This window comes from Stylophora pistillata, chromosome 9 (genome assembly GCF_964205215.1).
Source record: "Stylophora pistillata chromosome 9, jaStyPist1.2, whole genome shotgun sequence".
Lineage (NCBI taxonomy): Eukaryota > Metazoa > Cnidaria > Anthozoa > Scleractinia > Pocilloporidae > Stylophora > Stylophora pistillata.
Window position 1 is genome coordinate 7,156,311 of NC_142527.1, and position 72,089 is coordinate 7,228,399.

Here is a 72,089-nt window from a genome sequence, read left to right on the forward strand (position 1 = left end):
ACTTCTTTGTTGCCGTCAATTGAATTTCGTTTTCTCCACTCACTGGACCTTTCCTCGCGTTGATTCGGACATCTAGGGTCTGAATGTGGATTAAAAATTGTTGGAACCGTCCCTTGTACTACTTTTTTGATCCCAGAAAGTTTCTTACGAAATGTTTCGTCTCAAAGTGTTCAGAGCATATGTGTAAGTTCTTGATTGACATAAACTCCTTATCATTCCAACGACAAAAGGCAATCCATTTCTTTTTAAGTCTCTCTTTGCCTGGAGACTCGAAAAAGTTGAGATCCGGCAGTTTTTTAGAGTAGCTTTAGCAAACAGCGATCGCACAAAACTTCATATCGACTTGGAGCTCTTAATTAGTTACCAGACTTTCTCGCACTAACAATTCGAAAATAGCCTATTGAATTTGACTGCACGAGTTTACAAGCTATGTTATAATTGTACTCGTGCTTGGTGTGAATGCCATGGATATAAAAGACGCCTGAGTGCACGTTTCTCGGGCGTCTAGTTTTTTTCTAAAACAAGAACAAGCATATGGAATAGAGAAATTTAGAATGAGAAAAGCTATGCAAGCTCTTACTGCCCGCTTACTTTTTAGCTTTAGATAAATAGAAGGAGACGCAAATTGTAGAGCATGGGTTTATTGTGGTGGGTATTTTTGGCAAGTTCTCGAAAGCTTTGCCGAGGGGATTGAGGTCGTCAGGGTCAGCCACTGTCTACGAAACCTAACTTTTTCCTTTATACATCTGCTTGTGTCTATTTTTCAGCTATGATATAATGTACATACGGTCTGTGGCCTTTTGGATAACCTGGTTCGGATGCATTTTGAACCGATGAGATAGTTGTAATTTATCGAGAGCACAGTAAAAGTACTTGTACTAGTGTTAGTGATATTACTGTAAGATTACTGAGTGATGCAAAAGTACTGTTACTAAGTAAGACTATTCTACCAGCTTATAAGATACTTGATCAACGAATAAAGAGAGGATAGTACTAAGCAATTGAGGAGTGTGTGTCTCCACTAAATGAATACACAACAATAATCGACCAGATAACACCACTGGATCATTCTAGATCTTTAATTCCATAATTTGCATGTATTTACTTAATTACTTTTTACATATGAATTTGATAAACAAGGTCACAAACACATATTTTATCTAACTGATGTGTTTATCTTTTTATTCATTTTAAGTATAGTTTTATTGAACACTTATCATGGGTTCCGCACTAATTAAGAGTCACCCTATCTAACCACCGCGTGAGGGGCGGCACAAGGTCGGAAGAATGGATCCCTTGAAATTTCGTCCAGAGATAACCTATAGTATGCTAAGAATCGTGATATAAGTTTTAGGTTCTAGAGTTTTTACGTTTTTGAGAAAATTACGAAAAACCGTCGACCACCCGTGAAGCCGACATTTCACAGAAATGAGGTCAGATTTCATGATCAGATAATCGAACTCGTGTGAACGTGCATACCAAATTATGGTTTTCCCTAGTTTATAATTTTATTAAGGAGGTATTGCTAAGCTTCCTTGATGATATTTTAGACTTACAATAGTAATTCCGAATTCCTGGAGAGAGCAAGCGAAGAGAACCGAAATGTCCAGACTCTGAAAATCAAAAATTCCATCCCGTTTTCAAACATCTTAAAACATATTCGATATTATGTAGAACTTATATATAACAACTTTATTTAAATAATAACATGTAACATATTATTATTAAAAAAGGGTTATAGATGGGAGGAACTTAATCCTCATTGTAAACTATACCCCAGATATAAAAATTTAATACTATGCAATATACATATACATACTGAAACATTTGACATACAGGCATATATCTATATAAATATAAAATCTAAATAAAGAAGACATATCTAAGATAACTATTTTGTTTAAGATTATAACTAAATAATGTATAATACATAGAATAATTTAATTTTTAGTCATAGACCTAGTTAAAAAATGTTGATTTAAGAGCTTTCTTAAAAGCGTTAATTGAGTCAAGTTCAACTACTGATGATGGTAAACTGTTCCATGTGTCGATATGTCTGTGCCAAAAAGAGTACTTAAAGATGTCTGTACGGCTAAATGGTTTATATAGTTTAAACTGATGACTTTTTCTTGATTGCCTGTTACTGAAGGATATGTAATTATTAGTGTTTACAGAAGAGTGTCCTTTAATGAACTTAAAAAGCTGAACCAAACTAAGAAACTCTCTGCGCTGAGCTAGTGTCGCTAGTTTCAAGGATTTCAGTCGGTCTTCATACGGAGTGTCTTTATCAATGATCCATCTTGTAACGTTCCTTTGCACGCATTCAAGTTTTTCAATGAGATATGCTTGGTGAGGATTCCACGCTTGACAAGCGTACTCGAGTATTGGACGGATCATGGATTTATAACCAGTAAATAGAGCCCTAGAGTGAGATCCAAATGTCCGCTTGAGTAAGCCCAATAATCTGTTTGATCTTGCAACAACAGACAGTACGTGGGGTTTCCAAGATAAATCACTGGAAAGAACTACCCCAAGATGTTTGTGTGTAGATACTTGGGTAAGTAGCTTGCTATTAATAGAATAGTTGCACGGAGAGGGAGTTCTAGCCCTGGTGAACTTCATGGACTCGCATTTGTCAGCATTTGTTCCTAAAAGCCACGAGCCACACCAATCAGTGACTTTATCTAGACTCTCCTGGGCAGTGATGGACGTTTGAGATGGAGTACAGTAATTATAGATTAACATATCATCAGCAAACATTTCTGCAGGACTTGATAAAGATTCAGGGATGTCATTGACGTATAGGATAAATAACAGGGGGGCAAGAATGCTCCCCTGTGGAACACCAGATGTGACAGGCGCCCAGTCAGATTGGCAGCCCTCGATTACAACACGTTGAGATCGACCTTGGAGAAAATTGGATAAGTCTTTCAAAATTAAATTCTAGCAAGTAAAAGAGCCGTTTTTGAACGTGACATAATGTTTTTTACTTGGCAAAAGTTATTTCTGAGGCGAGCGGCCCCATGCAAGTTGACCCAATTTGACCTTTCGAAGAGATTTTGTTTCACCAGCAAATGTAAACAATTCGACTAGCCTTGGCTCGCTCTCTGAGCAAACCATTGAAAAACCCTGAAGTTTCCCATTAAAACTGCCCAGTAAACCTGAGGTAATACTTAGAGGACAGCTTACCTTCCAAATGGGTGTTTGAAGGCAAATAACTTTGATGTTCTTCGCTAATTTTCCTGTGTCTTGCTGCCGTGATCAGCCACCGGCTTTTTCCTACGGCTACGGCATTTTCTAAGTATAACCTTAAGTTTCTCTGATTTGTGCAATATTTTTGCGGGATCTGGATCCATGTCTTGCATATAAATCCTCCTCTGGGTATCTATTGAGTTCTCTATTGAATGTTTCTTATGAAAATAGGCAAGAAGTGAAGGAACTAATTGAACTGAAAAATAGACCCATATCGATATCACGCAATCTTTACATCTAAGTGATCACGTGCCACAAATACATCCGTATGGATATTTTTGTCTTGTTTTTGCTCATTTCTTCATTTTCTTCCTTACTAGCATACAGTGTTTTCGTTTTGGTTTTATTTATTTATTCATTTATTATTATTTTTTTATCTTAAGCCTATTTTGAAGGAGAGTTCTTTGTAAGCAATACTTTGAATCAGTGTATGTGTTGTAGTTCAATTTTATCCTTGGTTCAAATTGTAGTTTTCTTTGTTCTCGGTCATGTTAATGTATGATAATAAGTTTGAAACAAAGGAAAATAAAATTTGAACCAAGGATAAAATTGAACTACAACATATATACACGCAACACATTTACTTTTCCCATTTTCTAGTGACTGTGAAACAATGTTGGAAATCGTGCGTAATATTGTGATCATTAGTCGCTTGTTACCCTTTGTTTGATCATAAACAATGTGACTTCAGGAAGTGTCAAATGACACACCCAAAACCAATGATTGACAGTGATAAAAGATGTAGCAGAACACGTGAGCGGGGAGGAGACTTTTTAACAGTGACAGCAAGGGGGAGTTTTTTGTTTATTTCGTTGTTAGCGTTCGGTTATTGATAATATTGGTTCAATCTTGGAGGTAATTCCCAACTTGCAAATCCTTAGATTCAGAACCACCTACCAACCTGTTAAATTCCTTGATTCATCTCACTCATACGCTTGAAAAATACCAACAAATCAAATTCTAATTGTTTGATTTAATCTTTCTTCATTTTGATGCATACCCTAACACTGTACGAATGGACTCTCCATATAATGTCGTTTTTGTCAAGGTGTTGTATCAAACTTTACTCGTTTTTGGGACTGTCTTGTTTAACTGATAGCGAACCAATCTCCAGTAACTGGATATTCTTCAGTGGGTCAAAAGTGGCGGAAAACTGAATAAAAACGCAGAAGTGTGTGCATTCAGGGTATAACATGTTCAAATTATCAAAGAGCCCTTTTTAATAAAAAAAAAAAAAAATTGGAATGGTTTGAACAGTTGACAACCGTACTACAAGTAGATAACGCCTGGCGTATCATATACTCTGCGTAGTTATAATCGTCCCACTGTATGCTTTGTGAAATTTTCAACCAATATTTTTCAACGGTATATTTAGTAGACCCCTCGCGTATAAAACCTGCCAGTTTCAATTCTGCGTCGCATCCTATATCATCAAACAGACCGGCGTGGCCTCTGTGCATCTTGTACATTTTTGCGCAATTTCTCGAGATTAGGTTGTAAAGTTCCCCTTCTTCCCAAGGCCAAGCTCGCTTTCTTGATGCATTTATTGCGCTATTATCACTTATCGATCTCCACTGTCAGGATGATTTATCTTTATTCAGCCTAATGGAGTACTCCATTGTTTTTCAAAGCCTGGACAGTTTGGTTTAAAAATCACCATTCCCCTTAACTTTCAATAGAAACAAGGTCATATCCAGCCTGCTTACAAAGCTTTCTGCTTTCGGACCAGGAGCGAGGAGTCGTCTCATTGTTGCGGTGGAATATGTCACCGGAACCTTTGTATTTACGTGTGCAATTATCTCTGTGGTCTGCATGTTAATAGCTCGCCAAGATCCATGTTTCTCAAAATTGAAACTTTTGTTAAGACATCAATTGATCTTATTTTAACATCCCCATTAAAGTCGTCCTTAACAAACTACTATGTTTGATCTTTCTGAAGGAATGTGGGATCGGAGCTCGGCATATAAATGATGAAAGCTAGATCTATTGTCATAAATATGACACCCTTTATAGGAGAGGGACAAAGCCTTTTCCAAACAGACCTTGGAAGGACCGGAAGCTTTGGTGCAAAAGCTCACAGGCTTCCCTTCCCATGCCCCTCGTGGAATGATCGAATATTCAGTCAGGTTTTTATGTTTGATTATTTGTTTTTTTACGTATGATGCACGATCCTCGCAGTAGATAGCGCTATTTAAGCAATAGCGAAAATCAGACCTGAGAAAAATCAGGCCTGTACGGGATTCGAACCACTGACCTCTGCGATACTAGTGCAACGCTGTTACCAATTGAGCTAACAAGCCAACAGGGAACAAGCCGTCAAGTTGAACGTAATAAACCCGTGAAATAGATAAATCAGTACAATGAAAATATATGAAGTTCATATATTTTGAACTGCGGTATTAGGTACGTATAATGCACGATACTCGCAGTAGGGAGCGCTATTTAAGCAATAGCGAAGATCAGACCTGAAAAAAATCAGGCCTGTACGGGATTCGAACCACTGACATCTGCGATACTAGTGCAGCGCTGTTACCAATTGAGCTAACAATCCAACTGGAAGCAGGCCGTTAAGTTGATTCGTAATAAACCCGTGAAAGTATAAATCAGTACAATGAAAATATATGAAGTTCATATATTTTGAACTGCGGTATTAGGTACGTATGATGCACGATCCTCGCAGTAGATAGCGCTATTTAAGCAATAGCGAAGATCAGACCTGAGAAAAATCAGGCCTGTACGGGATTCGAACCACTGACATCTGCGATACTAGTGCAGCGCTGTTACCAATTGAGCTAACAATCCAACTGGAAGCAGGCCGTTAAGTTGATTCGTAATAAACCCGTGAAAGTATAAATCAGTACAATGAAAATATATGAAGTTCATATATTTTGAACTGCGGTATTAGGTACGTATGATGCACGATTCTCGCAGTAGATAGCGCTATTTAAGCAATAGCGAAGATTAGACCTGAAAAAAATCAGGCCTGTACGGGATTCGAACCACTGACCTCTGCGATACTAGTGCAGCGCTGTTACCAATCGAGCCAAGAAGCCAACAGGGAGCAGGCCGTTAAGTTGATTCGTAATAAACCCGTGAGAGTGATAAATCAGTACAATGAAAATATATGAAGTTCATATATTTTGAACTGCGGTATTAGGTACGTATGATGCACGATCCTCGCAGTAGATAGCGCTATTTAAGCAATAGCGAAGATCAGACCTGAAAAAAATCGGGCCTGTACGGGATTCGAACCACTGACCTCTGCGATACTAGTGCAGCGCTGTTACCAATTGAGCTAACAATCCATCTGGGAGCAGGCCGTTAAGTTAATTCGTAATAAACCCGTGAAAGTATAAATCAGTAATTGGTAAGAGCGCTGCACTAGTATCGCAGAGGTCAGTGGTTCGAATCCCGTACAGGCCTGATTTTTTTCAGGTCTGATTTTCGCTATTGCTTAAATAGCACTATCTACTGAGAGGATCGTGCATCATACGTACCTAATACCGCAGTTCAAAATATATGAACTTCATATATTTTCATTGTACTGATTAGTTTGTTTGTTTTTCTGTTTTAATTTTTCTTTTAGTTGGGGGGGGGAAGGGGGGAAGGGTTGGTACGACATGCGAAATGGCTTGTGCAGTAGACTAGGTAATATCACATATTGAAGTTTTGACAAATGAAATCCTACCTTCTGATGGCATCGTTTGCCCATCTTCACTTTCAGCAGATGTAAATTGTGTTCTTTGTGAGGTGGCCGTTGTCTTTATTGCTGACGACTGGCTGGTTGATGAGGGTTCCGGCATCCACTCGAAAATATCCTCTGTTTTCGAAACTTTGGAACAATCTAGGGGAGTAATGGGAGTTTAACTCAGGTTTGCTATACAATTAAAGTCCACTAAGACCTTTTCGTGTGAAAGTGTAGTGTGATTGTCCGGGTGAGTGTAGTCCTGACAAGGACTGTTGTCGGTTGTAGTGAGTGACGTTTCGACAACCTGTGCAGAAGTCATCATCAGAGTCAAGTGAATAGTTGTTGTCAGTAGAATGGTCTTATTTCAGTTCGTGTAAAATGATTGGTCAGTTTTGTCGTGATGTTATTTGTCATTGGATTTAACATCCGAACGATCACACTACACTTTCACATGTTACCCCCGGGTTCAAGCCATTTACAGCATTAAGACCTTTACATCGCATTCTGCGATTTGTTCTCTGATAAACATAGATTGGCGTGATTATAACTTACTGACTTGCTTTTCACATATATATCCTGGATTGTCATCATATTTTTTCGCTTCACACTTTATGCTATTGTACTTTCCATCTCTCAGCATCTCTCCGCAATGTTCTGTTTTATGATGGTTGGGTTCTCCTCTATTCCAACGCCACTTTCTAGGAGACGACCCGTTAGTCCACGCTGTTTCCTCACTCAACCAGCGCCAATTATAAGATCTGTTAACGCTTTCCAAGCCAATAAACCAGCGTCTATTTGATTGTCCATCTTTCTTGGTCAAGTTCTTGACGAAGTTCCATTCTTCGTCGGTTTCCATGGTGATAAGGGAACTATTTTCTTGTTCCTTACACTTGTTGTTTGCTTTCTTCCAATTAAGGTCCTGGGTATGCGTGCCAAAGGAATAACTGGAGCATATTTTCACTCCTATGAGAAGCCGAACGATTAAGGAATGAAAAAAAAAAGATATCAACGACAGCAACAACAGCATTCTATTCATATTCAATTTTATATTCACGAGCCATTTACCGATAAAATGTAGCTAAAGAAAAATAAATTTGAACAAATCCTCTGAAAGCCACGAAAACTTCTAAACCCACCATGTTGCAAAAGCTTTTGTTTGAATAAAACTGTGAATAACCAGAATGGGATCAGTTTGTAAATCAAAAATTACCTGAGTTATGGGATCTATTTTCCCTTCCCTTTTACGCCAACGGTTAATGAGATAGCAATGACTTTGTACTTAGTTTCTGCATAATGGGGTTGAGTTGTAATAGCGGGGCAAACTCTCCTTGGAACGCACTACGTTTAGCGACAAGCACTAAGCACTCTCGACCAGTCCTTTTTCAATTCCCTTTAATCTCTACTCTCTAAATACAGCTCTATTTACATCAAATTGGCTTTACTTTTGGATAACCTGATTCGCTAACCCTGATCGTCGATCAATTCTTCCTCTATCTTTAGTCAATATTTACTCTAAAGCACACTTTTATATTCATAAAAGGAATGACTTCAGACTTTGAACTCAACTAGCTTCTACAACATACATTAAAAAAAAAAAAAAAAAAAAAAAAAAAAAAAAAAAGAAACAAACAAAAACAAAACGCCGGAGTAAGTCGTACTAAAATAAAGAAATACCTCTGTCAAGACAATAGCGAACATACAAGGAAGAATGGGGGGAACTATAAAATCATTAAAAACTATTCACTCATGAAATGACATTTTTCATGTCACTGACCTGTTTTAAAAGTAGAGAGAGAACAAAGCATTTTCCTGTAGGTTTCACAGAGCTGATTTTCAGATTATCTAATTTGGTAGTTATAAACTTTAATCAAAAATTTTCCTCAACCTATCCACCGAACCTGTTCACTGTCTCTTACAAAATTTCATGAAACCTTTCGAAACAAAGCATTAATACAGAAGAAGCGGATTCACGTAAGAAAATACATTTTAAAGAAGGTGGGCAACTCCGTTATTTATGGTTGTTTGGTATCATGAGGCATTTACATTTCATAATTATAAACATGGAAAAATGCCGAATTAACTTTTTTGAAGAACTCAATCATATGATTTACCATAGTGTCTCACGCTCTTAAATAATTTTAATATTATCGCCTAATATACCCCGTGCTGGTTTGATAAGTAGCGAGAATACAAAAACTTTCTCTGTAGGTTCCTCATAGCTGAATTGTAGACTCGTATTCTTATGAAACTTTTTTCAAAAACGATTTGTTAGCCCTGTTCGGTTTTCCTTACGAAATGTATACAAACCTAACCAACTTTCAAAGGAAAGCATTGAATTAGTTAGGGCGGAATTCCCACAAGAAAAACACACTTACAATGTGCATGTTTGATGGTCTTCAGTTTATGCTTGACAGCAGATTACGATCTATTCAAAGTAAGACTAGATACTTAAGGAAGAATGTGCCTATCATTGTTGACTTTAACCTTCATTTTTTTCTTTTTTTTTTAAGTTCGGTATCCGCTTAAATCAAAATGACTATGATTACGCCTAGCCTGAATAACCAAGAGTGAAACTAGATATGAAACGTCAGTGTAATCAGTGTAATAGCACAGGCGTTGCTCGCCTGCTTATTGGTTCTCTCAGCCTTTTACTGAGTTCGCTTCGGTTTATATTATAATTTATCCAAGAACGCGTGTAGAAGTCAGGTTGCATTTGTCGAGAAAACTGACAGAAAATTATTTCGTTGTTAGCGTTCGGTTATTGATAATATTGGTTCGATCTTGGAGGTAATTCCCAACAAAAAAGTAGAAATCCTATCTAGTTTTAGCTTCAAGATTTAAATACCTGTGCAGGCCCATTGCTAGTGATTTCCTAAACCTAGTTAAAAGGGAATAGTAATGTATATCTGAAAAAGTTGCTGGCCGCAAAGCGAGTTTTTGTAATTTGTCTTTATTTATTTATATTTACCAATTTGCCAATGGCAGGTGGACTTTTTAAGGAATTATGTTCAACAAGATACCTTTCGATGCAGAAATAGACGCACGCTCTTATGTGATTCTTCGAAAACTATCATTTTGGAAACGGAAAATGATTTGCTTTTGTGTTCACACAAGACATGTTTCTTTTCGTACGACCATTGAGCAAGTAAAACTGTTTTGAGGGTGGCCATCGAGAGGGATCTAAGTTTAAAACAGATAATTACCAAACGCAAATAGATATATGGGAAACGCTTTGTTTACCTCTCAAAAAGTTATAAATATAGAATTCTCTTAGAGTCCGAACTGTTATATTGCCCGATGAGCGAAGCTAGCACGTGCGAGGCTCCAAACTTTTTCTTAAATTCAGCAAACCTTATTACGCGGACAAACTCCACTGCATTAAAATCTTTACAACTTTACAAAAATATGTGCAGGGAAATGGAGTTTAGGTCTGTTAAAGTGTTTTGTATAACTTGAGCGCTCACTTTGTGAAAGAAAAAAAAAATGAAATTAAACATTATTCACAATTCGGCATCCCGAGTAATTAGGACGCATGTGTTTACTTCTGCCGAAATTGAGTCATTTGCTCTGCGTCATTGGTTAAAGAATTGGAAAATGGAGAGAAATTGCTCGTTTAAGCGGCTAGTTAGTGCCCAATACGGTCAAGACACTCGAAGCACTAAAGTCCAAGATTTAGTTCCCTTGCTAACTTGTAACAAGGATATATCACGTCACAAAAGCTCTCTTGGGCTGATGACCGGCAGCGGCGTAGACACTGAAGTGGAACTGATTCTAGCAAGGTTTTCAATTTTCAGTTTTCCTCCCAACATTTCTGAAATAGATATTTGTCCCCCTCGTCGTTCTTCGCTGGGCACTGGGTGGCGAAGGGGTTTGTCGCGTTGCCAAGACCCACAACTTATTACCCTTTCAGAAAGTATTCATGAGCTTTCTTTGGTATGTACTGGCTTTTTCGGGAGTCTCGCATATACCATTGATGTTATATGTACAGGATGAAAGCCTGAATTTCATTAAGTTACCACAAAACTCTTATTCTGCATCGCTCTTTTTTAATCAGACCTCCTGATTATACTTAGCGACGCTATTGTTCTGGTTTTTTCTAAAGTTTTTCAATCATTTATGCCATGTCTTGTTTTTCATATATCAGCATGGAAAAGCCTCATGAACCGTGCACAATATAACAGTTGACGTTGCTATTCTAGGCTGAGGAGACGATTCTTATTCGTCCTGAACACAGTACCCCAGCCACCTCAGGAGTAAGCCTCTATTTGCCACCTAGCGACGACTCGTCTTCCTCTGAGGAGATCTCCTTTGACAGCGCACCAGCTACAACAAAGCGCGAACCTAAGTCCAAGACCACTGACCCACTCAATGACTATTTGCGCACTCGAGAAATCAGTCCCATTCGTTCTCGGCTACAACGGCCTTGGGAAGAGGCGAATGAAAGAATACGACGCTATTATTTGCGGAAGGCAGGGCAAGGTCTATCTTGTCGTCGTCGTCGTTGGCTCCCCTTCTGTGTAGAAGATAGGTGTCCATTTCACATCATTGACTGATGGTGAGTTCTGTAATGGCTGTAAAGGCTAGTACGGGCTAGTAATTGTCTATCACCTTCTGAACAACACAGACCTGGTGGTAATTCTGTCCGTGGCTGTTCTTGTTTTTCTTTCTTCCTTTCCCTCTTCAGCCTTATGCCTTCTGAACGCCTTTCCTCAAACTTTTCCACTCCATCTCTTATTGCTTTCCTCCAAATATTTCTGTTCATTGCTAGATTTTCCCATTCTTTAGTGTCAATAGCGCACTGGTTACGGTGACTTCTCAGCCTGTCCTTGAATCTTTTCTTTTGTCCTCCTACATCCCGTTTACCTTCTGTCAGTTCACTGTAAAACATCTGTTTTGGCAGTCTGTTGTTTTCCATCCTCACTACATGGCCACTCCATCTCAACCGGTTCCTCACAATCACACTCTCCACACTACACATAGTTGCTTGTTGCAAAACACTGAGATTAGTTCTCCTATCTTGCCACTTAATGGTCATCATTTTCCGCAAACATCGTTGCTGGAACTCTTCTAAGGCTGCTATGTGTCTGCGGTAGATTGTCCATGTTTCAGATCCGTATAGTAAGGTGGTTACAACTATGGCTTTATACACCTTGATTTTTTGTGTCTAACCTGATATCTCGGTCTTGAAACACTCTAGATTGGAGTTTCCCAAAAGCTGCCGCCGCTTGCTGTATTCGATGATTGACTTCTGCGTCCACATTTGCATGAGAAGATAAAGTCCTGTCGAGATACGTAAAGTTATTCACGTTCTCCAGGACTGTTTCTCCAGTTTTTATAGATGGTGGAGTTTTAACTGTGTCTTTTGGAGACGGTTGGAAGAGAACTTGAGTTTTCTTGGCATTTATCTTTAAGCCGAGTTCTGTATATGCATAGTTAAAAGCATCCAGTATAGTTTTTAGATCTTCCTGAGGATGTGCTGCTATGGCATTGTCATCTGCACACTGGAATTCAACCACTGCAGATTTAGAGATCTTACTTTTTGCACGTGATCTTCGCAAGTTGAAAAGTTTTCCCTCAAAGCGAAATGCAATTTCAATCAACTGTTCTGGTAATATTGGGTATGCAAGGAGGAGCACGACTGATATAAAGATGGAAAACAGTGTTGGCGCCTTTAGACAACCCTGTTTCACTCCTGTCTTTACTTCAAACGGTGTGGAAGCACCATCGTTAACAAGCGGAGTTGATGTCATCTGATAATGCATTAGCTTTATCATATTAATTAATTTCCGAGCACATCCAGATCTTGCCAGCACATCCCAAAGCAGTTCTCTAGCAACAGTATCAAATGCCTTTGTGAGCTCGATGAATGCCAAGTATAGTGGTTTGTTCTGTTCCATGCATTTTTCTTGAAGTTGTCTCACAGAGAAGATCATGTCAGTTGTTCACCTATTTGGTCTGAAACCTGATTGACTTTTTGGAAGGATTTTCTCTGCGATACCCTGGAGTCTCATATTAAGTACGCTTGATAGGACCTTACCGGCAGTGCTGAAGAGTGATGTTCCTCTGTAGTTACCACATTCTGACCGATCACCCTTTCGCTTGTAAATTTGAACTATATTAGCATTTTTCGGTTCAGGTGGTATTTTTTCTTCTGCCCAGATTTTGATAATAAGCTGATGAAGTTGTTCTTGTAACTTTTCACCACCAAATTTATATACATCGGCTGGTATACCATCTGGGCAGGCAGCTTTATTGCTTTTCATTCTTAATATAGCCTTTACTTCATCTAGAGTTGGTGTGTCACATAGAGACTGTTTGATAGGCTGCTGTGTTATAAGGTTGAGCACATTTGCATTGTATGTGGTCTCTTAATTAAATAGGCCTTCAAAATGTTCTCTCCATCGCGCATTAACTTCTTTGTTGGTTTTCAGAACAGTTGTACCATCTTCACTTCTCAGTGACACTTGACCTTGCATACGAGGGCCATATACCTCTTTTGTAGCCTTGAAGAAAGCTCCAGAATTATTTCGATCTGCTAAGCTTTGTATTTCTTCAGCCTTATCCCTCCACCACTGATTTTTTTATTTCTCTTACTTTTCTTTGCAGAGTACCTTTAGTTTCCATATATCTGGTCTTCTTGATTGTAGAGTTCGGGTCTTGTTTCAGTTTTAGAAAAGCATTTCTCTTTTTGTCTATCAGCTGTTGCAGTTCCAAATTGTTTTCATCAAACCAGTCTTTATATTTCCTCTTTTGATAGCCAAGCACCTCATCGCAGGTTTTTTTGATGACAGACTTTAATTGTTCCCAGTGTTCTGTGACATCTGTAGGGAATTCTTCTGGCGCATACTCTTTCAGCCTCTTTACTAATTTCTGTATACGTTACTCATCTTATAGGCCAGTAACATTGTATTTTCTGTTGTGTGGCTTGTTATGGCATTTGCTCCGAGCCTTGAGCTTGAGTCACATTACTGATGAAATGAGCCGATGGTCGGTCCAGCACTCATCCGCTGCAGTAACAGCCTTTGTACTAGGCACATCTTGCTAGTCACTCTTTCTCACTATCACATAGTCAATTAGGTGCCAGTGCTTTGACCTTGGGTGCTACCATGACACTTTGACTGAATCTCTTTGCCTGAAGACAGTGTTGGCGATCAGAAGGTTATGCTCTGCACACTTTGCTAGTAGCATGTTACCATTGGAATTAGCCTTCCCTACTCCATTTTTTCCAATTACACCTTCCCAGATGTTGTGATATCTTCCTACCTTGGCATTAAAATCCCCTAGTATGACGAGTTTGTCTTGAGTTGATGTGGCAGAAATGAGCTCATCCAAGTCAGCATAAAAGGCCTCTTTAACTTCCTCTTCAGCATCAAGGGCTGGAGCATAAGCACTTATTGCTGTTACATTCTGATTTTTCCAAGCCAATTCTTAAGGTCATAAGCCTCTCATTGATTCCCACTGGTTGTTCAGTTAGTTTGGTTAGCAGGTAATTTCTTATGGCAAAACCTATTCCATGTATTCTCGGCTGATCTTGTGCCTTACCCTTCCAGAAAAAAAGTGTATTTGCATTGTTCTTCCCTAAGTTGGCCTTATTCTGCTCTCCTGGTCTCACTGAGGGCAACGATATCAAATCCAAACCTCTTTAGTTCTCAAGACACGAATGCTGTTCTTCTTTCTGGCCTGTTCGAGTTTGTGTCCATTAATGTGCGTATGTTCCAAGTTCCAAATTATAAGGTCTTAGATTTGTCTTTTCTTTTCCTACCGCTGTAAGTGGTGCTCCCCTGGGTGCGGCCTCCCAGGAAGATTAAATGAGGTAGGCTATGTTTAGGGCACCTTCTCCAGCCCCCTCCCCTGATGGGGTGAGCAGAGTGGATCCTAAAAAGGACTGCTCAGTCAGATCACCGCTGCCGGACCAGTTTCCCCACTTCAGTTCCTAAACTTGAACGAATTCATAGTTACGTGTTCCTCCTGCACGTGCCAGTTCATGACTAGGGGCTCCCAGCCTCACGAGCCTGCCCCCGTCGCCAATCCTTGATCGCCGGTAGACTTGCTATAAATAATGTTGAATGAGTTGATGTGATGAAATAAACGCCTGCGCGTGCGTTTGTTTAGTGTGTACTCCATGTTGCGCTCCATGACGCACACAGTACTTGACAGGTTCAGAAGTGGACTCCGTGGCAAGGAAGAAACAAGACGACGGCACCTCTAAGTTCTGCTGCAGCCTTCATTCGCCTTCACAGTTCCCTGATCCGCCGTTGAGGACCAAGCTGCCGGAGGATGACAAGTATATCTATCCACCGCCTATGGGGCTCTACTCCAGATTTTCTGTTAGGGTTGGCTCCCTTAAACCGATTGCAAGGCTGAAGAACCCGGTCTATCCTGCCATTTGACCCATGCCATCTCTCACATAGGTAAGATATGGCATTATTATTCGTAGTGTCACCACTAGATAGAATACCAACCAAGGTTTTACAGAGCCCTATCTACCCTGTGCTGTTACCCTAGCAGGGGTGGCTGCGGGGTTGCGAACACTTGCCAAAGGTGTCACCCCACACTATGGTTGGCGGGGTCGTCCATGTCCCCGTGGTAGGCTGAGGTCCAACCTGTCCTACCCCAGTGCCCAAGTTTTTATCACATTTCAGCTGCTTTACTTTTCTGTAGAGCTGTAATCGAATGGTGTAATTGGACAGTTGGTGGTAATCGTGTACCATTCTCTCCTTCCTTTGTTGTGACTTTGACTCCATCAGTAACTAGGACACTACTGCTTCTCTCTAGAGACACAACATCCAACCATCTGATGACAAGCCTGGCCTCTTTTCCAATCAAAAATGAATAAAAACACATGTAGTTAACAGATAAATACAGCCAGCCTTGACGGGGAACTCTGCCTTTCCAGAAGCTACAGGAATAGTAGTTAACAAGTTTTTCCTCAGCTGGGATGTTAAAGATCCTATGGAATCTTACTGTGGCTGACTTAAATCTGTTGGTTTCTGTTTCTGCCGCAACATCTTGATCTGCTGTTTCAATCTTTACCTTCACAAACTCTCTGATGTCCTCTTCACTTTCAGTAGTTTCTAATGTCCCCAGAAAATGTTTTGTTAACCAGTTGCAGTCCTCCTCAATCTCTTGGAATGATGCTGCACTAGCAATCACATAACTAATGTCGGAACTTGGCAGTTGTAAAAGTATGCGAAATGGTGCAGGCCTCGTGTCGAGAACATTATCTAAAGTACCGATCAGAAGCGAAGTCAAACCACCTCCACCTTGGCCTTTTCGTCGTTGAACCACAAAGTAAGGGTTCGCTCTCTCAGTTACCCAAAGAGCATTTGCCAGAAGAACTTCTTCGGGCTTTATCCGCATTTTTGTCACGCGCTTCGATCATTTCTAAAAAAATTGATCATCATTTGGAGAGAGACTTTCTTTCCTCATCCAATCGATTCAACTATTCAAAACAAAGTTTTTGGTGTTGAAGGTCTATCTACCACTTCTACAAAACACAGCTCGGAGTGATAGTGGTTCTCTCTTCAAGGCAGTCTATTGCTGTGGTGTCATACAAAGAACCTTACAATGTAACAGATCGGAGAGGATGCCACAAGTGCTACCGTGCAGCTGGGAGACGCGTTGGCAAATCCTGCCTATTATGGTTGATAAGTTGACATTGAATCAGCTCCGAGACTGGATACCCGATTTATCTCGCTATCGTGTTAGGGACGCCAGACGCCACTGCTTATTATATGGAAGGGGAGCACCACTGCTAACAGTTGCGACGACAAGGATGAGAGTATCCACTGCTCAAATCGACACTTCATAGCGTTTATTACTAGTCCTCGTATTATCCAAGATTTGCCTTTTGACGAAAGAACAATAATGTTATCGAGAAAGAGACTATTAAGGTTCCAAATGTAATACGGATGATTATCCCAGAGCGAATAGTCATCAGTATATGACTTACTGCCAGGAGTCTGGGTTCACATCACTAAGCCGCGCTACCCTTTTACGGATTTTGAGGAAGTGTTATGCGTCTGTTCGGACATCGGTTCAAGGCCTCGATTATGATAGTGCTGCAGGTGCGGAAGCATTTAACGATCTGTGTGAGGTTGTTGAAAGCCTTGGAGATGTAGGACAAGGCATGGGATGGGCGAAACAGTAGGAAAATTATCTACGCTCAAGTAAGCGGTACCTTAAAAGCGAATTTAAGGTGGGTGTGATCCGCGCTAGGCAGATACCCCTATACCTCTATAAGTCACTCGCCCCAAATCTTTGTCTTGTGTGTTAACTGCGATTGACTGCGAGCAGTTTCTTATTTTTTTCTTAAATATAGTGAGGTCACGCGAATCCAATGAGAATGGAGAAACCGCGAGAGGCGTGTCGCGTCTTTGTCGCTCCACGTTCTCGGAGTTGAGCAAAAGACAAGTAACTTTACTTCTAAAGCGATACAAGAGGTTCAAAGGTTATCTCGATTATCTAAACACATTTATTTAAATGGTAAAGACTTTTTTATAAAGCTATGAACTGATGCCGATCCCTTTGGAACGAAATTTGTTTGAAAGAAAAAAAAAATACGAAGCAAAACAAAATTTGCCTAGATCTGCAGCACAAAGCATACTTTTGCACAAGGACTGAGAGTCGTAATGAATATTATGATACTTTAATGAATATATTCGAATGTTCCCAAAAATCTTCTGATAATCTGCCCGCACCCACCCCACACCCTTCCCCTCGCCACTGAGCCGTACTGTTTTCACTTAGTGGCTGGTCAGCGGTTCGTTTATAAGGTAAACATGGCAATCGCTTCGTGATTGAAGTCCTTCTCGGTCAGAAAATCAAAAAACCAGTGTGACATTGCCTCAAAGATGACGCAGTTGAGTTATGTAATTCGTACTTGACAATCGAGTCGAAGCTTGGGTGGCACAGGTTAGATCTTATAGTAGACTGACGAGAGGAATTTGAACACTAGTTGTAGTGTTTGAATTGTTGGAAGAAATGGTCGCATCGGGACGTAGGAATGGTAATTTTAAGAAATAATTTCAGATTTTGCTACTTGAATTGTAGGTAAAGCTCATTTGAATTACTTTCATATGTATTTCTGACGGTTTTAGATCTACCTGCTCGATTTATGTCTGCAACGCTTCATGTTGACAAGTCCCTCAAAATGGCGGCCAAACTTGGAGATTGCCGAAAATCTGGTAAGTTCGCGGAGTTATAAACTATTCGCAAAGGTCGGGCCGCAAAGGTCTTTTTCTGTATTTAACTTTTCTATAGCGTCTAACTCCTAGCTATGTTAGTTGGATCAGTTATGAACGCCTCACTTTTTCAAAAATTTACCTTAAATTTGATTGGTTTTCGCGTTTGTGACTTGAGCGAAACGATAAGATGTAATTGAAGTCTTCCTGTTTCCTTGATTGAAATGTGATGTTCACGACAGTCACCTCGATGGATAAGATAGAGTTAATATACGTGGCTGTGGTAATTGTTTTTTGCTGAGTTCTGTAGTTTTTTTGTAATTAATTGTCCTCCAAAGTTGTCTGAAATTAAAGTCTCACGACTTTAAGTTAAAATGTCACGACAGGCCTCGACCGTAAAACTCTGAAAAATGAAAAGATCCGATCAAATGGATTGTGGTTTTAGTATAGGCACACGAATGTCTTACAGCACATAAGAAATGAGGGGAATCTGTGTCTCAAGCAAAATCGACCGGACCGCTTTTACAGAGACACCTTCTTAAAAACGATCTAGTGGACACTATTGAGCGTAAGGCACACCTCATAACGTCTCTCTAAAGAGAAGTTACTGATTTATAACTAAGTTTTTGGGAAGTATGAGGTTGTCATTCATGATAACGTTGCTTTAGTGCTAAGTAAAGAAAACAATGCAAGAAACCGGATAATTGTTTCAAATGGAGACTCATGACCGAAATGATAATGACACTTATTCATTTTTCTGATAAATGAAGGAATGAATGAATGAAGTGATAAGTGAACAAGTCAGTCAAACAATTTGTGAGTCAACCAATCGATCGTTCAATACAGCTAAAACATAGGCATGTAGACATAGACGACGTTAAGATAGTCACGTTGTACTTTGTGTTGGTTAAGTTAATGTAGGTCGGTTTTGTATTGTTGAAATTGTTGCACCTCTTGGTTGGGTGGAGCGTTTTGTCGCCCTCGTTGTTGATTCTTTAAAACGAGTTGTAATCGGTTTTTTGGGTTACGAGTCAACGCTGACGCAAAGAAATAAGTATAGGTAATTGCATGGGGCCGAGTAAATTTGAGGATTAATATCACTTGTGTTTTCAGCAACTTTCGAAAACACAAGTGATATTAATCCTTAATTTTACGATGAACCATGTGATTACTTGTTTATAATATAAGGGGCAGAATGTTTTCTTACTGATCTCGCACAAAACAGGACGCCATTGTTACAAAACAAACAGAAATTTATTTACCTTGGCAGTCGTTGCTAAGCGATTTTCAGCCAATCATTTTGAAGTAATTTTTCCCGGGACAATTACAAAAATTAAGAAAACATGCCCTCTGTCTGGACCAATCACAGTTCAGTAATTTTACCCCACATATATATGATAAAGAAGATAATTTGCAGAGATCCTTACTTTCAGAATCACCCGCCTACTTTTTATACGCCACCAAAATAAAAATGAATCTAAACCTAATTGCTTTCAAATGGAGTTTCATGACCGAAATGTTAATGAGACTTATTAATTTTTTTGACAAATGAAGGAATGAATCGTTAAGTGAACAAGTCAATCAAACAATTAATCAATCGACCAACATATCGATCGTCCAATGCAGCTAATACAGACACATGTAGACATTTATAAAATAGGCACAGATGACGTTAAGAAAGTTATATCGTATGTTTTCTTGGTTGATTAGATGTAGATCGGTTTTGCAGTGCAGAATTCGAAGTTGTTGCAGCACTTGGTTGGGCAGACGGTCTCGTCGCCCTCGTTGTTGATTCCTTGAAACCAGTTATAACCGGTATTTGTGGCTTATGAGTCGACCCTGATGCAAAGCAGTAGATGAGAAAATAGATTTAAGAAATCCTTAGACTCAGAACCATCCCCAAACCTGTTAAATTCCTTCATTCATCTCACTTATACGCTTGAAAAATACCGACAAATCAAATTCTATTTGTTTGATTTCATCTTTCTTCATTTCGATGCATACCCTAACACTGTGCGAATGGACTCTCCATATAATGTCGTTTTTGTCAAGATGTTGTATCAAACTTTACTCGTTTTCGGGACTGTCTTGTTTAACTGATAGCGAACCAATCTCCAGTAACTGGATATTATTCTGTGGGTCAAAGGTGGCGGAAAACTGAATAAAAAGGCAGAAGTGTGTGCATTCAGAGCATAACGTGTTCAAATTATCAAAGAGCTCTTTTGAATTTAAAAAAAAATTGCAATGCTTTGAACAGTTAACAACCGTACTACACGTAGATAACGCCTGGCGTATTATATACTCTGCGTATTTATAATCGTCCCACTGTATGCTTTGTGGATTTTTAAACCAACCTTTTTTAACAGTACATTTAGTGGACCCCTTACGTATACAATCTGCTAGTTTCAATTCTGCTTCGCATCCTATATCATCAAAGAGACCGGCAAGGCCTCTGTGCATCTTGTACATTTTCGCGCAATTTTTGGAGGTTTGGTTGTAAGGTTCCCCTTCTTCCCAAGGCCAAGCTCCCTTTCTTGACGCATTTACTGTGCTATTATCACTCATCGAACTCCACGGTCCGGATGATTTCTCTTTATTCAGCCTAATGGAATACTCCATTGTTTTTCAAAGCCTGGATAGTTTGGTTTAGATATCACCATTCCCCTTAACTTTCAATAGAAACAAGGTCATATCCAGCCTGCTCACACAGTTTTCTGCTTTTGGACCAGAAGCGAGGAGTCGTCTCATTGTTGCGATGGAATATGTCACTGGAACCTTTGTATTCACGTGTGCAATTATCTCTGTGGTCTGCTTTCAAATAGCTCGCCAAGATCCATGTTTCTCAAAATTGCAACTTTTGTTAAGACATCAACTGATCTTATTTTAACATCCCCAACTAAGTCGTCTTTAACAAACTATTAAGTTTGATGTTTCTGAAGGACTGTGGGATCGGAGTTCGGCATATGAATGATGAAAGCTAGACCTATTGTCATAAATAGGACACCCTTATAGGAGAAGGACAAAGCTTTTGCCAAACACACCTTGGAAGGACCGGAAGCTTTGATGCAAAAGCTCATAGGCTTCCCTTCCCATTCCCCTCTTGGAATGATCGAATATTCAGTCTCGCTTGTTTGTTTGATTATTTGTTTGTTTGTTTTTCTGTTTTAATTTTTCTTTGGGGGGGGGGGGGTGGTAAGACATGCAAAATGACTTGTGCAGTAGACTAGGTACATATCACATATTCAAGTTTTGACAAATCAAATCTTACCTTCTGAGAGCATCGTTTTCCCATCTTCAATTTCAGCAGATGTAAATTGTGTTCTTTGTGAGGTGGCCGTTGTCTTTATTGCTGACGATTGGCTGGTTGATGAGGGTCCCGTCGTCCACTCGAACATATCCTCTGTTTTCGAAACTTTGGAACAATCTAGGGGAATAATGGGAGTTTAACTCAGGTTTGCTATACAATTAAAGTCCACTAAGACCTTTTCGTGTGAAAGTGTAGTGTGATCGTCCGGGTGAGTGTAGTCCTAAGAAGGACTGTTGTCGGTTGTAGCGAGTGACGTTTCGACAACCTGTGCGGAAGTCATCATCAGAGTCAAGTGAATAGTTGTTGTCAGTAGAATGTTCTTATTTCAGTTCGTGTAAAATGATTGGTCAGCTTTTTCGTGATGTTATTGGTCATTGGATTTAACATCCAGACGATCACACTACACTTTCACATGTTACCCCCGGGTTCAAGCCATTTACAGCATTAAGACCTTTTCATCGCATTCTGCGATTTGTTCTCTGATAAACATAGACTGGCGTGATTATAACTTACCGACTTGCTTTTCACATATATATCCTGGATAGCGATCATATTTTTCCGCTTCACACTTTATGTTATTATATCTTCCATTCCTCAGCATCTCTACGCAATCTTCTGTTTTATGATGGTTGGGTTCTCCTCTACTCCAACGCCACTTTCTATCTGACGACCCGCCGTTAGTCCACCCTTTTTTCTCACTCAACCAGCGCCAAGTATGAGATCTGTTAACTCTTTCCAAGCCAATAAACCAGTGTTTATCATATTGTCCATATTTCTTGGTCAAGTTCTTGACGAAGTTCCATTCTTCGTCGGTTTCCATGGTGACAAGGGAACTATTTTCTTGTTCCTCACACTTGTTGTTTGCTTTCTTCCAATTAAGGTCCCGGGTATACGTGCCAAAGGAATAATTGGAGCATATTTTCACCCCTATGAGAAGCCGAACGATTAAGGAATGAAAAAAAAAAAAAACACAACAACAACAACAACAACAACATTCTATTCATATTCAATTTTATATTCATAAGCCATTTACCGATAAAATATAGCTACAGAAAAATGAGTTTGAACAAATCCTCTGAAAGCCTCGAAAACTTCTACACCCACCATGTTGCAAAAGCTTTTGTTTGAATAAAACTGTGAATAACCAGAATGGGATCATTCCGTAAATCAAACAGTACCTGAGTGGTGGTATCTATTTTGCCTTCCCTTTTACGCCAACGGTTAATGAGATAGCAATGACCTTGTACTTAGTTTCCGCATAATAGGGTGGAGTTCTAATAGCGGGGCAAACTCTCCTAGGAACGCACTATGTTTAGCAACAAGCACTAAGCACTCTCGACCAGTCCTTTTTCAATTCCCTTGAATCTCTACTCTCTAATACAGTTCTATTTACATTAAATTGGCTTTACTTTTGGATAACCTGATTGGCTAACCCTGTTAGTCGATCAATTCTTCCTCTACTTTTAGTCATTATTTACTCTAAAGCACACTTTTATATTCATGAAATGAATGACTTCAGACTTTGAACTCAAATAGCTGCTACAACATAAATTAAAAAAAAAAACAAAAACAAAAACAAAAACAAAACGCCGGAGTAAGTCGTACTAAAATGAAGAAATACCTCTGTCAAGACGATAGCAAACATACTAACAAATCCTTTTACCAAAACGATTTGTTAGCCTTGTGCGCTTTTTCTTACGAAATGTATACAAACCTAACCAACTTTCAAAGGAAAGCATTGTATAGTTAGGGCGGAATTTGCACAAGAAAAACACACTTAGAATGTGCATGTTTGATGGCCTTCAGTTTATGTTTTACAGCAGATTACGATCAATTCAAAGTAAGACTAGATACTTAAGGGAGAATGTGCCTACCACCGTTGACTTTGACACTCAGTTTTTTTTTTTTTTTTTTTTAAGTTTGGTATCCGCTTAAATCAAAATGATTATGAATACGCTTAGGCTGAATAACCAAGAGTAAAACTAGATATGAAACGTCAGTGTAATCAGTGTAATAGCACAGGCGTTGCTCGCCTGCTTATTGGTTCTCTCAGCCATTTACTGAATTCGCTTCGGTTTATATTACAATTTATCCAAGAACGCGTGTAGAAGACAGGTTGCATTTGTCGAGGAAACTGACAGAAAATCTCCATTAAAAGAAATCCGCAAGTATTCTCAGTTGAAGAGAGGCTAGGTAACCCGGTGTCGCGGTGATATGTGTACCCCATGATATGTGTATCCCCGCACACATATCACTTGGGATATGTGTACCCCCGGTAGGGATACTCAAAACACTAAAAACAGGTGTTTATTAATTTCCGGAGTGTTTTTTTAATTTCAGGAATGAAAAATTCAACGATTATTTGTCGTAATGTCCTGAAATTAAGATCATTAATCGCAAAGGGCTTCACTTACGATTATTAGTCGCAAAGAGTGTACTATTGCGATTAATAATCGTGGAAAGTACGGCTATTAATCGTGACTGCATCATTAATAGTCGTGTTTGACGAGCTTTTAGACTAATAGTCGTGCATCGTACGGTTAATAATCGCATCTGACAGCAAATGTAGTGATTAATCGTACTCCTCTCCAGAGAAAGTTCAACCAGAAATTTTTTTTGGACGGCCGCCATTACGACCAAAAATTCAGAAGTTAGTACTTCTTCGCACATGGCTTTTCAAGCAATAAATGTCACACATTTGAAGTCTTCTTGGGTTGAAGTTCTCAGTCAACTTCATTTCTGCTTAAAAAGTGTATTTACCAACGACGTTTTTCTTTTCTTTCGTCCTTCGACGAAGTTCAGAGCGGACTTTCGATATCGTGAGAGAGTTGACCAACGTTTCTTCTCGATGACCTAGAATGTAAGTAAATACGTTAATTTCGGACAGGTTTTAAGTAGATTTAAGTTTAACCGAATACAGTTACAAACGGACAGCCAAATAGGTCAAATTACGACAAATGCCAAATCCCAAGAACGGCCTTTTGCGAAGTTGAAACGTATGTTTATGAGCAAGCGACAGATGAAACCGGCGGCAGTGATCGATGTGATACATTTATTTCAGGTGTGGATAATTTGCATCGCACTCCGCTATTCCTGGCTTGACTGAATTAGAAATTGACAGACTCAATCCGAAAAAAAAGAAACCTTCCACTGATTTCCTTACCCCGTTTCTTTTCTTTTCTTTTTTTTTTTTATTTTCTTGTTTAATCAAACGTAATTCGAGATGCGTTTGCATTTTTCATAAACGAAGAGGAAAGATTAATTTGAGTCACGGGTTCATTTCTCCATCCCGCAGGACTCTAATTCCTTCCAGAACTATTGTGTTTCGAAATGGGTCGTTCAACAGCAATGGAGAAAACGCTGTTCCAGAATGGAACTACTATTTTCGATATTTTGAGTGAAACCTACCCCGGCGAGATTTGACAAATGTCACGCCGATTCGGTGAGATGTCTTTTTCTATTCTTTTGCCATTGTGATGCTTATCTAGCGGTTAAATAGTCGTTTTTCATCCGAAACTGAATGACAGACAAGTAACAACAAGAATGGCCTTTCTTCGTTTATCTCAAATAATAACTGTTTTGCACTTTCATTTTAGGCATACAAACTGACAAGCAAATCAGAAAAACAGTGTCGACTCGCGCTACCGATGCGATTATATTTAGATACGCGTCATTTTAATAGATCAAAACATATTACGTCACATGGGTTTTCGTATTTTCCGAAACTTCTTTTATTTGTTTAGCATATTTCTGAGAGATGAATTTAGGTAATATCTAAGTATACAATGGGTTCTTGTCGAAAGTGTTTTTTTTTTCCGCGGTCAAAATTCAATTTGTAGGAATTTCGAAGCTTGCGTCACGCACCCGCTCCGGATGAAAAAGAAAAAAATCATATTAATCAATGTTACATTTGTTTCAGCTCAAACACGTTGTGTCGGCGACAGAAACATTCTAAAAACATTCACATGGATTTTAGGTACAAATTCATACAAGGTAATCACATAAACTGGTAAAGAAACGTCCATTTACTCTGTTTTCAAGTAGCTGCAGATTCAAACCTTTCTTAAACTGAGGGAGAGCCATAAAAAATGATTCAATCAAACAGCCACGATGAAAGATGGTTTATGAAATGCACTGTGGTATACCGATCAGATTAATCCAAGCGGTATGCAAAGTTATAGGCGAGAATTAGAGAGATTGATGGTATATGTAAAGCTTTTCTTCGTATACACTTGTCAGCTGAAAAACTATGTGACTTTTTCCCGCGAAAATAACTTGAAAAGGTTTCAGCACGGTATTACAAAGAGCTAACTTGAAGAGTTCTTTTGCCTATGGCGAATGAATACGAAAGAATACTCTAGAATCCCTGTGAGTGTTTTTAGAATGTTTCTGTCGCCGACACAACGTATTTGGGCTGAAACAAATATAACATTGATTAATATGAATTTTTCCTTTTTCATCCGGAGCGGGTGCGTGACGCAAGCTTCGAAATTCCTACAAATTGAATTTTGACCGCGGAAAAAAAAACTTTCGATAAGAACCCATTGTACACATCAATATTACCTTAATTCATCTCTCAGAAATATGCTAATCGAATAAGAGAAGTTTCCGAAAAAAAACCCATGCAACGTAATGTGTTTTGATCTAAATGATGCGTATCTAAATATAATCGCATCGGTAGCACGAGTCAACAGTCGCGCACTGTTTTTCAGATTTATTTGTCAGTTTGTATGCCTAAAATGAAAGAGTGCAAGACAGTTATTATTTGAGATAAACGAAGAAAGGCCATTCTTGTTGTTACTTGTCTATCATTCAGTTTCGGGTAAAAAACGACTATTTAACCACTAGATAAGCATCACAATTGAAAAGAACAGAAAAAGACATCTCACCGAATCGGCGTGACATTTGCCAAATCTCGCTGGGGTGGGTTTCGCTCAAATATCGAAAATAGTTTTTCCATTCTGGAACAGCGTTTTCCCCATCGCTGTTGAACGACCCATTTCGAAACACTTTAGTTCTGGAAAGAACTAGTCTTGCGGGATGGAGAAATGAACCCGCGACTCAAATTAATCTTTCCTCTTTGTTTATGAAAAATGCAAACACATCTCGTTTGATTAAACAAGAAATTAAAATAAAAAAAAAAAAAAGAAAAGAAATATATAATCGGTGTAGGGAATTCGTTTTTCTTTTTCAGGATTGAGTCTGGAAATTTCTGATTCAGTAAAGCTAGGACTAGCGGAGTGCGATGCAAATTATCCACACCTGAAATAATTGTATCACATCGATCACTGTCGCTGGTTTCATCTGTCGCTTGCTCATAAACATACGTTTCAACTTCGCTAAAGGCCGTTATTGGAATTTGGCATTTGTCGTAATTTGACCTATTTGGCTGTTCGTTTGCAACTGTATTCGGTTAAACTTAAATCTACTTAAAACCTGTCCGAAATTAACGTATTTACTTACATTCTAGGTCATCGAGAAGAAACGTTGGTCAACTCTCTCACGATATCGAAAGCCCGCTCTGAACTTCGTCGAAGGACGAAAGAAAAGAAAAACGTCGTTGGTAAATACACTTTTTAAACAGAAATGAAGTTGACTGAGAACTTCAACCCAGGAAGACTTCAAATGTGTGACATTTATTGCTTGGAAAGCCATGTGCGAAGAAGTACTAACTTCTGAATTTTTGGTCGTAATGGCGGCCGTCCAAAAAAAATTTCTGGTTGAACTTTCTCTGGAGAGGAGTACGATTAATCACGACATTTGCTGTCAGATGCGATTATTAACCGTACGATGCACGACTATTAGTCTAAAAGCTCGTCAAACACGACTATTAATGATGCAGTCACGATTAATAGCCGTACTTTCCACGATTATTAATCGCAATAGTACACTCTTTGCGACTAATAATCGTAAGTGAAGCCCTTTGCGATTAATAATCTTAATTTCAGGACCTTACGACAAATAATCGTTGAATTTTTCATTCCTGAAATTAAAAAAAACTCACCGGAAATTAATAAACACCTGTTTAAAGCTTTGTTCCCGGCCTCCAAAGCCTTCAAGGAAAACATGGCGGGTACGAGGGACAGATTTTTTAGGTTTATATTTTAAAGTCTCAACCGATCTGCGAACTAAAAAGTGTGTTTACGCAATAAGTTTTTATAGTAGATTAGAGGTCTAGAACTCTTCCGCGTGTGGAAACTATTTCGTATTCACGTTCCGTAGTTTACATCAGTCACTCAGTATACATCAAATCCTTTTGAATTTATCTTTAAAAGGGGCTTCTATATATTGTTGTTGTTGTTGTTGTATTTTGTTTTGAAATCTGTACGGCCCTGGACAACCAAGTCCTTATCAGGACAACCGAAGTCTGGGTTGTCCAGTATTTGCCAGTATGGACAACCTGGATGTTTTTCTAATTCCGAGCAGTGTATGTTGTGTCTAATAAGTGCTCACAAAAACGACAGGCCAACCAATTTGAACTACATGCGAAAGATCAGGTATTTTTATTGATAAATCAACATAAGTAAATAAATAAAAATGATTGTTAACTGATAGTATTAATCTACTATTAAAGGTGATTTCCATTCCATGATAAGCAATATCTGTATGCAATGTTTCAGTCTTCCTCAAATGTATATGTACTATCCAAAGTAAACATTTCATAGCAAACTTTTTTTCTACGTTATAAATGTCACACATTCTTGCAAAACAGCAATGAAACTACAAAAAACTTAACATTGTTTCAAAGCACAATAATTCTTATTAATTTGTGAACATAACAAGCCATCTGTACATCAAGGGCAAAATCTAAAACTGCATGTGCCTTGTACAAAAGTGTAACCTATCAGTCAATGCAAAACAATATTAACAAACTCCAAGAAGGGGGAGTACGCGCTGGAAATAAGCATTTGTGGACAATTGTTTAAATTATTTTTTAAATAACTTTTTGAATATAAACTAGTGAGCAGCACTTCGACGAACAGTAGTTGTAAAACTGTTTTTATTTTCCGACGCGTTTCTTCTAACTGTCGTAGACTTCTTCTGGGAGTTTTACAAGTATAACTAAACGTCTGTATTTTTAAGCCAAAGTTACGGGGGCCGATGACCGTAGAGGCTTGGCTTTACACGTTTTAAATTTTTCACAACTTCGCCTGTTCCTGTTCGTAAGTCCGGCCAAGCCTCTATTTTTAAGTTTCGTATCCGGTTAAGTCAAATAAACGTGATTGTGATCTTACACACGTTTAAGCTGTAACAACGAAGAATGGAGCTATTGAAAGCGTAAATGAAACAGCGCAGGCGTTCCTCACCCGTTTATTGGTTTTCTCGCTGTGATTGATATTGGCCTTCAATAAAAAAAAAAGACGCTATACAGGGACGATAGATAGGTCATGATAATAAAAGAAGTTCTCTAAGCAGCTTCTTTTTTTTTTAAGTTTCGTATCCATTTAAATCGATGCGATCTTGAATAAGTTTAAGCTGCAATAACCAAGGAAGGAGCTATATCAACCTAAATAAAACAGTACAGGCTTTGTATTTACACGCCCGTTTATTGTTTCCCTCGCAGCTGCTTATTGAATTTGCTTTGATTTATGTTACTAAAAAGAGCACTTTAAGTCTGTTTATATACCTCGAGAAAACTAGCTGCAAACTTCAGTGAAAAGAATCCATTAAAAATTTCATTTACAAAGAGGGTTGGTTGTTTGGTATCATGGAGCGTTTGCATTTCATGATCATAAATATGGAAAAATGCCAAATGAAATTTTTGAAGAACTCGATCATATGATTAACCATGATCTCTCTCGCTCTTAAATAATTTTAACACCATCGCCTAATTTACTCTACGCTGGTTTTACATGCATAAGTAGAAAGAATGTGGGACATTTTTTTCTTGCCAAATGTGTACGAGCCTTATAAAGGAAAGCGCTGAAACAGTCGGAGCGGAATCCCCGCGAGAAAAATTTATTTACACTGTACATGTTCGCTGGCCTTTAGTTTATATTTAACAACGATAAACTCAAAGTTTCATAAAATACTTAGGGAGAAATGTGCCTACCATTTGTGACTTGGTCTCCAGTGGTAATAGTAACACCAAAGGCAAACAGCAAAAAAGTGCAATCTGCGGACCTCATAATCTCCCGTAGATTCTAATTCACTGCCGATGCGGTCGAAAATGGTCAGTAAGATCGATATAGAAATTTTATAAGGTGTTTAAGGAACAGAGCTGACAGACGTTTTTTTCTTTTTTCTTTTTTTTTTTTTTTTTTTTTTCGTTTGTTTGTTTATTTTGTTTTGTCATTATTGTTTTTTTTTTTCAAAGTGCTAATACTACCTGGATTTATTTTTAGGTATTATGCGCTTTATTTTTTCAAAACAAAAACAACGACATTGACAACACAAAACAAACGAAAAACCGGCTTCAATCGGCTGCTTCTGTTGTTACCATGTTAAAATAAGTTATTCTACTTTTAAGGGGCACACTTTTTTTCTTTTCATTTTTTTTTTTTACCATTTTTCCAATGAAAATTTTAGCATGAAACCAAGGAATCAAAGGTCATGGTAATGAGAGTATGCTCTTGGAATAGTTTCAAAGTCCGGATAGGAGTACCTCATTGATCATTAACTCTGACATTTTGCCTTCATGGTGTCCAGAACTTTGCATTTTATATCATAACATTTAAAGAAAAGGTCTCCACTGGATAAGGATAAGACAGTAAAAATACAAAGTAAGAAATGTTTGCCGCTATGGGCTAATTTGGCCTGAAGAGGCTTTCTTTTTAATTTTGTGTTCGTTTAAACCATCGCGATCCTCTTGAATACGTTTAAAAGGCTGTAATAAAGAAGAAAGAAACTATATATGAAACGTAAATGAAACAGCACAGCCGTTATTCACCCGTTTATTGGTTCCCTAAGTCATTTACTGGATTCGCTTCGATTGATATTACTTTTAATAGCACCTCATCTAATCGTGCGTGTGTAAGTCAGGTTAATTCGTTGAGAAACTGGAGATAAATCCACAAGGACTTTCGTTTACAAAGAGGCTGGGTAACTTATGGTTATTTAGCATCATAGGACGTTAAAAAAATATGATCATTAAAATGGAAACTGCCAAATAAAGTTTTGGGAGTATTCAATCATGATTTACCATTATAGCCTAATCTATTTTGATACGCATCTCTGTAATCGTGCAATCAGCTCGATTCCAGACCTGCTATGCCAAAATTAAGAAGTTTTTCAGCTTGGGAAATATTTCATCAAATTGTGGCGACGTACGTTACAGTTATGGTGACTGACTTATATTCGGAGAAGACTTTCCATTGGACGATGGCGATGATATCGAAACTTGCTATAACGACATAACCAGCAGGATGAATCTGGTTTTTCGGGGGGTTTTTTTGTTGTTGTTGTGTGTATGTGTTGCAGCTTCTGTTTTAGCAAACTGAAGCACGTGGTTCCCAAAAATAATTCTAGGAAGTCGTCACAAAAAAATAAAAACTTCCTGGTGTCAGCTCTGTTCCCTAAACACCTTCTAAAATTTCGATTTCAACAACAGCGAACAGTGTCGACCATACCAGCTTCAAGTTGGAATCTACGAGGTATCATGATGACTGCTATATGCACCATATATCCTATCACTTTTAGTGTTATTAATATTACTGAAGAGCAAGTTGCCAATGGTAAGCCCATTGTTCCAATACTACATAACCGTACTTTGAATTTCCAATCTCGAATAAGGCTAAGAACATAAATATCAAACCATGTATTCGTAGTAAAAAAAGAAAAAAAATGCGGGTATAGACTGAAGGCGATACTTGCACTGTCACTGGCCATATATTTTTCAAGCGGGGATCCACTCCGACTATTTCATGGGTTTCCTTACGTTAGGTTTGCATTAATTGCTTTTCAACCACTAGCTTAGGTCTATTTATGTGGGTGAACTCCTGGTACGCGGGTGCAAATAGTTTCACAATCTATTGTAGAGGCTAGGGCGACTGCAATTTTCATTACTGCTTTTATAGGTTGTTCTTCACCTTTAATTGGTACTATTCCAAACAAAGATATCATACCGTCATCAGCACATAATTCTGATTCATTTCCTCGTTATGCACGGCTAAGCAAAAGCAAACCTTAGGCTCCTGATAAAAATGACAGCTCCATGGACACAAGTCAGTTTACAGCATTCAAGAAATATCACTGCGATTGCTACTCAAGGCGTTTCTGGCTCTTTTGTTAATCGCTATTATGTGAGTTCCAGTGATGATGGAAACAAGTGGAACAACCATATGGAGCAATGGAATCGTAAGGTACTAGTTGAATATATAATTCACTTATAACTGGACATATGTCTGGTGCACGCCTGGTTATTTCATTCATGCTATTTTCAATGGGCCGTGGGGTGGAGGGGAGAAGGGGGTAGGGGTGGGGTGGGGGTTGGAGAGGGCGGTGTTGTTTAAGAGAGAATAATATTTATTTGGCGAACACGTATATGAGTATTTAGGTGCAGGGTGCAGCTCGGTAACTGCATATACTTTGTGAAGAGTAAGTTTACAGTTCAAAATGGGTTTCATTCTTTGAATTATTTTTGTTTCAGGTGTTTCAAGGCAACATAGGTGATACAAAAAGAGTTCCTTTCAATACTTCACTCGTAGCTTAGCACATAAGATTGAACCCAACAATCTGCTCCAACAGTTGTGCTCTAAAATTTGAGCTTTATAGGTGTAATTTGACAGCAGGTAAGTGATAATCGAAGACTTTCCAAGTAAAGTACACTAATATCTATCCGTAGTCCCACAAGATCTTGCAATATGGGAAAGCCTCGATTATGTCTATACGCTATGCTTAACTACAAATGGTGCACTTATGTAAACAAGTGCTGCTCTTTGAAGTAACAATGTATTCAGTTTTTCTTTCATTTTTCTCTTCTTTTTCAGCATTATGTCAATTTTAAATGGTTATTACACTTTGATGGTCATTAACAGATGAAATAAATTGGCGATTAACCGTAGCAAAGAGATAATTTGGACTACAGGGATACCATCTCGTTCTTATGCGGTGAGGTATGGGAGTCCCCTAAGAGATTATGAAGATATAGACTTTTGCATTTCATTTCTGACCAAAAATATTTTCAGACTAATGACCAACCAGTCACTTTTGAATGCGCTCGTGCTTGATGCAAAACGTGTCCTTTCATTCACAACACTGATAAAAAATCGGGACCTAAACGATCCATTAAGATCACCGATCACTTCACGTGCACCTCCGCCAATGTAATCTATTGCATAACTTGCACTTATTGCAAAAAGATATACATCGGCGAAACAGGCAGAAGACTAGGTGACCGATTCTGAGAACGCCTTCGAGACGTGGAAAAGAATGACAAGGACACAACGAAACCAGTCGCTAGACATTTTAATTTACCTAATCATTCTAAGCAACATATGGCAATCTGCGGTCTTTCCTTACACTTAGGTAGCATGGAAAGCCGTGAAACTCTTGAACAAAGGCTCATCTTTCAAACCGGCAGTCTAAATCCCACAGGGATCAACGAACGCTATTCATTCCACTAATTTATTCGTGTTTTTCTCGTTGCCATGTTCCCACCAATAACGTAGCTCCATTTTCTGCCTTTAAAAGCACACACAACCCACAATTCCTCTATTCGCTCCGACGAAGGGCTAACGCTCGGAACGTCAGCTTTTGTAATCGTTACGGTGGCCAATTTACCATTTTAACTTTGTTGATATATCCAAATTATCTCGTTACTACACCGACGCAACCCCAAACAGTTTCTTTCGAAACTATCAGCCTGTATACTTTAGTACTCATTATACTTGATGTGGCCGTCAGCACAAGGAACACGCGCATGTGCATTGTATAGCAATGTTATGACAAATTTATCATTAAAAAATGATCTCCACTTCTCCACTCTCCAAACTTAAAAAATAATTTTATCTCGCTAAATTGCGATACGATGACCAACTATTAACTTCTCAGCGGGATTCTGATTTACTGTGTCACGCTTTGAACTAATCGAGGAAGTTCTTTGACGAGGCTCCACCTAACTCTGACGTACTTCATTTCCTATGTTTCTTTTCTTCGTTTAATCTCCCTAATTATTAATAATCCTCGCCTACTATTGATAACTTGTAGAAAATAATAATAATTTAATATTTATATTGCGCAAATTAACATGTGGATATGATCAAATGGGCATCACAATACTTTTCGGGGGACTTTGGCCGGACTGCATCAGCAGTTTACAAACAATCGAAGGAAACTTATTTGAAGATGCCCCCTTCCCCCAATTCCCAGTAAACAGGCCAGACCACATCACAGGAATCTCGAGAGTCGGTTCTTTAACGTCGCTTGCCTAACCAAATTAACTAATTAATAGATGCAGGAGAAGGGACCTACGGTTTATTTGTCCTTATCCCTGTGGCGACTTTACACTTCTCTAACGTGTCATTTTTAACATGTTCGCAAATATTGTGCCCATGATAATACTGGATAAGCAAGTCCGATTTCGGAAATAACATCCGCTACATCCTTTTTCCTTGCTTCATATTTCAAGGTAACCGTTTCCTTCATCGATGAGACTTCCGTCGTCGTCGTCGTTTGCATTCTGCTCTGGATCTTACAGGACTGTGTCTTTTCTTCCTTTCAAAGCAGAAAGCCCCAAGAAGAAGCTTTGAACCTGGCTCTTCGTTTGCCATTCATTTCTGGTGATTTGTTTTTAGATGGTGGTACTTTAAATGACTTGATACGTCGTCCTATGATCCTAGCATTCCAAGAGAGATATTGGGGCTGAAACTCTTAATTACCCGCAGGCACTACAATCTTTCCGTTCCGTGAAACACGTAGACATTTTTGTGCGATAAATTTATCAAAACATATCAATAACTAAAAACCCTCTCCTCTCCGCTAAACAAACACGTGAGTGACAGACTTAGTTATAACGAGGGGGCTGGATCGAGACCTGCCAGAACCTTCACACCTTCAAAATTATGGAACAAGGGGAGAGGGAGGTTGACCCATGTCAGCTCAAATACCATCCCCAATTTCTTTACCTCAGTCCACTCATAACTCTCGGTTCTAATTCGTTACATCAACTACTTTTTAGTTACAATTGACATACCCGCAAACAAATGCAAGTCATTGAACAAATGGACTAGTTACCATAATCACGTCACGCAATATACCAAGCAAGGTTTGGTCGTAGGGAAAGATTGAGCTCGTCCCTCAAGAACGTTGTGGACTGTAACAACATAAGATCTCTACTGACAGCAGCAAATGTTCAGGAAGGAGGGCCTGTGGACTGCATTCCATGTGCTAAACTTCGGTAGAAACTGCAAGATTTCTTATTAAAGGTTGTTTTGTAAATAATACCGTAACCTACATGTATTTTAACTTGTTTGTGTGTCCTTTTAAGCTACACAGTATGTCTGCAATGACCAGAATGCTAAATTGGATTCTTTAATATTGATCTTCTCCACTCTGTACGTGGCTCTTGACCTGATTCAAGGAAAATTATCGAGGAAGCGCCTTCCGATCTCCATTGTTTACTTTGTAAGTTATTTAAGCGTTATGACTGATCATGTTTATGCAACGTTTTAGAGCAACTCGCGATTTATTTACTATCCAACCGTTATGAAAACCTAAAATACTTTACGTAGAAGAGAAAAGGACCGAGTTTGAACATTTGACCGATTTAGGCCTGAATTTTAAGAATTCTTTCTTTTAAGTTGTCTAATTTTTGATATGCAAATTAAGGTCGAGGCGAAGGGTCTCTTTTGATCACGCTGGTATGAGTAAGATTTCAAGTGAAGCTCCCATATTTTTGTCTGTGAACTGACTGAATATAGCTTACAACTTGAAGCAAAAGAGAATTCTGTGAACTACACTATTACAGTCGTAGCGCGCTCGACAAAAGATGTGAAATTTACACTTTCGATCATTGTCTGCACTTCTGGTCTGGCCAAAAGTCTATTTTCGCTTGTGGCGAGACAAAAAAAGAGAATTGGAAAACAAACAAACTATTTTTTAAACATGTGTCCTAAACCCTTTTCATAGTCAAAAAAAATAAGGATAATTTTTTGTGGACGGCAAGTCGAGTGGACCGCTCCTACCGGGAGTGGCACTTAACATACTCAGGAACATGTATTTGATTCACATAATCAATGCCACTGTTTTCTTTGACTTCTTCAGTTGATTTCACAAGGGAAGTGTACGTTCGGGAACCATCGTCTTCAGAAATCTGAAAAAGGTTCAGTTGCATTTCACAGTCAAGAAGCGTCAGAGTGGAAAATGAGTGTGGGGAACAAAGAAATGAAGAAAATGAACCTTTTGTATTGCGTATTCTTCATTCCTTCTTTGTTAAGATTCATATTGTGTAATTCTAATTTCTTTATTTGTGTAATTACCATCATTGTCTCTGAACACAGCGCGGTATATACACCTTCCCGTTAGACTAACGATTAATTTCGGTTTCTTCCATTCTCTCTTCCATTTCTCGCCGCAAAGCAAAGCAGCTGGACACCTACACTTGAAGCATTCAGCGGCAAACTCTCTTGAAAGTGATGTTGATTCCTGTAGAGTGACAGCAAACATATAAAGAAAAGGAAAACAGGAAAAGGATTCAGGTCATGTATTCAAATCCTGTACAACCTTTGAACTTTCAGGCCTTAATTTCACTACTGCTAGTGGTGCTCACTAATTACTGCGAATATCCCTTTTATATTCATTTCTTTAACCGCAGTTCACATGTACGATTTTCATGTATTCACAATCATACAGTGTGGATCCAGGTTAGCCATCGCATCTGCATGAAAATGGGAATAAAATGACTGCCAACAGGGAGACATTCAAACATAAGTTCAAACAACTGAAAACGAGCAGCACACCCTATTTATTACTAAGTCTAATGAATAATTATGATATCTATACAAATTGAATGAAAACCCATTTGCCTTTATATAATCTTTACATTTTCTTCTGATGTTAAATTCATGGGAGGAATAGCGATTTCTGCATCGATGGGCTTGTCTTTGATGAAACCTGCTGTGCTGGTCATTAAAGTAACCTATATCAAGTGTCTTAGCCTTGTTATCTTATTAATCTCTGTGATCAGGCAGAAGGGAATATAGAAAGAGATTTTTTTTCGGTATCATATGTAACTACGTCTAAACAAAACCATTCATGCAGAAGACGAGTCTGAGGGTCTCAACCTATCCTAGAAGAGGTCAATATGATCTGGAATGACATACTGGAGAGTATTATTTTCTCTCTGTGCTACTGGTTGTCATCATAAGAAAGAAACTTCCTCGTTTTCCTCCGTAAAACCTGTGTTTTCCTTTATTTTGTTTGTTTGTTTGTTCGTCTTTTTTCAATGTTCTTTACTGTAATAGCCAAATACGTATAAAAAGGCAACACTAAGTATTGAAGGCTGATAACCACTGATTGAGGTTATGAATCCTCTTAGGTGGCTGGCTAGGTTCTAGTGTCAGCTGGGGCTGATTAGGCGACCTACTTGAGGGCGTTAAGGACGGGGAATAACGATCGATATTAGGGGACAATGAAAGGAAACCGCCAAAATCAACATATTCATTACCCAAAACTTTTACTTTGATATTTGGGTTGACTCTAGAACCGAGAGCTATGGCTATGCTTGAGAATGGCTGCCGAGGGGAACTCTGAAGCTGTGTACCTTGAGTGATAGCTGTCATTTCCCCTTGAATGGCCCCGCTGGAGGACATTTAATACAAGATTGCCTTCGGGATGAATGGAGTCAGGCATTGGGCTGTCGGTTCATTCTCGACAGCTAAACGACTACAGCCATTTTGTTCGGTTCCGTTGTCTGTACTTTTTCCTCAATCTGGATAATGATATGCTTTCCAGACTACTTTAATCGTTAGTACGTTGCTTGGGCTGTGCCCGCGTCCGCTTATCTCATTTACACAGCTTTATCGTTTTCATGTGGAACGTAACGATGGTCAGTCATTGGCTCGCATCGTTACGGTTCTATTAGGTTTGTTCTATTAGGTTTGTTACCGTTGATCTCCAGGCTCTGCGGTCGTCTTGGTGGGGTTGCCACATTCTTGTGGCGGTGGCCGATTTTAACCCCATCTTTGCTTAAGAGACTGCGTGATGTTTATTATATCAATGTTCTTGATGTCGGGTGAAATAAAAGCGTCACTTTGTGACCAATTTATCCCACATTAGCAGCTATTATGTTTATCTCCCGTCAATCTCGTCAGCAAAGTAGCTTGACGGCACGCAGAGCGTCGGTCCCGTTTTTGTGGAGATACGCGGGTTTCGTGATAAAAAGTCGATTTTTCACACGTCCGAGAAGAGATCTAGCTGCACAATTATTCTTCGCGGCAAGTAAATATGGCATTATATTAGTACAAAACTGTGATATCATATAAGCTGTTGCCCAATGTCCTTTAAGGAACTATCAGCTACCTGGCTTTTGTCATTTTTAAGAGCACTGAGAAGTTTTCTATCTTCCCATACGATCCAAAGGTCTTTATTGCTCTCTTTAATCAGGCCAATCGAATATCAAAAATGGGTGCAGCAGAGAAAACGTATAACGTCTGAACAAGAATATGCAAACAGTATATAATCTCTTGTTCTGAATCATGACACGTTTTAGCAATACACTTAGCCTTACTGGATTTACATCAGACTGAATGAATGATTGAAATAAAAACAAGTGAAATAGGAAGTACTTACTTTATTACAGTTTCATTCCTCAAATAAGATAAAATGCTATTATTATCCGTAATAATAAAGAAAATACGCTGAAAAATTCAAGAAATAAATGTCAAGGAGATAGCAAGAAAGAACAAAGAGTCAGTTACCAAGCTAGCTAAGAGAGTTAAACAACGTGCCAAGTCACAAACGCTAGACCACATCAAACAGAAGTGGGAAAGCAAAGCCATGCACGGACAATATCTGTCAAAAATCATGGAAGCAGATGTGGACTTTAAGGAAACATATAATTGGCTGAAAGGAACAGGATTGAAAGCTGAAACTGAAGACTTTTAAATCTTCAGTAAAACAATAGGACCTCAAGACCAAGGTTTAGCTACCAGATTATACCACCATAAAATCATAAAAGACGGAACTAGTCCACTCTGCCGGTTATGTGATAGGTATGACGAAAAGCATCGACCACTTTCACATCGGAGGTGATAGCCTTTAGGAGGGGACTTCCGCAGGGTGTCGACTTTTGCGCCAGGCTCTATACGGTATGCATGAACCCGGTTTCGTGGATGTTGAAAGCGACTGAAGGCTACAGATTATCTAAGTCGATCAGACTGGTTGTAACTCATCTTATGTATATAGATGATTTAAAGGTCTTTGCAGCGTCAAGAGAGTAGCTAAGGAGCGTTATGGTTGTTGTGAGAGGAGCGATGAAGGACAAAGGACTTGAGTGGAACGAAAGAAAGTGCTCAGTGGCCCATGTGAAAAGAGGGACATTGGAATCGAAGGAGACAGTGAGTGTTTGGGACGGCGAGAGGGAGGTTGTCAAGAGTTTGGGTGAGGGGTCCTATTACAAGTTCTTTGGAGTTATGGAAAGCACTAAACAAATTGATAATCTCAGTCTCCAGATCACAGGCAAGACTTTTTTACAACGTTTATCCTTGATATGGACTAGCCCGCTCTCAGACTACAACAAGGTGCAGGCTTCCAATCAGTTTGTGATGCCGGTGCTAAGCTACTTGATGCACACCCAGTGCTGGCCCATAGCGGAACTCAAGAGGCTGGACAGAAAAGCAAGAACGGTTATCGTTGAGAATGGGGGTAAGCACCCTCTTGGGTCTACGGTCCTAGTATATCTACCGAGGGGGCTTGGGGGCCGTGGGCTGAACAGTTTTGAACGAGAGGACAAGCAAGTTAAGGTTAAGGCTGCAGTACTCTGTACTAATGAAGATCCCGCTATGGAGGTAGTAAGGCGGTTTGAGGAGAGATCAGAAGAGATGGGCCGGCGATCAATGGTGAACGATGCCAAGAAATATGCATCTGAGTTTGGGCTCAACTTATCTCTGGTGCATCCCCAACCATTGGTCACATGTGTAGCGAACGATTTCGAAGCCCCTGTGAAGAAGATTGGGATATGATTGAAGACTGCTGCCAAGGAAAGAGATGTTGAGGAACTGAAAGCAGAGGGATGGAAAAAGACAGGGAATCGCACGAGTGAGGATGTGAAGTGCCGCATATGTAGTAATGTGCAGGGAAGACGAACAAGTACGCCCCGCTGCGGTACGAATTAAGAAGGAGATACCCAGAGTACAAGATTGAGCAGCATAACATCATAATAGATGCATTTGGAGGGAGTTCGCGAACGGTCAAGGAAAGGATACGCCAACTGGTTGGAAGAGGTCGATGTCACTAAGTGCTAAGGAACATTCAGAAAGCTGTAGTCTCTAGCTCCCTTGACATTGACAGGACTTTCAAGGTCCTATCGGACTAAGTTCTTCCAACGACGTTAGTTTTAAGTATAGGTTTTAAACATTTATCTCCATTTTAGGGTCTATAGGTATACCATTTTAGAACTCTTAGGTTTATTTGTGTCTGAACTTTTATTGTCCTATAGGACTAAGTTCCTTGACGAAGCTAGGTTCAAGCGTGGTTTTAATAGGTTGATCGAACATTTATTTCCTTTTAGGGTCTAGGGGCACACAATTTTTTCAAAGTTTAGCTTTTATCTATGTAGTAGTGACTATTCAATAGGCTACGCCTTTGGCTCCGTGTATTAATTTTATTTGTAATCTGAAGCATTCAGAAGTGTGTACTGCATAATAATAATAATAATAATAATAATAATAATGAACAAAAAAAAACAAGGAAAAAAAAAACAAACAAACAAGCAAACACACTACTTTTATTTTCTCAGAAGAATTAAGGTTTGGGCTGATGGAAAAGTTGAAGCCAGACTACAAACGACATGTACGTGGGTTTAGCCGGCCGTAGTGTTTTAATGGAAGCTACAGACGCCAAAAAACTGAGAACATTTAAAAAAATTTAAATTGAAAAATTTTCACACATAGTCGTAAAAAATGTTAACCTTAAAAACAATTTCTGGTGACGATGATGGAATAATTTTCACCGTCAGCCTTATAAAGCCATCAAACCATTAAGACCCTCAGCTTACCTAAAGTTATTATAGAGTATTTTCTTTAGCCCGTCTTGATTGCTCAATTTTATCCCGATTTGGCATAGAATCTAATAATTTGTTTAAATGTTATTTTTGCAGTGCCACTCGGTCTTACAAGGGAGCATAGTATTCAACTACAGGACACTAAGACAAAAAGAGTTTTCTTTTTTTTTTTTTTCGCTTTTTCTTAATTATCTCCAACAACTCTTATCCTAAACTCATCATTTGGCACACTTGACCGTTTGATTTGATTTTTTTTTCAATCAAGTCTGCCCCTAGATGACCAGGATAATAGAGAGAGCTAAAAGTAAAATTTTTAAATGGAATGCCAATTAAATCAACTACCTATTTTCCTTTGTTTCTTCCGTAGCAGTATCAAAACCACAGCAAGGATGATTAATGATATCAACAACAATCCTGCTAAGATAGCGATTGTCATACAAAGGATGAAGCAGTTTTTGTCATTCATGAGGTCACCAATGTTTGTAACAACTGGTAAAGTGGTAGTGGAGGATCCCTGGCCCGTCAGCAACAATTGTTAGGAAAAGAAATAAAATAAAAATAAAAAAAACGGGGGTAAAAATTGGGTAGTCACTGACCCTACTCGTATACTCTGACATTAACATGTTTTATTGTCTATCTAGTTACTTTCCCAAGTACTTGTAAAAAAACGGTTATAAAATCGTGAAAAGTATATATATAAAGAGGTACATTGAAATTGGCGGAAGGGCCAGGTTACACTTTTACGCTTCGTCAAAATCTTATGCTATCGATTCTTTGACCCAGACTTTCTCTTGGATTTGCCCAAAAGCGATTACCTGTTTTTGACAGTTACACGAAGAATACTATCTCTGAAAGAAAAAAGAGATTCAGAAAACAGAAACGACAGAAATTCATTCGAATTAAACGAAAAAGGAAATCAATATTCTGAGGACGAAAAGACTTCAAATGTCTGCTGGGAAATTTCCGATTGTTACAACTCTCGCTATTCATTATTCCAGCTACTCTAAAAACACTCTTTCAGCCATACCTAGCCTTCTTTTAAACATTTTGTAATTTTTTTTCTTTCGTAAACTGAACTATGTAAGTCGTTTGGGTCAGGATTTGAGCTCTGCCACTTGTCAAAAGTCAGAGGTTTACCGTTGATCCAATTCCATTTCCCTGTTGTGAAATTTCGCTCCAAGCCTTTAAACCATTCACCAAATTTACTACCTACTCGGTTTTGAGTCTTATTCTTGGTGAATTCCCATTCTTGCTCTGTTTCCATCTTCACAAGGGCTTTGCTGTTACATTAACAGTTACCCTGTGGTTTTAGCCTCGCCCTTTTGTTTGTCTTGTTATAAAAGCTATAACACGAATGTAACAGACTCCAGGCGCTGTAACCGCAAGTTCAGAATTAGAAATAAGGACGTCGAAGCACTGATTAAGAGCACTGAACTTCGTGTTGATTTCCAATGAATTATGTTTATTACAATGTACTAATGCTCAAAACCGTCAAACTAGTCTAAACGACATGAAAGGAAAAAGCCGAACAATAATTGGATGTGATGAAAACACGAAAGCAGGAAACGGCAGAACAACTAAGCTAGAAATGAACCGACGAAATGAAACTAAGAAAGGTAGAAACATGTGCTTACGGATTGTCCTCTCTGTACGCCTGAGTAGTTATATACGCAAGATCCAAAGACTTCGCAACGAACACAATAAACTTCAAGAACGCAAACTTAGACCGTACAGGCAGATCAGACTACTAGTAAGGACGCACGAGGTTCCGAAACACGATCTGACAGAAGCGTTACTAATATCTAACCTAGACAGTTACAACAAACAAAGCTTATGTCCATCTAAAATGAAAGAAATTGCAAAGGCGTTTTTTCAAGCTCTTTTAATAATCAACAAAAAAAGGGAATGTTTTACGCAGTTAAATTTTTGGTGTCAAAACTTACTCCAAGTTTTAATGAAGCTAACAATTACAACTAGTAACTTGACAGTTAGCTAAGTAGAAGATGATCACCACCATCATCGTCATCATTATCATCACCATCAACACCATTATTGTTATCATTATCATCACCATCATCGTCGCTCATTTACAGATAACTTTTATTGTCAGCTTTTCTTTTAGCTTTAGATCACTAAAGGAGACGCTTAATTTTATTTTGTTTCCATTCTTGTTTCTATCTCTCTATTAGTGTTTTATGAAATAGTGAAATGATAGCCTGTGGCTATCAAAAAAAAAAAAAAAAATTATACATTGAACTGCGATTAGTTTTGGATGCATTATAACCGCTCAGATAATTACCTTTATAAACCATTTTGCAGTAAATGGTTTGAACCCGGGGGTAACATGTGAAGGTGTAGTCTGATCGTCCGGGTGAGTGTAGTCCTGAGAAGGAATGTTGTCGGTGGTAGTGACTGACGTTTCGAAAACCTGTGCGGAAGTCATCATCAGAGTCAAGTGAATGATTGTTGTCAGTAGAATGTTCTTATTCCAGTTCGTGTGAAATGATCGGTTGGTTTTGCCGTGATGTTATTGGCTGTAAGACTCAAGTGACGTAGGTCGGTCATGATTGGTCTGTTTCGATCTGTCGGTAAGGTTAGGTCGTTCTTCTGCGGTCGTTTGCGATGTTTATGTCGGGAATGAGTCGTTTGTATGCAGCGGGTAGTTGTTGACATCTGTTTAGGGGAGTCTGTTTTAAGCTAGTAATACAGCTCTCCAGAGTCAGTCGTTAAAAATAGTCAGTGCTGTAGGTTAGGCATTGCGCAGAGTCCCAGTCAATGTTGTGGTTGGTAAGTCGATGGTGTTCAGCAATGTGATTGCTCACATCACCTTTCCTCGTCGCCCGTCTGTGTTCAGTCAGTCTTGTTGTGAGGTTTCTGCCAGTCTCACCGATGTAGGAGGCTTGGCAGTCGGAGCAATTGATCTTATAAATCGTTCCCTGTCTGTTCCTCGGTTCGTCTTTGTCTTTAACGTTCGTTAGTAACTGACGTAGTGTGGTGATGGGTTTGTGGGCGACGAGGATATTAAAGGGTAGTAAGATGCGCGAGATGTTTTCAGACATGCCTTTTATGTATGGTATGGTTGCTGTAGTCGTAGGGGTTGCGGTGTCGTTTGTTTCGGTAGTGGTAGTGGGTCGGTGAGTGTTTCGTCGGATGAAGTCGTTGTTGTAGTTGTTCTTCGTAAAAACACGGTGAAGGTATTTGTTCTCGTCGGATAAGCTGTCTGTCGAGTCGCATACTAGTTGTGCGCGTCGTGTTAGAGTTCTGATAGTTGTGGCTTTGTGTGATGTAGGGTTGTAGGATGACTCGTCTAGTAATCTGTCGGTGTGTTTCGGTTTCCTGTAAACTGTCGTCCGTAATGAGTTGTCGTTGTGTCTGAAAATATCTCGCGTCCTTTCCGATGCCTTGAGTGGAAGGCCACATCACCCACAGCAGCCGAGTTTTACGGCGCCGTCACCTCGAGGAATCTGCAGTTCTTGTGAATTAAGCCGCCTTATATGAATGCAGCGCAGAGGTTCAGGAATGACTGCAGCGCAGAGGTTCAGCCAGATATGGAAGCATCAGGTGCTGTCAAAGAAACTGTGCAGAGGATGATTGACAACGTGATTGGCAATCAGGAAAAAAAGCATCTACCAGTAAGAACTCTTTCTTCTCAGAAGCAATTCCTCTGAGGAACATAGTGCCAGAGAAACTTAAAAACCAAATATGGGCTAATGAGTTTATCGATTTTTCCTTATTACTCAAGAGCAACATAAGTAATACAGATGATGATCAGTATACCATCAAATTTGAAACAACAAAGGGGGGGGGGGGGAGGCAGCCGTCAGTGGTGCTTGCTCCAAATGTGAAGATGCACCATTTGCATAGTATTGAGCTGTGGACATCAAAGTTTCAGATATACGTTGCAATTTATACAGAGAGATCCCCAAAAGACACTCCTGCACTGATGAAATATAGTTCTGTCATTGCTACCCTTGAGGCGAACTGGAAATTTTACGATAACTTTCATAAACTTCGGCAATCCCAGGGTACCCCATGGGATCAAAATCATTCCGAGCTCTGGTTAAGATCTCATTCCTTTCGGGACAAGCCCACTAACCATCCAAAGAGAGCTAGGCGTGAGGGTATCTATATTCCCAAAGGGTATTGTTGGAAATTTCATAGGGAAGTACAGTGTTCCTTTAAACACCAGTGTTTCCGGTGTCGGCAGTCTCATCCCATTGCCAAATTCAAACAACCAAAGCAGTCTGCAGGGCAAGGGAAAAAACGTGTCTCCAACAGCGGGAGCACTCCCAACACCAGTTTTAGTTGGGAAGCTGGCGTTTTATTTAGAAGGCTATGATGCTCAAATTTCTTAGGAGCTACTATTAGATTCTGTTTATGGTTTTCGTTTACATTTTCAAGGAACACAACAGGGCAGAATTCATCGAATCTGCAGTCAGCCCTGCAAAACCCAGAGATTGTTGACCGTAAGCTGGACAAGGTAATTTGTGAGGGGCGAATTCGGGGCCCTTCTGTTCAGCCTCCATTTTATAACTTGAAAGTTTCCCCTTTGGGGGTTATTCCTAAAAAATAGCCAGGTGAATATCGCATGATACACTACCTCTCTTATCCATGCGGAGGTTCAGTGAATGAATTGATTTCATCAGAATTATGTTGAGTGCACTATGTATCAGTAGATGATGCTGTAAAAATGATAAATAAAATAGGACTAAACTGCCATCTGGCTAAAACTGATGTTAGGAGTGCTTTCCGTATAAACCCAGTAAACCCTGCTGATTAATGTCTATTAGGTATGCACTGGAAGGGTAATTATTATGTAGATTGCTCCTTGCCAATGGGACTAGCTAGTTCATGTAGAACATTTGAGATGCTTATTACTGCTTTGGAATGGGTTGCACGTAACAAACTCGATATCCCACATTTTATTGATATTCTGGATGATTTTTTAATTGCGGCTGAATACTTAGACATATGTAAAAACTAGCCTTCATAAATGTTTGACATTTTGTGAGAATGCGGGAGTACCTATGGCACCAGAAAAAACCTGAGGGCCCTTCTTCAGTCTTAACTTTTGTTGGAATTGAAGTAGATTTTAGTAGAGATGAAGCTATGCTGCCTTATGAAAAAGTTAAAAAAATGTTTGTTGGCAATTCGTAGTTTGCTTGAGAGGAAGAAAGTCACACTGAAGGAGCTCCAATCTCTGATTGGCTTATTGAATTTTGCAATCTCAGTTGTAACTCCGGGGAGAGTTTTTCTTCGGAGGCTGATCAATCTTACCATTGGAATTAAGCATTTTTATCATTTCATACGCTTAACAAGTGAAGCCAAAAAATATTTACGGATTTGGGAAACCTCCATGAGCTCTTTCAATGGAAAATAATTTTTCCTTGAGGATGACTTGGCCTCTTCGTACAGCTTACCCTTTTTTCACTGATTCAGCACAATGTAGTGGTTACGGTCTTACTTTCGGAAAACAGTGGGCATTTGGTGCATGGCCAGACTCTTGGAAGGACCACCATATTAGCTTCCTGGAATTTTTTCCAATAGTTTAGGCTTAAACACGAAGGCGTGCTATAAAAGGAGAGGTCCCTTAGGTGCCTGGTACACGAACAAATGGAGCTAATGAGATGTTTACTTCCACCAGCATGGTGGCAATGATGTAACGTGTGAACCCCTTATTACTTCGATTTCAAATTTACCGCCACCAATAAAGACAGTTCCATTGGAGAAAGGAAATACAAATCTCAAAAATTCTTTTATTGTAATGAAAAAATTGCGAGGAATGCGCCCGCTGTTCACTGCTTTGGATTAGCTATAGCTCAAGCTGACTTCACTCTTAGAGCTCTACATCACACGACGGTTGATTGACAAATGGTCCAGGGGTACCTAAGGCACCTCTCTATTTATAGCGCGCCTTCTTGTTTAAGCGTGTGGTGCAGCCAATTAAAAAAGAAAACAGTTGTTTTCATAACAGATAATGAAAGCACTGTTTGCATCACCAACAGCAATAGAAACAAAACTGCTAAGCTTGCTCCGCACACTAGTGCTCATTTGTCTTAGAAACAACATTCTATTTAGGGCTCGACATATAAAAGGTGCACGGAACATACTAGCTGATACTCTATCTCGTTTGTAGGTCGAGAAATTCAAAGCCCTGGCACCGAGTATGAACCCAGAGCCAACCCCTCTGCCGGTGCACCTGCCACCAGAGAACTAGGAGATATTTTAACACAATTGCTAGAAGCAAGTTTGAACACCACTTCCTTGAGCATTTACCGTAGGCTTTGGTATCTGTACCGACGCTTTCTGACAGATAAGTTAAAAATCCAGGGTCCAATTTCTCCAATCTTAATTTGAAAATTAAACGAAACTTACCTGGAAGTTGAAGTTTGATTGAGATTCTTCTAGTCACCATAACATTTAGGGATCAGGTGAGATTGCAACGCGCATGCGCAAGATCAGTCTTAAAAGTAGATTGTAGTCTTCTTGATTAATAACAGACCACAATCATGTGACAATATTAAAATATTGTGTGACCTAGGAAGGTGCAAGCACACTACAGTCCTCACAGGGCAGGGTAGCGCCACCGTGCAAGGGCGGGCACCTGATCCCTAAATGTTATGGTGACTAGAAGAATCTCAATCAAACTTCAACTTCCAGGTAAGTTTCGTTTAATTTTCAAATTCTTCTACGTCACCACATTTAAGGATCATGTGAGACTTCGTAGCCAAGATGACTACAATCTAACACTTTGAAATAACCTCTAAAATGGGTTACAAGTGAATGTGTGGAAAAACCTTAATCACACTAGCATGTTCCAAAGTAGCAAAAACAACTTTAATATATATTGAGCAATGGTAACTCAAGTAACATAAGCTACATGAAAACATAGCTTACTTTTTAAAGGTATGTTGTTAAGGTAATGACATGAATAAAAATGTCTTTTCAAAAAATTAACAACAGTTAAAAAAAAAACACTATATGAATAGTATGGTATCTACTCATGAGAAAACTGCCTTGGTAAATTGCAATGCTTTGGTGCCTTCAACAGGAACATTATAATATCTAGCAAATGTGGTCTCATTAGACCATCCAGCCTTTTCCAATATTAGTTGAAGTGGCAAACCCCCTTTTTGTGCCGCAGATGTTGATGCTGCCCGTGTACTGTGGGCCGTGAAAACAGCTGTATCAATTTTGGCTTTTGTTAGACATGTTTTTATCCAACGTCGTATTGTGTCCTTACTAGCTGCATGGTGTGGCTTTGAGTAAGTGATAAATACCTTGGTGTCTTGACCACGCAAACATGAGGTTCTTCTAAGATAGCATGTCAAAGTTCTCACCACACAAAGGTTTTCATCCTCTGGATACTTATGGAATTCAAGGAACATTGACTTAGCTGTAGGCCTGCTCTGCTTCAAGAGACCCATCTGGAAAGTTATAGTATCCTCCAATTCTATCATATTAGCGGTGTCCAACATGTGTATCGATTGAACTCGTTGAGCACTAACTAGTGAAATTAACATAACAGTTTTTAGAGTTAAGTCTTTTAAAGACAGTTCCTTGTTAGTTTTCCATTCTCGAAACATGTTCAACACTTTCTTTACATCCCACACTGAAGAGTATTTACTTTGTATCGGTCTTGACTCATATACACCTTTCATAAATCTTACTATAATGGGGTGATTGCCAATTGTGATTCTACTGTCAAAGTTCAGGCTGGATAACGCGCAGCGTGCAGTATTAATAGCACTATACTTCAGTCCCGATACGTAAAGATTTGTCAAAAACATCAAGGCACTGTTCACAGTGACTTCAGTTTTACTGATCTTCCTTTCACCACAAAATTGTATCCACTTTTTAAGATAGACGTTGTATTGCTTTTGTGTTCCGTCTCGCCAGGATTTGAGAATGATGGGTTTTGCTTCATCAGGAATTCCTTTTGCTGCCATTGCTTCCCTGATACATGACAGGCCATCAACTGGACCTTGTCTCTCAGAGGATGCAGTGCTGATGAATGAGGTAAAGTCAGGAGGTTGTCCTTCTTTGGAAGTAGTCGAGGATTGTCTATGAGCATATTCAAGATTACTGCAAAAAACGTCTGAGTTGGCCAGATTGGGACAACTATCACTGCTTTCGCTTTGTCTTTTGAGATCTTCTGAAGGCATCTATTTATAAGAGAGAATGGGGGAAAAACATAAATGCTTTTATCAGTCCACGACAGTGAGAAAGCATCTATATAGGTTGCTTCAGGGTCTGGTCGCCAAGCCACATATTTATCTAATTGCCTATTCAATCTAGATGCAAATAAATCAAGTTCTAATGGGCCCCAAAGATTATTTATTTTAGAAAATATTGCAGTGTTCAATTGCCACTCTGTCCTGTCATTAAACAGACGGGATTCACGGTCAGCAACAATGTTGTCTTTCCCTGGTAAATGAGCTGTTGTAATCCAATTATCATGCTCTAGTGCCCACATCCAAATTTGTCTGGCAATATTATTGCATGGTCTGGACTTACTCCCCCCCATGTTGTTAACATAACACACTGCTGTTGTGTTGTCACTTTCTACTCGGATGTGAGTCTTTTTTACATCATTGCACAATGACTTCAATGCAAACAAAATTGCTAAAAGTTCTAGCTCATTAATATGAAGGATGGTTTCATCTGGCAGCCAGCGCCCCCCTGTGCGCTTATTATTTAGTTCTGCGCCCCAACCTTCTTTTGATGCATCAGACCTTATTGTAATGTCTGGGTCAGTTTGCAATATTTTCTTTTTTGCATGGGTGATATTGTCACGCCACCATTGTAAGTCTGACGTACATGTTTCACTTATAGTACACAGTGCATCAAAGTTCCCATTATTAGCTTTAAGTATGTCTATTTTCTCATTTTCGAGATGTCGGTAAAACAACATGCCCATTTGGACTCCAGGTAAACTGGAAACTAGGAGTCCTATAATGTGTGCAAGATCTCTAATCTTGACTATTGATTTGTGCAAGAATTTAGTGCACTGTGATTGAATATTCAGGGCTTTCTCTGGCGTAATCCTTATTGTCATTGTCACCGAATTTACTATGAAGCCAAGAAATTCCAATTCTTGAGTAGGGTGAAAGGCAGATTTGACTGGATGTATTATAAAGCCAAGCTTTTGGAATAATGTCACAGTTTCTCTAACATTTTCCCAGCATTCGAGCTCTGATTCCCCTTGTAAATAAGAGTCATCTAGGTAGGGGACCAGGAGATGTCCTTTTTTACGAAGCTCAGCATATACAGGTTTCAGCAATTTAGTGAATTTTCTTGGGCAGCAGGCCAGCCCATTAGGGAAGCAAGTGTATTGAAATAATTGATTATTCCAATGAAATCTCAAAAATTTTCTGTGCTCCACTGCCACTGGCACTGAGTAATAAGCATCCTTAAAGTCTATTGATGCCATGTAACAGTTAGGCCTTATTAAGGTAGTGACTGTATGAATGCTTTCCATCTTAAAATGATGGTACTCAATATTCTCATTAAACTCTTTTAAATTTAAGATCAGTCTGAAGGTGCCATCTTTCTTAGGCCTGGCAAAGATTGGGGACACAAATTGTCCAATACAAGGCAAACATTCTTCAATAATTCCCTTAGCAAGGAGTTTCGTAATCTCCTTATCAATTGCTACTTTCTCGATAGAATTAACATGACAAGTTAACCTCGTGCCCTGTTGACAATTCAATTCGCTACTGATCAAGTCGAGATGACTGTGGGCGACTGTGTCCAAAATAGTATTATCTGAAGTTAGTTTTTTCCACTCTGGGAGAAAATCATTAAGTCTGCCAGCTCTGAATTCGTCAATAGGCACCAGGTTAATTGTTTCCTTCTTAAAATGAATGCAGGTAGGAGATTCACTCACTGTTTCCGGTGTAACAGAGCTTACTGCTTCTGGTTTTCGTATCTCCCTTTTTTCTCCTGTTGGTTGTACAATCGTTTGCCTAAAAAAGGCTTTCGTGAACTGGATACGTTTGCGCTGTGCGAACTCCTGGAATATTTATAATCGTTGCCGCGGTATCCTCGCGAGCGGCCATATTGTTTACTAGGAAATCTCTTCCTGCTCGATTGACCATGGGGTTTCACCATGGCTTTCTTTACAGCGCGGTTGGTCTTGTCAATGTCTTCCAACCTTTTGGAGGTATCTCCCCCGAATAGGAAGTTGTTCACAGGGACTGACGAGGAGAATAGCGAGGTTTGGTAGTCTTCATTGAGGTCGGGTTTTATGCACTCTCGTCGTCTCATGTTGATCTCGAAATTTGCGTAGCTAAGCATTTCTATAGCTGACATTCCTTTGTCGATCAGCTGGTTAAGTTTGCTCTCATAATCTGTACTGTCATTCACTGACTCGTCATTTGCTTTGGACTTCAGGTCCAGCATTTCATTGAGCATTTTGGTGACCTCAATGACACCTTTGATCAACATGCCTTGGGCTGTTTGTACCCTCGAGTCAAAGGACCTCGTGTTCGGCCTCAGCCTGTTCCAAATAAGCTCGTCCACTTTTGTGACGACCAAACTTTCGCAGTTTTGTGGTCGGAGGATTTTTTCCCCTTCTTCTTTGAGCTTTGATTCTTCAGGTTTTTTCAATTTGAACATGAGTCCGTTCACGAGTGTAGCAAGTTGTTCGTTGACAGCAACGTCTGTCGGTTCTGTCTTTGTGAGGCGTTGAGCAATTGCGTCGAGTACATCACATTTTTTATCTAAGCTTTTCGACCGTTTTGCAGCGGTTTCTGTCACATCTTCTGACAAGACAGATATTTGTGATGGGGAGGCATCTCTTTGGCGTTTTGACCGAGGTTTGTCGCACAGAGCGCGATCGTTGGTTTTGGCGCCATTTTCATTGTCACTCTCACTCCTGTACTCTCCTTCGGAGCTCTCCAACAGATTATTTTCCTCTGTGGACCAAGATCTTTCAATAGTATTTTGCAGTTTTTCAAACTGCCGAGTCAAAGTTGTTTGGAGAGTAAGCATAGAATTCGTTAGCATACTGCCAAATGTTGACAGCTCACTCTGTTGTGTTGTGTCATTTTCGGGCGCGTTTCCCGACAAACCGTTTGAAGTAGTGTTTTCTACACCACTAGTGCCCTCTGACCTGGGAACCTCGTTCCCGCCTTGAGGGAGCTTCTTTGCCTTCTTTTTAGAAGAACTTTTCGAGGCGGAATCCTCAGTGTGTTCAATATTTGACATTTTTTCACGCCTGATTCGATCGTTCGTGACCAATCTTGCTGACAAGCAAACGTGCACTGATCTTGCGCATGCGCGTTGCAATCTCACATGATCCTTAAATGTGGTGACGTAGAAGAACTGAGCATTTGGCGTTGTTTATTACATATCTAGCAGAGCAAAAATATGCATAATCTACAGTATTGACTTACATTTCAGCTTTAGGGTTTCCTCATCGATTGGCGGGATTACCTGACCCGACAAAAAAAGAAATAACACAGCTAACTGTAAGGCGTTATAGTAAACTTAGTCCTTTGAGAGACTCGCGTTTCCCAATTTCTTTACCAATTCCTGAAAACATCATTTCTTCCTGTGTTCACACACAGTCAACACTCTACACAAGGAAGCTGTTGCAGGGTACGTATGCTATTACCTTTTGCTGAGTTAAGGATCAGCGAGATCACTTGTCAACCAAATCAAACTAACGAGAATTTAACATTTCTTAACTAGGCTAGCTTCATAAAAACCAACGGGGATAGCATTTATGCAATTAAGGTCACGTTAAGACATTATAAGCATAGTAATCCAGCACAGCCTGTGAATATTTTTATTTATCAGACCCAAGCAGTTTGCCCTGTCAATCTATTACTTACATACTTAAAGTTAAGGGGAACCTCTCCCGGTCCACTATTTTGTTGGCTAGATCTCTCTCCAATTTCGCGCAATGTTTTTACTAAGGCCTTAGCCGATTCACTTGGTTTTTGTGATCTGGACGTGTCAGGGTATAAATCTCATAGTTTTTGCACCGTGGCAGCATCCTGGGCAGCTTCTAAGGGCATGTCCGATGCCCAGACTAGGGCCTTTGGGAGATGGAGATCTAATGCCTTTCTCAGGTACATTCGCGCACCTTCTATAGGTTCAAACCAGCAGCTGGGTACCGTATGCCTACAATGCACGATGTGGTGCAGTCTCTTTTGAGCAGCGGTCAAATTATTGTACGCTACTGACCTTCAAAGAGAGATAAGCCATTTATTCATTTATTTAAAAAGAAATCAAATTCAGCGCAGGGGTTTTTGAGCAGGGGCCAATTTTCCAAGCGCTATGTTTAATCCTCATTCCGGATGATAAGCACTTTTGTTTTAGTGTTTAGACTGGAGATATGGCACTGAACTCTTGAGCAGGGGCCAATTGTCTCAGTGTTGTCTCTCTCGATTATCAGGTGTTTATTTATTATTAGGTGATGCGATATTTGTTTTCTCATTGGGCACCAGGTGAGCAGGGGGCGGCTTGGTTGCCTCTTTTAACTAGTATTCGTTCAGGGCACATTGCCATGGTTTAGGGTGGAGCGACCATTGTTTGTTTCTCGCACAGGGCTTTGGCAGGTTTGCCCTCACCTTTGCTGGAAATAAGTTACCATTTAAGATTATGTGATTCAGTTGACTTCTTAGAAAATAAACGTCCACGATTGTGGCCAATCTATGGCAGAACTCTCGATCTCAGTTTCATTACTTGCTCCCAGGAAACAGAGCTCGACCTTGGCTATGCGTCACCCCTCGTTAAGTTAGTTTAAGATAACGAGCGAGAAGCATAAAGTCTTATTCAATTATTTATGAGGATTTACAATGAACGATCAGATAATGTTTCCTTGTTTTTCGTTTCTTTTTCTTTAGTCGGTCGACTTCCCATAAAGTAGTTGTTATGATCTGCTCCAAGTATTATCCCCACGAAGAAAACGATGGCTGGAAGGGAGCCATGAAAAAATGTAGCGAATTAAATCATAGTTCAGTTGTCTCCATGGAAACCGAAAAAGAATGACACTTCGTCAAGAAATTGAGCGCGAAATTCAGGCGAACAAAGCGGCGTTAGTTTACTGGCTTGGAAATGGTTCACGGATCTCATACGTGGTGCTGGTTGATTAAAAGCATAGAATCATCAACGAGACGCCACCTGGACCATGGCGTTGGATTAAAGGAGAACCCAATAATCATAACATAGAAAACTGCGTAGAGATGCTAGGCAACAGACGGCAGAACAACATAGGATGCCAAGGAAAAATGTATAACATCAATCCAGGATATCTATGTGTAAAGCAATTTAGTAAGTTAATACGTAAAAGATATACGTAAAGTGAAGCTTCTCCTCAGGGACTTTTCAGCCACAATGTATACTAACTAGGTGCTTAAAAATCCCCACCAGCTGGAGGCAGACCAGTGGGCTATTTACAGAGCGCAGCCGAGGATTTCAACTAGGGGTAACCGAGAACAAGTCCAGTGAGTGGCAGGGTGGAGGATTTGAAACCGGGACACTGCATTACAGGTCCAGCACCCTAACCACCCTAACCACCCTAGCCACTAGGCCACGCCGTGTCCTCGTTAATGATCATGCCAATTAATGTTCACCAAAGTACGAATCTCAGTAGGCAATAAATAGGCATCAGCGGACTTTAATTTTGAACAAAGTAACTCGTGATCATATTTTCATTCTAGATTGTTCCATGGTTTCACAGACAGACGACATTTTCATCGAGGAAACGAGAAGACCTGCGTCAACTGGCCAATCGCTAGCAACAAGAACGACAGCAAACTTAGAACACAATTGACGAATGTTAAAGCTGAAGACCGCATAAGTTACTCTCAGAAGGTAGGAATTAATTCGCTCAAATATGGATATCAAATATTTACCTAGTCTACTACACATTAAGCGTCGGATGTCACATTTGAAGGCCCCATCAACCCTCGGTAAAAAAGTACACTGAAAGAAAAAGAGAAACAATTGAACAGCCAAATAAAGACAAAGTACATTGTACCTAAAAATAACATTTTTTTTCAACCTAGGAATAAGCGTTTCAACTGTTGTTATCTCAGTTGAGTTTGTTTTGGTCGAAGGACGATATATTTTAGATTGAATCCGATGCTGATGCATGAACCAATTATTTATAAGCGTTTAGGTGAAAAGTAACAATCATACATATATCTTATTAGACGTTTTGTTCTGTAGTATCGCTCAGTGTTTTTACGAGTTGTGCCGTATTTTTACGAGCCCGTAGGGCGAGTCAAAATAAAAAGAACGAGTAAAAATACTCAGCGATACTGCACAAAAAACGTCTAATACGTTATTTATTATCCAACACGCCAAATTGTTATTTCAGTGCGAGCGAATTTCGCGGATATATATTTACAGGGAGTGCGTAACAGAAGTATGCGAAGTGGAACGGAATCGGCGCCTTGTCGTGTTGCTGTTTCTATTTTCTTTACTAAATGGAGAAATTTCCAGGTCGTCTAACTGTTTTTCTTCTTTCGATTTATCTAATAAACTTGGATCTATATTTGCCAGCCATTCCAACTCTTCGTTGTCAGAAATGTGATTCAAATTGTCCGTCATATTTTTTTTTCGTAACTTCGAACCAATCATTCGCTTGCGCGATGCGAGAAAACCTGTCTAACGGGTAATCTGAAGTACAAATACCGCGTAGTATTTGTACTCGTCTAGGGCATTATTTGTACTCAACGGAATGTAGTTGGATAATAAAACGAGGTATTTCAAATGAAAGCTCTTAACTCTGATTGCAAGAGTTTCTACAATTAACGTTATCTTTTGTTTTGTGTCAAGATCGACTCATGAGCCTCAAGCAACAGAAACCACCAGTTTCAAAAAATATCCAAAAGAGGTGTCAACATCCTAACATTACCATCTAATAATCAATAGCTATTTACCGAAGTGAAGTAAGGTACTGCTGGGTATTTACCGAGGGGAGGTAACTATCTACTGCTGACCACTGACACTGAGGAAAATAGTTGTTTTCATATATTTTAAAACAGTGATACGATACAGCATAAAAATATGATTTTAATCCATTTATTCCTGCAACGATTACAAAATTTTCCGATTTAAATCTCGTGCTAACAGTTTGGAGTTGGATAACAAAGGATATTCGTCGTCTGAACAGCCAATCAGAACGTACCCTCAACGATATCTGCTGTTTTAGTATATACAAACACATTTTATACACTGCTAAACCGACCTACATCTAATCTCTAAGGTGATTAGATATCTTAATGCCATCTAAGTGAGTATTAAAAGTATTAGAAATGTTTGAATACTCTTAGTTTTAGTCACCTCTTAGTTCATGGTGTAACGAGATGCATTTATGCAAATGAGTGAGCATGCGCCTTGCTGAGTGTGCTAGAGAGCGTTCCACGTGCTCGGGTCAGTAGTTGAGTTATCGTGTAAGTCAAGTCTTAATTATTGGAATGAATTAATTTAGCAACCCACACAGAGTCATTACATGGTACCAGGTGTAAAACTATGGCACTTAGCGGCGTCGATGTACCGAAAATGCAATGGATTGGCGACAATCTTCGAGAGAATTGGAGGCGTTTCAAACAACACGCTGAGTTAATGTTTTCTGGACCTCTAGAATCACGCTCAGATGCAGAGAAATGTAGTCATCTTTTAATCTGGAGTTGTTAGAAAGGAAGATATATCTTCAACGCATGGCAAAACCTCACATATGACGACAAAAAGAAGTTGCAAACCTACTACGATCGATTTGAGCAACATGTGAATCCAAAGTCTAATCCTGTCTTCGCACGATACAAATTTCATCTGAAGATCCAATCACCTGATGAATCCGTAGAGCAATTCACTACTGAGCTTCAAATCCTCGCCCAAGACTGCGAATTCTGATTCATATTAAATACCGGACAGATTTTGTCGAATGAAGACGATCTCGACTTCCCCGCTCTCCAAACTTGAAGCATAATCTTTTGTCGCTAAATTATTTAGTCCAATAATCCGTTTCGACGACCCGTTTCTTACTACTCAGTGGGATTTCTGTTTTGCTGTGACATGCTTTGAACTGACCGAGAAAGTGCTTTGACGCGGCTCCACCTAAGCCTGACGTACTTCATTTCCTACAGGCATGTTTCTTTTCTTCCATTTATAATTCTTGCCGACTGCTGACGATAAATTGTGGAAAATACGGTCATTTGGAGAAAACAGTTAGTTGCCACAGAGTGGAAACGGAACGGTCGCAACAGGGCGGTGGCGTTTATCGCTAACGGTTGAAATTTTGGCTTTTTCACAACTATCACTTAATTTCTCTTAGTCTTCTGTCCTTTGGATTAATAGAAAGTTTTCATGCTTAATTTTTTACGAATAACCGTTAAACTTTTTCAATTTCTACGCCCAACAGTTAATTTTGTTACCGCCTTACAAATAATGATTGATCGGTCCACGGAAACCTCAAACAGGAAACTAGGTCAAGGAAAAAGGGCAGAGGGTGTGTATGAAGGCCGAAAAAAGGAAAGATGTTGTTTGATTTTGTTTCTCACAAAATCTGTGTCCGAAAAGGCACAAATCTGTCTATGTCCCGTACTGGTGACCAAAAATCGTCATCATTGCCACCGATGGGTAAACCGAGTCAGGCTCGGGTTTAATTTATTCAGCCATAAATGTACTTTTAATATTTATAGATGCCAATTATGAACAATTATTTTTGGTACCTTACCATTCATAAAAAGAGTGGGACCGATTCTTATCACAAGAACTCGATATGCTGTCGATATCAACTGATAGACGATTCCGCACATCCTCTCTCGGTCATAAGCTTCGTGAGAAAGTCCGCAATCGATACTAAGGGAGGTTTTTTAGTTGTGAATATCTACTGAACAAGTCAACTCCGTGTTGTTGTACCTATGTTTAAGCTTAAATCGCGGGTGATGACAAATTCTGGTAGGATAAAAATCAAAGTGGCTCACGAAGCGCAGCCGAGTGAACACAGATTTCAAACGCTTGCGCATTTGTGAACCTTGAATTGACTGGTTGTCATGCTTTCAGGCTGTCAAAACCAAATTGTCTTGTGTTAGTTTCAAACAACTACATGACCCAGGAAGCCATGGTTTTAAAAAGCGCAAAACTCGTTGTTTTCGAAAAGTCTACTGTTTTCCTTCATTAATAATCAATCTCCTCACGCAAACCAGACAATAATTATTTACCTCTGTGTTAACCAAGGCAATGATTCTGATGTTCTCTGCACAGAAATTCAGTTGGAGGAAAGGTGATTGGTTGATTTTCAAAGCTCAGATAGCTTTGGTTAGGAGGATCAATATATCGAAAAAATTCTAATCACGCTTTAAAATATTTCACATTGATTAAATCAAATTATTTATTTCTTCATTGGTTGTTGTTGTTGTTTTTTTTTTTTTTGTTTCTTCGGTAGACCATACCAAAGATATAAACGCTAAAACGGGTTTTGCAGTTTCACTCTGCAGTTCAATTTAATGTCATAAGACCTCGGGAATGATGATTTATTTGTAAAAAAGTAAGGACATTTTCAAATTGCATACTTTACCAAGAGATTTAATTCATAAAGTAAAAGTTCCCCTTGCATACACACCACGTATAAAGTTCGTTAACCTTTTGAAATGTTTTCCTTCATTGCGCCCATGCACAGAGCCCCGCTTTTGAACTCATCGGCCGTACAAACTTATCGCTTGTAATTATTTATTGACTTTTTTCGGTTTTCCATGTAACTTAAGGTGTAACATGCTAAGTATTCTGGTACACAACAGTTAATGTTGATACAACCATTATGCTACAATCTATTGAAGCTACTTCAAATGATTACTGACAACTGTTTCGATAAAAGTTTCTGCGAATTCTGATCATTTTCTTAGAGTTTTGACTTAGTTTTTATGTTTTTTTCGCTAAATCATTTCTAGGATTGTAAACGGGCAGAGCTCACTTATGCTCCCCTTCCTTTGTTTCCTTCAGATTCTGCGGCGATATCTTCACACTCGCTGTCTTGACGTGATCAATTTTGGCGTATACTGTTTGGGACTGTTCTTGAACAAGCTTTGCACTATTTTCTCGGGTATGAGCCAGATCTGCATACACAAGTCCACGGTAGGGAGGGGGCATCTAGATCAAACATTAAACGAAGAAATATAATTATATCGTTTAGAGAAAAAGTAAAAGCAGCGACACCGAATAATGTTAGGGACATAGTAGCTAATAAACAAAAAAAAAAGGATCGAATAGCTATTATTTGTTTTTGGTTTGTTTGTTTGTTTTTGTTTTTGCTCATTTGTCTGTTAGTTTTGATATACAATATGCAGTTTTCATAATGCCCTCTAGATACTTTTAAAAACAAGTTCAGCTGCCGTGTTCCAGCTGCACGCTTGACTATCATAAAAACTTTTTTTCATCGAAGAAGTGAATGTATAAGGATCTTTTTTCCTTAAATTAAACAGTGATGGAGACGAAACAGGTTGTCTTAGAAACAAAACAAAACAAAAAAAAAAACAACATAAAAAAAAACTTTTATCATAATCTGTTAGATGCAATACCTGTGGTGGCTTCTTCTTCGTTGTCATGTCAACAGTTGCGTACAAGTATTCATTCTTCCCGGCAGCGTGAGGTATCTCGCTCTCTGCAGCTTTTGCGATGTTCTCGAGCCCTAAGTCAGTTTGATGTGACGAACGACCAGTAAAATCGACACCTGACGCCTTGTTCACAGGTAACCCATTTGCCTCTTCCTGAGGGCGGCCTAGAGATGTTTTGAGAGCACTTGCTTCAGAATTGACCTTGTTTTTCCTTTCTTTATGAACAACAGCGTAAATATTATCCTTTTTTTCTTCTTTTTCGGCGCACAAAGTGGGTGGCTGCTCTATTCCTTTCTTACTACCAACCATCATCACTTTTTCTCGTTCACGTTCCTGAATTTCTGAACATCCTTCGCTTCCTGACTTTGACTTTCCATTAGTCTCATCTATGTCATTATACTCGCTCTGTTTTTTGCAGTCGCTCCTTGTCTCGTAGGTGGCCAGCCCAGATTCAGTTTGTGAAAGGGTTAAGTGTACAGTAAGCTCGGTGGAGCTCTGCGTTTGTTGGACATCCACAGGATCGATAGATTGCAGTTCGGAACTCGGACGCACCTCGTAGGTGCAAGTAACCCGATCGTGAAGGTGATCTGAAGGTCATCTGTAAGGCAAAATGATATTATCTCTCATAAAGCGGAAAGACGGTTTCAGTAGGGTTATGATAAAGACGGATATATTCATAGAGCTTAAATGTTTGCTCTTTTACTTTCGTGTAGCGTCCTACTCTGTACCTAAACCGATATTTTCAGGAAAAAAAGCACTTCGAAGCAAATAAGATGTAACAAATCCAATAACAGTCACATTTCCATTGAAGAAAGGTGATAATAGCTGGATAGAAAATGAGGTTTGGAAAGGAAAAAAATATCACAATTATCATTGTATAAGTACCATTACCACTATGTAGATCGGACTAATATTTTGTTTGTGTCATTCAATCCAGAGCCAAATGAGAGATGTTTTGCAATCACTCTAAATGTTTCTCACGGAAAGTTAAGTTTTGCGGATAATTTACAGACCCCTTGTCTTTCCATATTCAAAATCTGGATAAATAAGATCTGATGAGTCCATCAGAAGTAATTATCGGAGACTAAAGATTAAAGTATTCTACTGTATACCACTTGCCGTTTGTCGTGATAAAACACATCATTATCGTCGTTGCCGCCAGAAATAAAAAAAGAGAAAAGGAAGAAAATGCATGTTAATAGCAAGCCAGCCCTCCGATCTAAAGCCCCCTTCTCTTCCAAGATATAAAGGGACAGGATCTCCAAAGGTAGAATTGGGAGTAGGGTGATTGGCTCCCCCTTAGCTTAGATACATTTTCTAATTTCTCAAAAAGGTTTTAGCCAAATATCTTAGGTTTTTATTCACGTGTTTACCAAACTCGCTGAAATTGATTAAAAGACTAGAGATATTATAGAAGCTCGATCAGTTATCTCAGGCACATGAACACAGCAAATCGACAAATTTGAGAAACGTTACGAAACTCTTCTACATTCTAGTACTACGAAATAAGCCAATAGCATAGAAAATATTCATGTGAATATGCAATTAGACTTATATTGAAAAGTGAGATGATGAAGGTTATACAATCATTAAAAAAGAGGCAAAAGCGAAAACAAAACTAGAGAAAAAAAAAAACAAACAAACAACAAACGAACAACAAACAAACAAAAATAAAGATGCAAATGATGCAAACCGCAAATGACTTGCCTTGGTTTTTACGACCCTGGTGTCGTCGACAAAACAATATCCCGAATACGACTGCAATCGCTAAGATAAAAACGGCCAATAGCACTATAACGATCAAGATCAAGTTTATTTTTCCGAATGAAAAATTGTACCATGAAGATTTACGAACGGTATTCTCAAACGTAACTCCTGTAGAAGAAAAAAGAAAATAGTTATTTTATTGGTTTTCTATGAGGCGAAGGCTGATTGAACTTAAGAGAGTGGTCGGTCGCTCCGGTGGATTTTGCTTGAGACACAGATTTCCCTCATTTCTTGTGTGTTTTATGACATTCATGTGCCTATACTAAAACCACAATCCGTTTGATCGGATCTCTTTATTTTTCAGAGTTTTACGGAAATGAAATTTCACTCGAGTGAAGGCCTGTCGTGAAACTTTTTAAGACTTTCATTTGAGACAACTTTGGAGGACAATCATTTCAAAAAAACTACGGAACTCAGAAAAAACAAAATACCCCAGCCAAGTATGTTAACTTTATCTTATCCATCGAGGCGACTTTCGTGAACATCATATTTCAATGAAGGAAACAAGAAATCTTGAATGACACCTTATCGATCCGCCTGAGTCACACACGCGAAAACCGATCAAATTCAAAGTAAATTTTTGAAAAAATGAGGCGTTTTTAATGTCAAAAGATACGAGTTGAAAATGCAAAACGAAAACCACGTGCGAGTCGTCAAGTAATAATGTCATAGAGCATGCATGTCACGCATGACGTCCCAACGTGACATCTCCTCTTCTTAAAAAAAAAGTTAAAACCTAAACGAGATTCTAACAAATAAACAAGGTTCTAACAGTCCACAATGTTCCGAGTGTGTACGACTACAAAATCACCCCAAAGGTTCTTATAGCTTAAACTTGTGATCAGCTGAGCAGTATCACTATGCAGTCTCAACAAGACGCTCTGGTGGTCTACGGACCCGCAGACTTCTTCTGACAGGTTGATACTTTTGCGGGAAATCGGGCTGTGCTTCCATCTCTGACGTTTCGATACCAGCATCAGTGCTTGGCTGCATACATGGATTTGACTCATCACTGCCTCCTGCTACCCATGTTGGGCTTGGTGCTGGGCTTGGGACTGGAGATGCCTCCTCCTTGGTCGATTGAAGATGGAAGCGGTTTTGACGAATCTGGGTTCTATCAGGGGTCGCTACAATGTACGAACGAGGAGTCTGGTGTTGTCGGATGACCACTGCGGGTGTCCATTCTCGTCCCTGCTTCATTCGCACAGGTACGCCTTCGTGTAGTTTGGAAAGTGGCCGAGTGCCGCGGTCATAGAGTGCTTTCTGACGTTGTTAACGTGTCACCAGGTTATGACGAATCTGAGAAGTAGACCTGGGCTGTGGTTCAAGGAGGCTCTTGGAAATTGGCAGTCTTGTTCTCAGCTTTCTACTCATAAGAAGTTCTGCTGGGGATTCATTCATTCCACTGATAGGGGAATTACGGAACTCTAATAAAGTGAGAAATGCATCCTGTTTTGACTCATCAGCTTTCCTTAGTAACTGCTTAACCGTCTGTACATTTCTTTCCACAAGACCATTTGATTTCGGGTAGTGTGGGCTTGACGTTACCACTTCTATTGAAAGGCATGTTGTCTGCGATTAGCCTCTCAGGGATTCCATGACGTACAAACATATCGTTCATGGCCAAGATAACTGCTTCACTATTCTTACAGGAGAGGCGGGCTACTTCAGGATATTTGAAGAAATAGTCAACTACAAGAAGGTAGTCTTTCCCCTTATAGTAGAAAATGTCTCCTGCAACTATCGCCCAGGCTCTCTCAGGGACCTCTTGAGGAGTCAACGGCTCCCTCTGGTTGCTTCGCTGGTGTTGCTGACAGGTACTACACTTGGATACCAACTTATCGATCGCACTATTGATACCTGGCCAAAACACTGCACTTCTGGCTCGCGCTCTGCACTTCTCTATCCCCAAGTGAGCAGCGTGTATGCGTTGAAGTTTTTCGGGTCGCTGGCTATGGGGAACAATTATGCGATCACCCTTGAACATTAACCCCTCGTAGCAGCTTATTTAATTTCGGTAGTTCCAGTAAGGTCTTGTCTCAACTGATGTCTCTACTTTAGTCTGCGGCCAACCACTCATGACAACTTTCTGCAACTGTTGAAGTTCAGGGTCACTCTCAGTTCCGTCCCTCAACTTGTGAAACATCGTCTCCGACAAATGTCCAGAGTCCAGGACATGAATTTCAAACTCATCATGTTGGTCTGTACCGTTGTGGGGTAAATATGCTCTGGAGAGTGTATCAGCTAAGGGCAGTTTGCTGCCAGATATATACTTAACCTTAACCGCGTAAAGCTTAATCCTGAGAATCATCCTTTGAAGGCGAAGGGGTGCTATACCGGCCAAATGGGGTGTTAAAGGTAGCTAGCTTGTTACTGTCCGTGGCTAGTTTAAGCTGCCAAAAGCCATGGTTAGCATCAAGGACACTGAACACTTTTGCACTGGGCATTCTGCTAATCACATCTTCCACGGTCTGCATGGGAAAATGTTCGCGCATGACGGCACGATTGAGATCGCTAGGATTCATGCACACTCTGAGTTTGTTATTCTTCTTCTTAGCAACAACAAGACTATGCACCCAGGCAGTGGGTTCTGTACATTTCTTAATGACTCCCAGCTTTTCCATTCTCTGAAGTTCCTCTCTAAGAGGTTCGCGAAGGGCCACAGGAACTCGACGGGGAGGGTGCACAACAGGGGTGGCATTGGGATCAATTTGAATCTTGTACTGGACGCCTTTGATCTCAGCCAAGCCCTCAAACACGTCTGCATATTCGGATTCCAGGTTCTCTTCTTCAAGGCAGTAAATTCTCTTTATCAGGCCTAGATCGAGACAGGATTTCAATCCAAGAATGGATGGTAGATCTTGCTCAACAAGTATGAAGTCTATCACTGTGAATTTTCCTTTATACTCGCAAGTTAGGCTGACCTTGCCGCAAGGTGGGATTCGACGTCCATCATACACTTCTAGTTTGGCTTTGCATTGGCAGGACTTTCTGGGACCCACTGGAAGCCGATCAAACAACGACTTGGAGATGACATTACAATCAGCCCCCCGAATCTATTTTGAAATTCACATTGGTATTGACGATCTTGAGCGAGACGTGCCACTCGTCTTTAGAAGGAACTTCCGCACTGGACTCCACTGAGAAAGTTAGCAAATCGGCTTCGTCGTCACTGCACTCCGATTCAATGACTGCGTGTACTGTTTTCCCGCCAAAATCCCGTAGTCGCTTACGGCAAACATTCGCAAAATGATCCTTCTTCTGGCAGTAGTCACACCTTTTTCCGAAAGCAGGGCAGGAGCCCAACGAGTGAGAAGAACCACAAAACGTGCACTTTCCTTTTTGTGAGCCCGAACCTGGTCTTGAGAGACGCGAAGGGTTCTTCTTCAATCTGTCGGCGCCGCCGCCTGCTTGAATTACATTCACGGTCGGATTTGCATTGTTTTGCTCCATAGGACCCATCGCTTTAATCTGTTCTTTCGAAGCCTCGGACGATCTTGCCATAGAAATCGCTTTTTCCAGTGTAAGCTTCTCGTCTCTCTGTAAGCGCTCCTTCACTTGAAGATCTCGTATACTAAACACAAACTTGTCTCGCAACATGTCATCAACCGGCGACGGGTACTCGCAAGATTTCACTTTGTTTTTCAAGCGTGTGACAAACTGATCCACAGTTTCGGAATTTTTCTGAGTTATCTGCCAAACCTGATACCTCTCGAACACTACGTTCTCCCTGGGGTTACAGTACTGCTCAAACTGCTCAAGGACTTTGTGCAGCTTGTGCTCGTCACCTTCGGCAAACTGAAATGTATTGAAGACCTCAATGGCGTCTTCTCCTGCAAAGTTTAGGAATATAGCAATCTTGACCTCATCGGCTTTGTTTCCTTTTCCCGAAGCAGTTAAGTAGATATCAAACTGCTGCTTAAATCGCCGCCAATTTTCTGATGTTTCCATGGAGACACAAAGCGCTAGGCTTGTGAAAACTATCCATATCCCACTCCTGACACCATGTCAAAAGATACGAGTCGAAAATGCAAAACGAAAACCACGTGCGAGCCGTTATGTAATAATGTCATAGAGCATGCGTGTCACGCATGACGTCCCAACGTGACACGTAACTGATCCAACTAACATAGCTAGGAAGAAGACGCCATAGAAAAGGTAAATACAGAAAAAATTTTGCGGCCCGACCTTTGCGAATAGTTTATAACTCCGAGAACTTACCTGATTTTCAGCAATCTTCAAGTTTGGCCGCCATTTTGAGGGACTTGTCAACATGAAGCGTTGCAGACATAAATCGAGCAGGTAGATTCAAATGAACTGTACTTTCAATTGAAGTAGCAAAATCTGAGATTATTTGTTAACCTTACCATTCCTATGTCCTCATGGGACCATTTCTTCCAACAATTCAAACACTACAAATAGTGTTCAAATTCCTCTCGTCAGTCCACCATAAGAAATAACCTGTTCCACCTAAGCTGCGACTCAAATGTGAAGTACGAGTCAAATAACACAACTGGTTCTTCGTGGAGGTAATATCACGCTGGTATTTTGATTTTCTGATCGACAAGAACGGTGTTCCGGAAGTGATCGCCATGTTTACCTCATAAACGAACCGCTGACCAGCCGCTGAGTGAAAACAGAACGGCGCGGGGTGGGGTGGGTGGGGGCTTATCGGCATAAGTTATTCGAATACATGCTTAAAAAAACTTTAGGACTCTCAGGGCGCGATCCATTCAACCAAAATTTCCGGGCCAAGTGGACCGGTCCAACCGAGAAAAGAGGTCCACTTCGAGAGGTGGGCCAGTTTTTTCGAAACGTTTCCAGTTGGACCGAACCGATCCATTCAGTTTTAGACCAGATTTTTTCGGAAATTCTGGTTGAATGGATCGCACCCTCAGTCTGAACAGTGAAGGCATGCTTCGTAGTACAGAGTAATGTTATTTTGTTCTCATAACTTTTTCCTTTAAATTAGAACTGGTAATAGAGTTATCAATGTATTTTTAACCGGAGTACCCATATTACTTTTTGCTTGTCTTCTGTTGTATAAAATAAGGTGTCTTTTTTACCAGAACCTTTCCGTATGCCCCATTGCACGGAATGAACACTGTACTCAGAATTTTTGCTATAAGTCATTTTTGCTGTTCCCAAGAATGTATGCAAAATCATTGCTTTATACAAAGCTGACTCTAAGATATCATTTTCCGTAAAAGTAATCAATGTTATTTACGTATAGTGTTGATAAAACTAGCAATGTACAATTTTTAGTGTTTTCTACTTATAAGCTTGACATACAAATGTTGAGTGAACCATGTTAGTTTCACTTCATACCTTTATTCGATCTGAGCTTTTATCAGTAATCTTTATTCTTTTCATTTTTAAATTTATTGTACACATTTCTTTTTCATACGGCTAAATAAGCCCCCCCCCCCCCCCTTCTTCGTCTAATTTTTGGTTCTTTTCGCCCCATGTCTCTGCACGACTCCCTGTTGGCTAAAAAAAAAATTGAAAGACTGCTATGCAGGACACCTTTTCTTTTTCATTTCAGTTACCCTTTACAATACTTTATAAGTATATAAAGATAGGCAGCAACAAGGTCAATTAAATCCCTGCTTGATGGTGTAACTATCCTTCCACTGAACACTGGCATTCATGAGTCATTTCCTTAATTTTTGACATTATAACAGCTTTGGAATCTCTAGAGATAAATGAGAGCTTTTAGAAGTTATAGATTTCCTTCGCATGGAAACAGTAAAATAGTGATGTCTCGTTTACTTTATTTGCCGATCACTTAGCTTCTTGAAAGCCGGCTCTTAAAGTTTCCTTAGCCCTTCAGGCTCAGAACATACAGGCTGAGAATTTGAATTTTTAGATTCTTTGTCGGTGTATTCTTTGTATGCAGCTGTTAATGTAAGTATGTCGTGTGAACTCCGTTGCTCTGTTGCCGTTACCAGGGCCTCGTAGAGCTTGTCCGGATCATTTGGAGTGATTACCCCTCATGCCAACCGACAAGACATCTCGGCTGTTTTGAGACAGTTTTCTTTCTCATTAGACTTGCAACTTTCCGACGTTTGGTTAACGGGACCTTCAGTGGCTGGAATTTACCTTGGGATATTTTCTCCTTGGTTTCGTTGAACATTGCGAAGTGTTCGTGCTGAGATTTGGAGCAAACCTTCCCCACTGACCACTGATCTGGGGTCCACGACGGATCCCGAAGTTTACGAGATGTGCCTTGAATGTCGTCAAAACAACAACTGGGCAAATAAATGGGACGCAAGCGTTCTCTGTTAAAAACAATACAGGTGTGGTTGGACCACAACGGTGTTTAAGGAGGTTCGGAAAGGTTTTCCGCTGCCGTAGTGTTTGTGAAACGACAAAAGGTTACAAGAAAAGAGCTTTAATCGTGTGGGCAAACTATAAATATCTTTGCAACTATATTGCTGGGCAATACTTTAAGAGTACTTGTGATGTCATAAGGGCTACCATGGCAAGACGCAAATTCTACAAACAGACACTCAAATTTTCAATTATTGTAAATTATCTGAAAAACTAAGTCGGTGACCTACCATTTTTATTTCTTTGTAGGAAAGCTCCCGAAATTATTTAACGTCTCAGAAAGCATGAGAAAGAATTTATCTAGCAGATTTTTGGACTTCTTCCTGTACTTGCAATTGTTTCCAACGCGATACGAGTTTGGGTGATCTCAAGGAACTCACTTTAACTTTGTATATTCGATACAATTTCAATTTCGGCTCCAATGGAGCAATTCATAAGTGGTCTGTGGTTACGCTCGTGAGGTAAAGAATGGGTTTGTGACTTTTTCACTCAATTGAAGAGACTGGCGTCATTCCTATGAAATGGTTAAACAGAATACAGACTGCGAGCAGTTTCTTATTTTTTCTTAAATATAGTGAGGTCACGCAAATCATATGAGAATGGAGAAGCCGCGAGAGGCGTGTCGCTTCTTTGCCGCTCCACGTTCTCGGAGTTGAGCAAAAGACAAGGAACTTTACTACTAAAGCGATACAAGAGGTTCAATGATTATCTCGATTATCTGAACACATTTATTTACATGGTAAAGATTTCTTTATAAATCTATGAACTGATGCCGATCCCTTTGGAACGAGATTTATTTGAAAGAAAAAAAAATACGAAGCAAAACAAAAGTTGTCTAGATCTGCAGCACAAAGCATTCCGTTGCAGAAAGACTCAGAATCGTAATGCATATTATGATACTTTAATGAAAATATTCGAAAGTTCCCAAAAATCTTCTGATAATCTGCCCGCACTCACCCCACACCCTCCCCTTGGCCACTGCGTCGTACTGTTTTCACTTAGTGGCTGGTTAGCGGTTCGTTTATAAGGTAAACATGGCAATCGCTTCGTGATCGCCGTCCTTGTCGATATGAAAATCAAAAAACCAGTGCGATGTTTCCTCGAAGATGAAGCAGTTGTGTTATGTGATTCGTACTTGACATTCGAGTCGAAGCTTGGGTGACACAGGTCATTTATTATGGTGGAATCGACGAGGGGAATTCGAACACTAATTGTAGTGTTTGAATTGTTGGAAGAAATGGTCGCATGGGTATGTAGGAATGGTAACTTTAACAAACACTTGAACATTTTACCGCTTCAATTGAAAGAAAAGTTCATTCAAATTGCTTCCGTATGTATTTGTGACGGTTTTAGATCTACCTGCTCGGTTTCTATCTGCTACGCTTCATGTCGACAAGTCCCTCAAAAAGGCGGCCAAACTTGGAGATTGCCGAAAATCAGGTAAGTTCGCAGAGTTATAAACTATTCGCAAAGGTTGGGGCCGTGATTTTTTTTCTCTATTTACCTTTTCTATGACGTCTACTTCCTAGCTATGTTAGTTGGATCAGTTATGAACGCCTCACTATTTCAAAAATTTACCTTAAATTTGATTGGTTTTCGCGTGTGTGACTTAAGCGAACCGACAAGGTGTCATTCAAGTCTCCCCGTTTCCTTGATTAAAATGTGATGTTCACGAAATTCACCTCGATGGATTAGGTAGAGTTAATATACGTGGCTGTGGTATTTGTTTTTTGCTAAGTTCTGTAGTTTTTTTTTTTTAATTGTTCTCCAAAGTTGTCTCAAATTAAAGTCTTGAAAAGTGTCACGACATGCCTTCGCTCGAGTGAAATTTCATTTCCGTAAAACTCTGAAAAATAAAGAGATCCGATCAAACGGATTGTGGTTTTAGTATAGGCACATGAATGTCTTACAACACACAAGAAATGAGGGAAATCTGTTTCTCTAGCAAAATCGGCCGGCCCGCTTTTACAGAGACACCTTCTTAAAAACGATCTAGTGGACACTAACATGAAAAATAAGGAATGTCGAGAAATCGAATATCAATTTTCACGAACTGTGATCAACAAGAGACTAGTAACAGTTTGTTATCTCTTTTGACAGATCTTTGGAATATCATAACTTCAAGTTTTCTATAAAATCGTGTGTTACATTTCTATGCCCCCCTGCCCGAAACATTATTGTCAAGATATTAAGCTTTTTTATTCAATAGCTAGCGAAAATCGATCCCCTCTGTTTCCATGGTCAACTCATGGAAGAAGGTATTAGATTGAGCGTATGGCACACCCCATAACGTCTCTCTAAAGAGAAGTTACTGATTTATAACTAAGTTTTTGGGAAGTACGAGGTTTTCATTCATGATAACGTTGCTTTGGTGCTACGTAACGAAAACAATGCAAGAAACCATATAATTGTTTCAAATGGAGACTCATGACCGAAATGATAATGAGACTTATTCATTTTTCTGATAAATGAAGGAATGAATGAATGAATGAATGAAGTGATAAGTGAACAAGTCAGTCAAAAAATTTGTGAGTCAACCAATCGATCGTTCAATACAGCTAATAAATAGGCATGTAGACACTTATCATATAGACATAGATGACGTTAAGATAGTCACATTATACCTTGTGTTGGTTAATTTAATGTAGGTCGGTTTTGTAGTGTTGAAATTGTTGCACCTCTTGGTTGGGTGGAGGGTTTTGTCGCCCTCGTTGTTGATTCTTTTCAACGAGTTGTAATCGTTTTTTGTGGGTGACGAGTCGACCCTGACGCAAAGCAATAAGTATAGATAATCGCATGGGGCCGAGTAAAATTAGGGATTAATATCATGGTTCTTTTCGGAAGTTGCCGAAATTGCCCGAGTCGCGCGGCGACGAGGGCCATTTCTGCAACTTCCGAAAACACAAGTGATATTAATCCTTAATTTTACAAGGAACCATGTGATTACTTGTTTATAATATAAGGCGCAAAATGTTTTCTTACTGATCTCGCGCAAAACGGGATGCCATTGTTACAAAACAAACAGAAATTTCTTTACTTTGGCAGCCGTTGCTAAGCGATTTGCAGCCAATCATTTTCAAGTAATTTTACCCGGGGCAATTACAAAGATTAAGAAAAAAATCCCTCTGTCTTGACCAATCACAATTCAGTAATTTTGCTCCTTATATGATAAAGAAAATAATTTGCAGAGATCTTACTTTAAGAATCACCCATCTACTTCTTGTACGCCACCAAAATAAAAATGAATCGAAACCCAATTGCTTTCAAATGGAGTTGCAAGACCGAAATGTTAATGAGACTTATTCATTTTTTAGACAAATGGAGGAATGAATGAATGAATTGTTAAGTGAACAAGTCAATCAAACAACTGATCAATCGATCAATATATCAATTGTCCAATGCAGCTAATACAGACGCATGTAGACATTTATAATATAGGCACAGACGACGTTAAGATAGTTATATCGTACCTTTTGTTGGTTGATTAGATGTAGATCGGTTTTGCAGTGCAGAATTCGAAGTTGTTGCAGCACTTGGTTGGGTAGAGGGCTTCGTCGCCCTCGTTGTTGATTCTTTGAAACCAGTTGTAACCGGTATTTTTGGCTCATGAGTCGACCCTGACGCAAAGCAGTAGATGAGAAAATATATTTAAGAAATCCTTAGATTCAGAACCACCTACCAGCCTGTTAAATTCCTTGATTCATCTCACTTATACGCTTGAAAAATACCGACAAATCAAATTCTAATTGTTTGATTTAATCTTTCTTCATTTTGATGCATACCCTAATACTGTACGAATGGACTCTCCATATAATGTCGTTTTTGTCAAGGTGTTGTATCAAACTTTACTCGTTTTCGGGACTGTCTTGTTTAACTGATAGTGAACCAATCTCCAGTAACTGGATATTCTTCAGTGGGTCAAAAGTGGCGGAAAACTAAATAAAAAGGCAGAAGTGAGTGCATTCAGGGTATAACATGTTCAAATTATCAAAGAGCTCTTTTTACTTTAGAAAAAACTTGGAATGGTTTGAACAGTTAACATTCGTACTACAAGTAGATAACGCCTGGCGTATAATATACTCTGCGTATTTATAATCGTCCCACTGTATGCTTTGTGGATTTTTCAACCAATATTTTTCAACGGTACATTTAGTAGACCCCTCGTGTATAAAACCTGCTAGTTTCAATTCTGCGTCGCATCCTATATCATCAAACAGACCGGCGTGGCCTCTGTGCATCTTGTACATTTTCGCGCAATTTTTCGAGGTTTGGTTGTAAAATTCCCCTTCTTCTCAAGACCAAGCTCCCTTTCTTAACGCAATTACTGCGCTATTATCACTTATCGATCTCCACTGTCAGGATGATTTATCTTTATTCAGCCTAATGGAGTACTCCATTGTTTTTCAAAGCCTGGACAGTTTGGTTTAAAAATCACCATTCCCCTTAACTTTCAATAGAAACAAGGTCATATCCAGCCTGCTTACAAGGTTTTCTGCTTTCGGACCAGGAGCGAGGAGTCGCCTCATTGTTGCCGTGGAATATGTAACTGGAACCTTTGTATTCCCGTGTGCAATTATCTCTGTGGTCTGCATGTTAATAGCTCGCCAAGATCCATGTTTCTCAAAATTGAAACTTTTGTTAAGACATCAACTGATCTTATTTTAACATCCCCATTAAAGTCGTCTTTAACAAACTACTAAGTTTGATCTTTCTGAAGGACTGTGGGATCGGAGCTCGGCATATGAATGATGAAAGCTAGACCTATTGTCATGAATATGACACCCTTACAGGAGAGGGACAAAGCTTTTGCCAAACACACCTTGAAAGG

The 72,089-nt window shown here is 39.5% G+C and overlaps 4 protein-coding genes and 3 pseudogenes across 5 annotated transcripts in view; 3 read left to right on the forward strand and 4 right to left on the reverse strand.

Moving 5' to 3' along the window:
- Nucleotides 1-7,399: 7,399 nt before the first annotated feature.
- Nucleotides 7,400-30,031, reverse strand: LOC148723001 (CD209 antigen-like protein 2). Its single transcript, XM_088732039.1, has 2 exons — nucleotides 29,484-30,031; nucleotides 7,400-7,903 (listed from the first exon to the last, which is right to left on the reverse strand). Exons 1-2 carry the CDS (start codon nucleotides 29,557-29,559, stop codon nucleotides 7,482-7,484), a joined length of 498 nt encoding a protein of 165 aa, XP_088588165.1. The 5' UTR covers nucleotides 29,560-30,031; the 3' UTR covers nucleotides 7,400-7,481.
- Nucleotides 30,032-39,000: 8,969 nt separating this feature from the next.
- On the forward strand, nucleotides 39,001-39,702 carry LOC148723002 (uncharacterized; annotated as a pseudogene).
- Nucleotides 39,703-44,083: 4,381 nt separating this feature from the next.
- Nucleotides 44,084-44,928, forward strand: LOC148723003 (uncharacterized; annotated as a pseudogene).
- A 674-nt stretch (nucleotides 44,929-45,602) lies between these two features.
- On the forward strand, nucleotides 45,603-52,754 carry LOC148723004 (uncharacterized; annotated as a pseudogene).
- On the reverse strand, nucleotides 47,405-51,913 carry LOC148723005 (uncharacterized). The gene is made up of 2 exons (XM_088733587.1): nucleotides 50,479-51,913; nucleotides 47,405-48,754 (listed from the first exon to the last, which is right to left on the reverse strand). Exon 1 carries the CDS (start codon nucleotides 51,798-51,800, stop codon nucleotides 50,499-50,501), a length of 1,302 nt encoding a protein of 433 aa, XP_088589713.1. The 5' UTR covers nucleotides 51,801-51,913; the 3' UTR covers nucleotides 47,405-48,754; nucleotides 50,479-50,498.
- A 5,169-nt stretch (nucleotides 52,755-57,923) lies between the features above and the next one.
- Nucleotides 57,924-59,755, reverse strand: LOC148723006 (uncharacterized; the record flags this gene model as incomplete). The annotated part of the gene is made up of 2 exons (XM_088734384.1): nucleotides 57,924-58,697; nucleotides 59,126-59,755. Coding segments are annotated over 2 exons (810 nt in total), but the record flags the coding sequence as incomplete, so codon positions are not given.
- The window catches only part of LOC148723007 (uncharacterized), a 13,905-nt gene continuing 1,500 nt past the window's right edge, over nucleotides 59,685-72,089 (reverse strand). The window contains exons 3-4 of one of the 2 annotated variants that reach the window (XM_088733589.1): nucleotides 70,732-70,878; nucleotides 59,685-61,036 (exon numbers count right to left, since the gene is read on the reverse strand). In XM_088733589.1, coding sequence (XP_088589715.1) covers nucleotides 60,780-61,036; nucleotides 70,732-70,878 — 404 coding nt within the window. In that variant the 3' untranslated portion in view covers nucleotides 59,685-60,779. Of the gene's footprint in view, nucleotides 61,037-69,896; nucleotides 70,027-70,731; nucleotides 70,879-72,089 lie in introns of those variants that run through there. The other variant, XM_088733590.1, reaches the window with a different exon arrangement.

Coding starts and splice junctions, on each gene's coding strand:
- LOC148723001 (XM_088732039.1), bottom strand. CDS start 29,559: ATGAGGTCCGCAGATTGCACTTTTTTGCTGTTTGCCTTTGGTGTTACT. Junction 7,904..29,483: donor TGGAGACCAAGTCACAAATG/GTAGGCACATTT, acceptor GGCTTCTCATAG/GAGTGAAAATATGCTCCAGT.
- LOC148723005 (XM_088733587.1), bottom strand. CDS start 51,800: ATGTCAAATATTGAACACACTGAGGATTCCGCCTCGAAAAGTTCTTCT.